The sequence below is a fragment of the Diadema setosum genome, chromosome 4 (assembly GCF_964275005.1).
Source record: "Diadema setosum chromosome 4, eeDiaSeto1, whole genome shotgun sequence".
In the NCBI taxonomy this organism is placed as follows: domain Eukaryota; kingdom Metazoa; phylum Echinodermata; class Echinoidea; order Diadematoida; family Diadematidae; genus Diadema; species Diadema setosum.
The window spans coordinates 1,273,021-1,345,109 of NC_092688.1; the positions used below are offsets into that span (position 1 = coordinate 1,273,021).

General features: G+C 38.4%; 3 protein-coding genes across 3 annotated transcripts; 2 read left to right on the forward strand and 1 right to left on the reverse strand.

Annotated features, from left to right (window-relative positions):
* Positions 1-1,158: 1,158 nt before the first annotated feature.
* Positions 1,159-4,634, forward strand: LOC140227207 (uncharacterized). The gene is made up of 2 exons (XM_072307635.1): positions 1,159-1,305; positions 2,794-4,634. The coding sequence occupies exon 2, from the start codon at positions 2,811-2,813 to the stop codon at positions 4,632-4,634; it is 1,824 nt and encodes a 607-aa protein (XP_072163736.1). The 5' UTR covers positions 1,159-1,305; positions 2,794-2,810.
* Positions 4,635-14,816: 10,182 nt separating this feature from the next.
* On the forward strand, positions 14,817-25,668 carry LOC140226741 (carotenoid phi-ring synthase-like). Its single transcript, XM_072307172.1, has 8 exons — positions 14,817-15,135; positions 18,383-18,499; positions 19,099-19,254; positions 19,833-19,985; positions 21,076-21,198; positions 21,732-21,880; positions 22,504-22,589; positions 23,470-25,668. Exons 1-8 carry the CDS (start codon positions 15,093-15,095, stop codon positions 24,230-24,232), a joined length of 1,590 nt encoding a protein of 529 aa, XP_072163273.1. The 5' UTR covers positions 14,817-15,092; the 3' UTR covers positions 24,233-25,668.
* Positions 25,669-29,249: 3,581 nt separating this feature from the next.
* On the reverse strand, positions 29,250-54,455 carry LOC140226742 (uncharacterized). Its single transcript, XM_072307173.1, has 7 exons — positions 54,344-54,455; positions 38,418-38,808; positions 37,387-37,520; positions 34,952-35,145; positions 34,259-34,433; positions 32,420-33,413; positions 29,250-31,530 (listed from the first exon to the last, which is right to left on the reverse strand). Exons 1-7 carry the CDS (start codon positions 54,389-54,391, stop codon positions 29,792-29,794), a joined length of 3,675 nt encoding a protein of 1,224 aa, XP_072163274.1. The 5' UTR covers positions 54,392-54,455; the 3' UTR covers positions 29,250-29,791.
* Positions 54,456-72,089: the final 17,634 nt, after the last annotated feature.

Consider the following 72,089-nt stretch of genomic DNA (forward strand, 5'->3'; position numbering starts at 1 on the left):
ATAGGGGGGAGTATTCCGGGTGGTAGTTAACCGGGTGGTAGTTATGGGGGGGGATAGTTATCCTGGGGGTAGTTTTCCGGGTGGTAGTTTTCCGGGTGGTAGTTTTCCGGGTGGTAGTTATCGGGGGGTAGTTATCCGGGTGGTAGTAATCTTGGTGGTAGTTATCCGGGGGGTAGTTATCCAGGGGGTAGTTCTCCGGGAGGTAGTTATCTGGGTGGTAGTTCTCCGGGGGGTAGTTATCCGGTGGGTAGTTATCCGGTGGGTAGTTATCCGGGGGGTAGTTATCCGGGGGGTAGTTATCTAGGGGGTAATTTTCCGGGGGGTAATTATCTGGGTGGTAGTTATCCGGGTGGTAGTTATCCGGGGGGTAGTTAGCCGGGGGTAGTTATCCGGTGGGTAGTTGTCCTTGGGGGAATTGCCCTAAGGGGTGATTGCCCTAAGAGGGTAGTTGTCCAGGGGGTAGTTGCCCTAGGGGGTAAATGCCCTGGAGGGTGATTGCCATAGGAGGGTAGTTGTCCGGGTGGTAGTTGCCCTAGGGGGGAATAGCCCGGGGGGGGGGGGGGGGTAATTGTCCTTGTGGTAGTTATCCGGAGGGTAGTTGCCCAGGGGGTAAATGCCCGGATACGCTCGTGAACACCATGCGAAACTGAATGTCTTCCATCCATGTAATTCGGCAGGAATTCATATAGTTTTTACATTTGCACGCAGTCTTTGCTCTTTGACATGTTGTGATAAGTCTCAGGAGTAACAAAAAAAAATTAAAAAAAAAATAAAAAAATCAGATATCCACACCAGAAAAGGATAAGGGACAATTATTTTTCCTGCTAATCATCTGTCTTTTTTTTTTCTTTAGATTCTTGTTGTTCCGTTCTTTTACATGACGACCTCCGCTTATGTTGTATCTTTCCCTTTTTAGAAAAGTCTCATCTAGGCTCAAAGAGACGCATGTACTCACTGTACAAGGCAACATTTCATCATGCCCTGTAATTTTCTAATAGAAACATTGCATACGAGATGTGGGGAAAACCCGCTTTGGCAGTGTAAAGGTCACGGTGAATACTGCTACTCCCCTGATAGCTGCATGAATCGATCGCTCGGCCATTTTGTGAATGCTACGTAATGCATCTCTCTGTCCAAAAACTAATATAAACTGATATTCCGTTCGGCTGTTAAAAGTATTATTCAATCTAATTTGTATTCACATTCCCGCGTGCTGAACAGACAACACACGTTGTGATCCCATGCCTACATGTTCGGAGACAGACGTAGAACAACAATATTGAACCCCAAAGTACAGCATACATGGTAAGCATGCGAAATGATATTCACACACGCGCGTGTTACTTGAATACCTGACACATAGTTTAATGCATGATCGCTAAGAATAGATTCTCCCTTGTGCGTTTGGAGAACTTTTCTGTTATGATTTTTGCTGGTTTTTGTTCAATGTGGTATTGTGTAACCCCACAACCTATGCTTATATTTGTAACATGAAATTACGCCAAGCAGATATATCGGCGTAGCCTGTTATGATAATCTTGTTTGAATAAAGATATCAATCGTCTCCGTTCGAAATATATCACGCATAAAGGACTTTGTCAGACATTAGTGCCAATAGATTTACGTTCGAGTATTAGAAGCTAGTATCACAGCTCTTTAGGACTTCCCTTTTGCTGTATTAACAATGGCCTGCTCAATCACTTTCTTTTCATAAATTTAAATGAAGCACAATTAGATGTGGTTGTCATGTAGAATTCTTTGAACTCAATCATTCTGCAGATGAAGAAAACTATTATTCAAAGAGACAATGTTTGTTGCACAAATTTATTGTGCAGTGGGTACATGAACTAATAATGTTTAATTAGAAACATATTATTTCCTTTATTTGAGTCCCTCCAACGTTGGCACCATGGGAACAAAATTTCAGGAATATTAGCAAAGTTTGTGAGTGTATACCCTAAAAAGCTACCGTTAGATCGCAACATACATGCAGGGCAAGGATGTTGACCTATCAGACCTAAGCAAGGTATTCGACATTCTTGACCACACATTTCTTATACAAAAATTACAGTGCCATGGAATTCGTGGCATTCCACTAGAATGGTTCAAAGATTACTTATAAAGCATTTTGTATTATTTTGAATCTGTCAACTCTGAGGAATTACCTATCACACAATGTGGCGTCCCACAAGGATCTATATTGGGACCGCTATTTCTGGTGTTTTATAAAGGATATTTCAAACTCATCTATGTCACTGCAATATATTCTGTTTGACGATAACACTAATGCTTTCTGTTCCAATTCCGATTTTCAGTCTTCTAAGAATCCTCAATAGTGAATTCACGAAATTATCTTTATGGTTTGAGAGCAATGGATTATTACTCAACTGAAGGAAGACAATTTTTATTCACTATTATAATAAGAAGCATAAAAATTAAATGCAACGTTTAAGTATCGTGGTAGATGGTATATTATTGCAACAAAAAGAAATCAAATTTCTCGGAATATATAGAAATAAAAATATGAAATGGAACGCTCATGTGCAATACATTTCTTGTAAAGTGTCTCGTGAGTACAATTATATACCAACGTTACGACACACTTTATCAGATATTGTGAGTATACTCAACGTTACGAGACACTTTATCAGAAATGTGATTCGTGTTTCCAAATAATATCAATTTTCTCTCATTTTGCTCACTTCGCTTCGCGTGACCTTTCCCTTTTCTATTCGGTAGATGAACACTAGTCTTGTCGATTCGTTTACCGCTATGTGTTTCTTTTGCTACTAGACAGACAGAAAGACACCATGGCAACGTATCATCAAATCAGCAGCCAGAATCTGGAGTGCCCTATCTGTCTGACACTTTTCAACCAACCCAAATCACTGGCATGTTCTCACACCTTCTGCAAAGAGTGTCTGGAAAGTATCTTTCAAACTCAGCCAAACCAACAAAGTATAACATGTCCTGTATGCAGGAAAAAAACACCCCTACCCGGTGGAGATGTGAGTAAGTTACAAACAAACGTACCCTTGAATTCTCTTGTGGATGAAGTGAAAATCAACAGTCCAACATGCACGGTTTGTGACACGGACGAAAAGCCGCCAGCTATCTCCTACTGTCAGGACTGTGGAAAATATATGTGTAAATCGTGTGAGATAGGCCACTTTGCCTGGAAACCGTTCTCCAACCACGAAGTGGTGCCCATGAACGAGGTGCTCTCGGGAAAAGTTTCGCTGAAGAGGCGACGAAAGTGTAAGACACACCCCAGCGCTGATGAAGAGTGCTTCTGTACCAATTGCCATGAGTATATGTGCAGTACGTGTGGGATGCTGGAGCACTTGCAAGATGGCCACCAGCTTGAAAAGGCAGCCGTCCATGAGGAGAAGTTAATGAAAAATATCAAGAAGTTACTAGAAAGGACAAAATCAAAGAAAACAACCATTGAAAATCACATCAAATTCATCGAGACACAACGAGATGAAATAACAAACATGATGAAAGGACTCAATAATGACATCGACAAGACGTACGAGGAATATATGAAACTATTGTCAGCCAGGAGAGAAGCGCTGAAATGTCAAGTGAAACAATGGTCTGAAAAATTCGAGAAGGAATTACAAGTCATGGATGAAGAGAGTCGGCAAACAATAAGCCACATGAAATCTATGGAAGAGCTGGTAACTAACGGTATGAAGGTACCACTAGAGAAAGACGCCTTGATTGCACACGACACATTGTGTGAGAACTTGAAAAGCTTTCTGGGACGAGATGATCCTGACGACCAATCACCGAGAGGTGTGACAGAACGAGCTCAGAAGATTTCATTCCGTAGATACTTTGGAGTCAATGAACTTTGTCTTGGAGGGCTAAACAATTTCAAGTGGGATGTCGTAGAGCTCCATCTCGAAGACAGCATGAATTGTTTGACTAGTGCACCAGACGGTAAGATGGCGGTGGGATCCAGTTTCGGCGGAATCCATCTCTACTCCCCTGATGGCGAGTTACAGCAGACCGTGCTGAAAGATGTCTGTGTCAGTGATATTGGATACGTGTCTGACGGTCGAAGTGTTGTACGTGATGCAGAAAACGAAATTTCACTATATACTCGACAGTGGGAGAAGGTCGGGACGATAAGTTATAACGAAGGATTGGATGCTGGTCTCACTGTGGACAGAGATGATAATATCTACGTGGGTAATGAGATGGCCAAGAAGATGCAGGTATTTAGCCCACAGGGTGTTGCAGTCAGTGAAATAGCATGTGATGGATATACACCTATGCAATTATTCTCCTTTCACACCACGGAGAAACTGATTCTGACAGACTTCTCAGCTGTCGTGTGTCTTGATGGTAATGGGAAGAAGGAGAATGTCTTGAAGAAGGAGGGTATGTCAGCCTATCCAGCTGTTTGTCGAGATGATTCGGTCATTGTAGCCTGGGTGAAGCACGAGGAGGGTCTCGTCAGTGTCGATCGATACACGAGAGATTTTGAGCACGTGCACAATATCATCACTGATTTCAAAATACAAAAACCAGTGGACAGGAAGTGGTACTATCTACAAGAGTATGAGAGTGGTGAGATAGCTTTCTGCACTCCAGATAGACTCTACATATTTGACGTTAATTAAAGTCAACTTTCATCTATAGACGACATTATTGTCTGCAGTAGCATACTACAGTCATATATTAATCCTAATCAGGCCGGGCTTTTTTGGCTATGCTAAAACCGGAGGGGGGCGGATTCCGCCACCCCCCCCCCCCCCCCCCCCGATCTCGGCCTCGGAGGTGCGGTCGCGACGAAATTTGGCATGCGTGACACCCACGTCATAATCTACAAGACTGCGGCATAAAATTTTTTGAAGCTATCAGTTGCTAATTCTAATGAATTAATTATGCAAATTAAGTTCAAGATCATATTTCAGCCTAATTAAAAGCATTGAGAGTGTAATTTTTGGTCTGTAATTTTATTTTTTAGCATATTCAACAATTGTACATCACAAAAACTTTCGAAACACATTTCAATTCTTATGTATTTTATTGTTTTCAGAATTTCTTATGTATTTCTTTGTTCTCAACTTTGTTTTTCTTTGTGTTTATTGGATATTGTCACTGACCACTTTTCTACCATAATTAGCATAAAATTAATCAATGAAAATGATTAATTGTTAAGATAATAAGGTTTGTATGACTTTCATGACAGAACACTGTTTCCATAGGAAATGTACACAAAATCACAAAATTGTGCCCGTTTTGGGGCGACCTGCCGTTACAAAAATGGGCGTGGCTTCGAAAAAGTATGCGCGGACGTTGCAAATATGAACGAAGAAAGTCAAGAAGCCTCGCGACGAGGCCTTCTCACGTTACAGAATTATAGCGCCCCCCCCCCCCCCGGCCCTGTTAGGGTTAAAATTTGGTAAAGGACCTAGATTTCTAGTATTTTACGGAAGATTGACCATTCTACAAGTAAAAGCGGGTTAGATACAATATTTGATTTGCGATATCTGCATACCTCGGTGAGGAAATATTTTGTCATTTCTTGCTAATCAGTGATACAGGTGATTTTACTTTGTATAAACCTTTAGTGAAAGCAGACAAACCTCTCCTTTCCCTTTCTCCTTTCAACTATCCTATCTCTTGTCTATGCAAGTCATCCCTCCCTCCTATTCTCCTTCCTATGTATATCATAATATTATGTTACGCTACAGGGGCTGCTCGCAAATCAAGCTACGCTTATGCTGTAGCCCCTCTGTATTATTCATTGTTGTATGTTTTTGTTGTACTTTTGCTGTGCGTTGTACACAGGCAATAAACAAGAACAAAAAATATATATATATATTATTATTATTATTATTATAATATTTATGTCTGTACATGAATATGTGTATGTACAATGATGATACAGAAACCAATAAATCAAATCAAAAATCAAATCAAATATCAATACTCCACAAAGTGATACAATATTATTTGGAGGAAAAATAATGCTGCTCAGATGAAATCAGTAAAGCTAATAATCACTGCAAGTATAATAATATGGAAGTGGTCTTCAGGAATCAATTGTAGGTTTTCCCGGCCAATTTTGCACTTTTGTCAGTCCAATTCCTTATTGCTGCATTCGATTTAGCAAAATTTAGCCTAGATGACATTATGATTCATCTTAGGTATTTCAATTTTATGATCTGTTCAGTCAAATTCAGTTTGGAGCATTCGAATTACCTGTAATCTCATTCTAATCAACAATTTTTCTTTCAACTGAAATTCGTATATAAAACAAGCACCATTTCGCTATTCGTTCATTCAATTTAGAATGATGTAGTCACGTAATCACGTATATGCTGCGCTCGGTCATTGGAATTCATTTTTGGGCGTCCAATTTAATATCTTTTTAGATGTAACAAACAATAAGAATCTATAAACATCAATTTAGTACAAATAATGTTTATGCCTTGCTTCTTTCTGTATTTTTTCATCATAGTTATTGTTTTGTAAGCATCATTAGATTTCATATTTTCGTATTCATTTTAGAGATTTTAGCAACGGTTTTGAGGTTTGTTTTTTTTTTTTTTCACTGTGCTTATTGAGTCTCCCAGTCCGAAGACTGTGCATGCGGCCATAACGTATCTGGCCGTATCTAGCCGTTTATTCCGAGTGTGTTGGCTAGTTCTAGGAAGTCAACGTTATGGTCATCGAATGTTCCTATAAATCTTTCTCTGTCTTCTTGAGATATTATACGTCTGTATCTAACTTGCGCTGTCATGACTGTAAGAAGATGGATTATTCATGGTGCATATAGAGCGATAATGACACGTATGAAAGAAAAGGGGCGTTACAGAACAACAAACTTTAGTTATTAGGGTAAAAATAGGATAGTCTTGTACTGCTTAACAGTGTGTGGATGAAACCAAGAAGGTTTAAGAGTTGGAGTTCCAACTGGCTGTAATTATTCAAACAGTTGTCAGATTTCAATTGATGTACAAAGGAATTCCACAGGTGCATTTGTGCCTTTGATGATCGATGTTCGATGCCGCCGTCTTGCTGAGCAATCTGAAGATATTATTTTGAACGTTAACATAATGTTGGCCATATTTTGCTTATTTATCTATTAAATGAAATGAAATTTCGCTTAATGATAAAGCATGTAAAACAAAAGCCGATCCCGTCCAGAACTTTGTGCAAAAGTGTAAATCAGAGCTGTATCATGTGAAAATGTTTAAACTGTACCATCCTCGAAAGCCGGTTTTATCAATTTTCCACTTCATTTCCGCAAATAAAACTAATATGGAATAATCTTCAAGTACAATTCTTTATTGATGGATATGTCAGATTAGTGCCCGGGTATGCCCAGTCGAGTAATTTTCATCTTTATTTCAGTATTCTTTGCCCAATTTCTATTCGCACGTCCTCGTGTCAGTACAACCTACCTTTTATAAGACGAGATAGCGAAAATTAATTGCCATCACAAAGAAATATCTTCTTAGAAAGTGGCTGGTGATTATGCAAAGAGACACGAGTCTATTGTCTTCCTATCTGCGTGGCAGATCCTGTTTGGCACATGCTTCAAATATTTTTGAGTGGCGGCATCGAACATCCAGCAAAGCAAATAAGACAGTTGTGACTCCATTCTCTTGAACCTCCTTGATGAAACAAAAAGTCACATAGAAATACACGTTTACATGTTCTCACCTTTTCAAAAAAGAAATAACATTACTTAAATTTGAATGAAAATGTTTGGACTTTGACTGCCCATTCGCGAAATTGAATGACTCAAATACTTTTTTCGGCGAGTGATGGCGAATTTGAATGAACGTACACCGAGCGTACCGGCCATTTTGAATGCCCTTTTTACGAATTCGAAAGCCACATGCGCAAATTTTTCATGATCGAAATGCTAAACTGAACGCACAAGTTGCAATTTTGAAAGACAAGCTGTGCGATATCGAGGGTTTTTGCTAAATTGAATGAACCTTCTATCAAATTAATGGATTGACAAAAGTGCGAAATTGGCCGATAAAGCCTACAGTATTGTAATGACGCGCATAACCCTGTCAATGGAAATCTACTTAAAATGGGTATCATGCAAAGCCTACTTTAATCTTGGGTTTACTACACATGGACATTCATCATTTCCTTTCTGTCTATGCCAATGCATGCCTCTGTCTATGTCAAAAATGTCACAAAAGCATTTTGAACATTCCTCCCTGCTTTGATCTGAACTTCGCCGCCGGCAAGCCGGAGCAAAACACAACGCAGCTTTGAAAAATCTATAAACTAGAATGCGCAGAAGATAACAACCGTCTCGGCTGTCTTAACTCAAGGAAAATGCATGTGCAGTTGAGGTATGTATTGGTATATTACCGCTCAGACATTTTCATTAGCCAAATGCAGGTTCTTTTAAAGAGATAGCTGAGTTTTTGGCTAATAGATCATGGTTTCTTATCTCATTTTCCACCTTTTCCGCACATTTTTCCCGAGTAGAAACAGATAGCAAGGGAAGAGGATATGTCTGTCTTACTATTAGGCAAAGTCATAATGTGTGAGCGCTAGCGAGCAAATCGGTAATTTTCAATCCAATAAAACGAGATCAGTCATGTTCTGAGGTTTGCTGCTTCTCATCATTGGCGTTTATTCAAAGACGTTTCAGTCTGAAAAGGCGCATCAGCCAATTATAAGACCAGAATAAGGGAAGCATTGTTGTTTTCTTTTGTCAGTGACGATGCATTATTATGCAATCATCATTTCTGAGACACCTGTGTGTACTCGTTGAGATGCGCATAGTCAGGTGGCGGCGGATCTCGTTCTTCAAAGTGGTAGGTTTCATTGAAAGTCCATTCGTTAGTAGGTCCATGCTTTAAGTAAGTGTATGTGTACAATTTTCCATTATAAAACTCATTTTATTGATTGATAATGCCAATAGTTATGATCCATGAATCATGGATATTGTCCATGGAATCGATTTTTACATCAAAGTATTGTATTGTTTACTTTTATCAGTCCAAGGTGGTACATTAACATAATAATATTATACAAAGTGTATTAGCAGTGATGATGGGTATTAGCGGAGAGACATGACTTCGAGTCCCGTTCTATAAGCTGAAGAACGAGTGCCCTCTCTTGGGAAAATAATACCTGCTTACGATCAATTTCTAACTTCCCTTTGTCGGTATTTCCCTGACTCTTTCCATCTCGCTAAAATCTATTACCCCCTGCTCCCAATTCCTTTGTAGTCCCCCGCCATTAAGACGATCATTCTCATAACGTTTAAAAGAGGAAATCAACCCCCAAATAAATACGCGTTTTTTTAAAAGAAAGAGAAGAATATTTTCTATACGGAATGTTCCAAAAATAAATACAGAGATCGAAAAAGAAATAAGGAAGATATGACATTTCTAAATTTCACCTTTTTTTTTTGGGGGGGGGGGGGACATTTCTTGACTTGTTCTTCTGAATGCTAATAATTAAATGAGTGAGTTGATGATGTCATGTCATCACAATCTTTCATGTTTATCATAATGACATGATATCATGACATTCCGGAAAATATGTTATTTTTAGCTAATACAGGAAAAATATGATCCCATATATCATTATAGTATCAGAGTTAACATTTCGTTCGGTTTTTTGTTTTTTTTTTGGGGGGGGGGTGGTTTTAAGGCAAGTTTTATATACATGCAGCTAAAATATGAGATTTTGTCATTTCTGTAAATGAAATAAATTATAAAATGTGAGAGCATGTCATCATCAACTTGCTGATTTGAATATTCATAGCGACTGGTCAAAAAGTATTTGACATGAGCTGCAGAGCGCCCTCTGTCGGTGAAAGAATGTGTGCCCACTGTCAATCTCCAAGTTTCCTATTATCTGTATTTTCAGGACTCTTTCCATCTCTCTAAGTTTATTGTCCTTCAGTTCCTTTTTAGTCTCATGGTCAAATATCCATGTGATATTAATGAATTTAATATGTTTGGGCGAAGCCATGAATACTATATATACTATTTCTTAATGGAAAGATATTTTCACGCTTTTGAATAAAAACATTGTTTGAATGTACTGACCTGATTGTATGATACGTAACTGTGGAGATGATACGTAACTGTGGAGATTCAGAATATTCTGAGCGTCCTTCAGGCGGCATTAAACAAACAGTATATGAAATGTAAGTCTCATGACAGTTTATTTTACTTTCAGTATCACAAGTCAGGCCATTATTGAGAAGTCACAAACAAGTTACATTAGGTTTCGTAGTTCACTAAAATTGAAATTACATGCAGTGAGGAAAAATTAAATGCTCGTTTCATTAATTGCTACATAAGCCTCACTTGAAATGAAAACCTTTACACCGATTATGCCTTTGCACCGATTAATGCTTGATACTGGTTGTAAAGACGTCATAACAACGTCATACCTGTGTTTTTTTTTAGCGATCATGAATATTCATAAAATTAAATCTAATATGCAAAAACTAGTGTAAGGAAAAACATTCTATAATTTGTACAGATTCTATTTGACCATGTTGCTGCTCTCCACTCTTGAATAAACATATCAAAAAGTCTAACTTTTGAGGTGTGTGAAATCCATGCAGCACTAAATCCACCCCCTTGTGCTAACCACACATTCCCTAGCCCTGCATAATAAAAAATATTTGCAATGAATAATAACCATTGTGATTTTGACGGGGAGTGAATGTCTCCTTGTAAATGCAGAAGAAATTTGAAAATTGTACATGAGTGTTTGGTTTCTCTTCCCCTGACTAATCTCAACCAGAATCCAATCATTCGACGTTTAATATAGTTCAAAATTACTCCACGTCCGGTTTCACCATATACCATACAATCAGGAGTACATTTGTTCACAAGCAAATTTTTTCTTAAGAATTTCCTATGGAAGATTTCAATTTGGACTATGCACCCATAACCCAAGAATTCACAACCATAGAATAAAACAGGTAAAACAAGATGATCAAATAGATGGCACTGTGTCTCCACAGAGAACTGTAACTTTTTAGCCTTGACCAACATGCTATGAAGTGCTTTTCTAGCTTGTGTGACTTGTTTAGAAATTGCCTTTTTTAAAACTACCATTATAATTGAATTTAACTCCAAGGTACACAGAGTCATCTACAACCTCAAGTGGATCACCAGCATAAACGAATTCAGGAATTCTTCTAACCTTCCCACGGGAGAAAATAACAATTTTAGTCTTGCTTGCATTTACAGTCAAGCGCCATGTCTGACAATAACTATCTATACAACATCAAGAGCTTTGTGCAACTCCTCCGGAGTTTCTGCTAAAATTATTGTGTCATCTGCATAAAGTAAACAAGAAAGATTTAAAGCTTTTTTGACATTATCAGAATCCAGGTGGTAAGAAATCTCACTTTCCAAATATTTAAGTCCACCATATGAATTTCTAATGTATTCTTGAAAATCATTCAGATAAATGGCAAATAAAAGCGGGGAAAGGTTTTCACCCTGTCGTACACCAGTGTTACAAGTAAAAAACTCTGACATCTCCCCCCTAACCGCCACACATGATTTAGCACTTTCATAAATATTCTTAATGACAGTACACAGTTTACCCGTAAGTCCCATCTTCTTTGTACCATGAAGATGATCTATCAATTAGATCAAACGCTTTCTTGTAATCAATAAATGCACAGTATAAGCGTTTTTTATTTTGCAGATAAACATCAATTATAGTCTTCAAAAAAAAAATGTTATCAATTGTAGAATAATTAGAACGAAAGCCAGCCTGTTCTTCACCTAACATATTACCAGCTTCCAAAAACTCTGAAATTCGATGATTCAAAATGGAAGTAAAAAGTTTTCCTACACAACTGAGAAGAGTTATTCCTCTATAATTATCAGGATTTGTGTCTATACCCTTATTCTTAAAAATAGGAGTGATAATCCCTATGCACCATTCAGTTGGAACAATAACACTGTCCAGTACCACATTAAAGAACTTTACCAACACATGAAGCATTTCTACGGGACAATTCTTAAGGAATTCATTTCTTATGAAATCTTTTCCACAAGCTTTTGAATTTTTAAGTTTCTTAATCATTAGTGCCACTTCTTCCAAAGTGACTGGGGCATCCAAGGGACCATTTGCCTCAACAATTTATGCTGCGTTTAAAGGGGACCTCCGGATGATTTTCATACTTTTACACCTGAACAACTATAAATTAGTGAAACCGAGTACAGAGTTTCTGAATTCATAGTGATTGGGATGAGAAATGAGAATGTTTCCAAAATTTATAACAAATTGCAGTGAACAAGGATGATGACATGGCAGCCTCACCATAAGAATGCATGAGTTGGGGCGCAAGGAAGCAGAACAAAAGAAGAAAGCATTCATAGATTCTTCACAGGTGTACTTGTTAAGCAAGGGGGTATTGTAATGGAATTACACTGCTACATTTCTGAAGTATGTGAGGCTCTGATGTCATCAACACTGTTCAGTGTAATTTGTTATAAATTTTGGAAACATTCTCATTTCTCATCCCAATCACTATGAATTCAGAAACTCTGTACTCGGTTTCAGATTTTCATTTTATTGGTTTCTCTGCTCAAGGGCAACAATAAATTACACGAATCTATTTATGGAGCTGTTGATTTATGTACTACATGATGTTGAATTATGAAAATCGTCCGGAATGCCCCTTTAAGCTTAGACTGTGTCAAAAATTCTACATTTTATTCTTATCTTTATCAAACTGCTTTCCAACTTGTGTTATGACGACATAATAATTTTCATATTCTAATTGGGCTGATGACGAAATTCTGACCTAGTCTAGTACCCCTGACATGAAGCATTACAACTTTGTGCCCGTGATAGCCCTTGTAACTATTATGAATAAGTAGTATAGGCATAGGCATAGGTATATAGGATTGAGGACTTTAGGTGTAGGGTATATATTATGAAGGTTAGATTCGTCAGGTTGTAACACCTGCAGAAGCCAACAGCGTCATTAGATCTTGTAATGACATAGTAATAATTGATCTGTCTCAGCTGAAAGACAATGTCAAAATGAAAAAAAAAAAATGTTTGTTGTCAAAAAGACGTCTTAAAAAGACATCTATTTAAGACTTTTTTTCTATACCAGCATACGTAGAAAGATCTTGAATTGGCGTGTAAATGATATGCTCATGACGTTATTCTCACGTGGCATTTTCTTTAGTAATTCAAACGTCATTCGGACACCTATGTATGACCACCTAGACGTCAAGCAGACGTCAAAAATATTTTTACGTCTTCCATTTGGGCAAAAATACGACATTTTGACGTCAGTCTAAGACGTCTAATTGATGTCCGTTTTCTTTGTTTATTAACTTTAAAGACGACATATTACGACGCCTTTCTGATGTCTAAATAAGACGTCTTTCTGACCATAACGCTGACGTGAATTTGACGTTTTTTATAGCGGAAATGTGAATGTTTCGTACGTGATGATTATATTCTGCTCTTTGTGAGAATAGAAATCTAGTAATCCATCTACGGCGTTATGTATCTTGACTCTTATTTCCTCTTACTCTATTCTCTCTCTCCGAAAAACTGAAGCAGTGTAGATTAAGATATGGACCATGTTCTAATAATCATATTTCGCGAAATAACTAGTAATAAATGTTCATGCTACTCTTTGGTTCTTCAACCGTCAACATATATCTTGTTACCGTATGCTTATAATCATTGATCTTTATTGTCTAAACACTTGTCCTCTGGTTGTTATATTCTTTGTGGTATGAATAGCAAAGGTTCATTAAATCACCAATACCTTTTGAGAACTTTGTTTCCGTGTCACGAAGGATGCGTGAGTGCATAATATACATAAACATTCGTCGCCATCGCGTACTATTTCGATGAATGAATCAAACCAAAGGGGTAGTATGGCTTATTTTAGTACATACCTCCTTGATCAAACTAAGGCATCGCTTGATTACCTCCTTCCCATCAAACCCCGATTCCCATGTACCATGTTTTATGGCTTAAAGGGGAAATCCAGTCCAAATATAAGTTTGTCTGATAAGAAAAAAAAAGAATATTACGAGTTCAACGGTATCATTTTGATCGAAATCGGATGAAAAAAAGGAAGTTATGACATTTTGAAATTTCGCTTTTGTCGGGGAAAACAGTTCTTAAACAGTCAATATGAATATGCAAATGGCAAAGTGAGCATGTCATCCCCTCACAACCTATAAACATGTAAAGTTTGCACATAAAATTTTGAAAATTCCAGTTTTCATTCAAACGCAGTTATGCCCGAGGCTCAAATCCTGGTATATCTAACTGATCACTATAAATACTCTAAAGTTCTTCAACCAGGAATAACTTCATGTTTCAGACTTTTACAATGACAAAAACATTGAATTTTCGTCATTTTTTTCACACGATCAATGGAAAATGGTGAGGTTATGACATGGTCAGACTTACTCATTTGCATATTCATGTCCACTGTACAAGAACTGTTTTGCAGAAATAATTCTTAGTAACATTTCAAAATGTGATAACTTCCTTATTTTTTTTCCGATTTCAGTCACATTTTTACTGTTGAACTCGTAAGATTTACTCTTTTTATCAGACTAACTTATATTTGGACCGGATTTCCCCTTTAATTATGCACAGTTGCACTGGACATCATCACCTTGGCTGATTATAATCCATCCGGACTTTTTATCTGCTTGTCAAATGATTGGTATTACAACTGCAGTCGGGGTTTGATTATTTTTTTTTTTATACTTTCAAGTAGTTGAGAGCCTCTTCTTTTCGGTTATAGCTCCATGGTGAGATAAAACTTCTCGTGGGAGCAAGCAGACTATACATACCACGAAAGGGACGTAAAATTTTGATCGAAAATATGACGTCACCATGCCAAGCAGCTCACGTGGTGCTTAAACTCACGACTGCAGACACGTGGTACACATACACTTACGCACACACATATATTTCACCGCGGCCAGCTGCAAGACAGCAGACGACATTCCACGTTCCATAGGGCCTTCACCCCATGTCCCAAGATCCCAACAGGACGTATAGAGAGGACTGGGATCATCAGAAGAAAACACATGGAACGCACTTCATAAGTCGTCATGGACAGGGACAACATCATGAAGGCTTGCTACGTCCTCTGCGGTAAGTGTGCCCTTTTTTAAATAGTTTATTAATACTTCCGAACGCATATTGGTATGCCTAAATTGTGGGAGGTAATAACTTTGGTTTTCAGAATATCGAAGTGATATATTAGCCGAAGAAGGCTCGTCAGATCAGGTATAGGCACCTCTGCTCTGGATGGGCCCGGAGGTGTAGGTATTATTGTTTCTATCGATTTGCTTACATTTCAGTGCATGTACATGTAGCTCACTCCAGTACAACTGAAAAGATCTCGAGGGGGGGGGGGGGGGCGCAAGGTGGACTAGGTACAAAAATTACTGAAACGTAGAGCGGTGCGTCATGTTTTGTGCCCACAGCTGTTATAGAATCTGGTGCTGTTATGAAAGGTGTAATGCTTCGATATAGCTCCACCCCTCCGTGCACTGGTGCAGTAGCGAGTTGTAAAGGAACATGTACGTATTACAATGCAGGACGATCTGAGAAGCGCTGAATACAATACCGTGGAATACCGAGTCTGTACTGGTACGTTGGGTTGCACCCGTCTAAGTATTTTTACAAATGAATGAAGCTCACAGTAACTAGGGCCAGTATGCTGCATGTGCATGCAAAGCAGGGGGGTTCGTTCAAGCGTGTACTACGCTCCATGCCATGGTTCATAACCATGCCACCGCCATATCATGAGCCTTTCGAGCCCTTGCACTTTCAGTGCACCGCACTCTACTGAATTCTATCGTGGTGCACTGGCCGGCAGCGTTGCCAGGTCCAAACAGAGCAAAATCACCAAAAAGCATGTGAAAAATCACCAAAAGCCATAAAAAATCACCAAATTTGGAAAAGCGTTGGTAAGGCTTCAATTTCAAGACAAAATGATGTCAGTAAACCAACCTTTTATCAATCACTCTGTGCGAGTTTCGGTGCAATTTACGGCGCGCCGTATAGTCACACACACTAAATGCAAAATGTGCACGATGTGTATGGCCATGGATATATGAGTGTTTGTGTACGTATGGTCAGTGGTGTTGAGTGACAAAAAAGGCACATGTTATGTTTCTACAGGAAATAAGGGGAAAACTTTGGGCAAAATGCATTTTTGTTTTCAATTAGTGTGATTATTTTTCATTGGTCTCAAAATCACCAAAAAATTACCAAAAATCACCAAATTTTGATTTGGTTACCAGGCTAAAATTTTGTCACCAAACAACTTCAAAAATCACCAAATTTCACCCTTTTTGGTTACCAAAATCACCATCTGGCAACACTGCTGGCCGGATTCATAAGGTGATGATGATTTTCTTTCACCTTTCACCTTTAGTCGTGCCTTTTATAGGCTTCATGACTCGTCACGACACACGCAATTACGCGCAAAAGCAGACATGCACGCATAAATAAGACAGTCCCCTCAACAAGCGACCTTCTCCCCCAAGAAGAAAAAAAGAAGAAAACACGTTCCTTCTTCACTTGCTTCTTTATAAGTGTTCAAACTTTTGGAAAGTGTTTTGTTGGTCAGCGGTCGGGGCAGCACTGTTTTACAACCCGAAATAAGGCACAAAATAAGAAAGAAAATGCGACCTTTTTTTTTTCATTCTGTATCACGTATTTTGATATAAATTTGTCATCTCTGGTCCGAGTACCCAAACTCTTGTGAGCCTATTAAACAAACCTTGCTTATCTGCTAATTTGTTGATCTTTCGAGTAGGCCTACCACTGAGGAATGTGTCTTTCTTTTCATCTTCGGCCCGGGGTCGCTCGGGAGGGGGAGGGATGACAAGTGTATATAGACCTAGTGCTCACTGTAAAGGCCAAGGTTCATTGAATTGTGCCTTTTTCCACCCACCCCCCCCCCCAAACACAAACACACACACAACCGGTTAGGATTCGCATTTTTGTTAACTTCCGATACTAAGTGATAGCATTGATAAAATGAAAAACACGTCGAATGTTCGTCTTCAAAGTGGAAAAACCTTTCATTGGTCTATGCAATAGCTTTTTTAGATAATGATTTGATTATATACGGCCTGGGCTATCCTATTCCAAAGGTTTGAATCAGTGAATTTCGTTGTTATGATAGATGCGGCATAAATTGAGTGTATGTGAGTTTGTTTTTGAACTGAAAAGTGATCGCGTGGCGGATCCAGAGGGGTGCCTCGGGCGAACGCTCCCTCTTTATTTATTTATTTTTTTTATTTTTTTTTTGACAGAAGTTCATATTTAATAAACAAAAATGGGGGTGAGTGCGCCTCCCCTGTACGGAATTTCTGGATCCGCCCCTGGTGATTATGGCAAATATATAAATATATTTTATAAAACAGTGTTTGTAGACAAGCCTTGTAAGCAAGCAATGAGACTGACAGCTATTAATCCAACTCCGAAGGACTATCAAGTTTGTTGGGGGGGGGGGGATCAGGGGTTCGTCGTGCTGATGGGCATGGATAAGTTCAAAGCTATAAATTACTCGTAAGATAAGGTTTAAGCACCAATATTGTTCGTGACAAGGATTGATTTTATTTAATTATAGGTAATTATGCCTGTGAAATCGAATAGGATTTTTGATACTAAGACCATATACATGCATATACATGGACGTGCTTTGTCATTGATTAATGGTGGAATTCTAAAATTATATCGACTGTTTTCCATGGAACTGGAGCTTACAACTGTTCTATTATCGTTTCTCTGCGCATTTCAGGATTACTCGTATAAATATAAATCTCCCGATACCACATTTATAGCTAAAGGTTATTTCATGCATTACATCCTTTGAGCAGTACGAGTGTTTCGTTTTGTTCTGTTTTATATGTCCATTATTCATGATGCGCCATATTGTAGTGTGATGGTTTCACGGAAATATTTTGGACTTACATGACTAAGAGTATTTCATCTGGAAAGAGGGAGACCATTTAACATGAAGAGAGAGTAGGAGATCACACAAAATTGAAGACAGATTGAGTTACATAACTAAGACACATTACATCTGTGGAAGTTGACCAGCAAAAAATCTAGCAATGAAAAGGAAATTGAATGACTGATGACATAATTGGAACTCACAATTCTCGCTATATATTCTGCTTATTTATTCTTTTTTTATTAAAAATGGGCGAAACCTCGTACTCATTTTGTGCACGCAAGTAACAATTTTGAGTGTCCATCGAACTCTTGTAGAACACACAAAAGGGATTGTAGTCAACTACCGATGTGAACTCTAGCTGTAACTTAAATGATTTGGAAAATGTGATGTGTGTAGATTTTTTCAATTCCCAATCGATTTCAGTGGCTATCGTATTCGTACGATATCTTGGGCCAGAGGACGTGGACGTCATTTATCCCGCGAACCCGGGTGACCCGGATGTACTTCCTCCAGGAGTTTCGCGGAGTGTCGTCGTGGTCGGTAAGATTTGTAGTTAATTCTCTGTAATTGATTTATGTAAGTGAGATTTGAATGTTTCATTCTGTAAACTATGTTATTCTCTTCTTCTTTTTTTTTTTTTTTTTGGGGGGGGGGTTCTCATCCAGTGTTCGACAGTATGAAATACTACCAACTTTTTATATTAGCCATAAGTATTTCTAAAAGTAACTTGCAATCGTACTATGATATACTGATAATGAAGTGCTAAGTGAAGCTTAATTTATCTGAGATGACTTCTTTCCACCTCGCAGGAGCTGATATAATAGAAGTTCTGTGAATTGTGACTATTTTATTGTCTCTGTTGGTGTATAAAGTTCTTATTCTTCCAGGTAGCGTTCAGTTTAGGTAAAAATTTAAATCGATTCATCTGGACTTACCGTTTTAATTCAAATCAGACGAGCTGATGAAGCGTCCAGGATCGGACGTGAAACCGTTCTCGGATTTAAAACAGTAAGTCCAGATGAATTGATTTAATTTTGCACCTTTATTAATTGCCTCTATGCATAATCAACGGATATTCAAATGTTTCGTAGGAAGAGCAACTGCACACTTTATATTTACGAGTCCAAATTGTGTTCTAGGTGGAGGTCTCGCGGGCTTATCAGCAGCTCTGGAGCTTGCAGAGCGGGGCTTCAACGTCACTGTCAAGGATTCCCGCCCGGTGGTTGGGGGACGACTCAGCTCGACTGACGTTGAGATCTTGGGCGAAACGTTTAGGGTGGATCATGGCTTTCACGGTATTCGTAACATTTTATGTTTATTGTAATGTTTTTGTCGTTTTCTGTTATTTACTTGAATGTAGAGCCGTCTTATGGAGAATTTAAATGCAGACATCGATATATCTATTTTTATCAACTTTAGAGGTTTTAAGTTGGAGCTGCCGAAAAGCAAAGAAAATGAATAAAAACGATTTTTTTTTATGTGATGATTTTGATAACATTTTCAAACATATTTCTTGTTATGTGAGTCGGGTGCAGTATCAAGATTTAAAGTGATTATTCAAAGAAAATTACCATTTAGCACAAATTTATATAAATGCTGTTTTCATGCTAGAATCTTGGAAAGGACAAGAAGACTTGGTCATTCCACAACGGGGGATGTAACAAGAGCAAAGAGAAAATTCATACGATGTCTGAATACCAAATGATAGAAGTTACCAACAATATGAAATATTATGAGGAATTGGGAAAGAGAACTACTTGCATAGATCATTGCGCATCCACATGTCACAGGTGAAGGTCTTTAGATACTGGAGTTCATGATAAGTTGCAATAATTTCATTGACATTTTTTCTCTCATTTCCTTCTTTCTTCAGCATGGTTTTACAATTACCATAATTTTAAGGATATTCGTCGTCGTCTGGGTATCAACAATGATTTCGAGCGATGGAGGGCTAATCACTTCCGGTTCAGGGAGTATAAACCGGAAGTGATGGAAAGCAAAGGCATCTACCCTTTCAACGTTATTGGTAAGTGATTTTTTGTAGAGTATAATGATCACTTTATTGGTATGTTTTGAGGTTGCTTCGGATGCTGGTCAAAGTTTAAAAGATCTCAAAGCATTCACTTTGAAAAGATTTTGCCTGTAGAACTATTCATACAGGCTAACGATTTTCACCTCGTGATGAGCGGTACCTTTGTTGTATCCAACCTACTGAAAATTAGACAAGCTCATGCATTTATGGAATATCGGGAAGGCGAAATTCACCTTCTTAGGATTAGTTTCTCGATATCAGCGAGCTTAGAGGGTTTTGTTGTAGGCCTAATTGATTTTATTTCATCTTTCTTTCATCAGCGAGATCAAAATAAAAATAATGATAAAAACATTGTCGTTTATCATTCTTGCTATAATATAAAGTGAGCCTGCTGATCAATTTTTAGACGTCGAGAGTTACTGCTGATTAATATTTGTGATCCTTCATCGCAGATAACACATTTGATTTGGGTTTTTCGGTGTTTTCTGACAAAGTGACGCCGAATGCTGTCCATCGCATGAAGTTTCTCTTTGGTTTAGTAAAATCCGTATTTTTACATTACTCGGTTGCCTCATTTATTTCTATCTAAGGTTGGTTTTCTCATATTTCCTCTCGCGTTTTGAGATGTGTGCAAAATCTGCGTCGAACCTCTTCATATTTATATATATATATATATATATATATATATATATATAGCGACTTTAACACTTTTAGCTGGATTTGACATAACAATTACATCAACACTGCTGATGATTGTGTCCGGCCTACGTCTAATCTAATATGGTTTCGATGCAATGTGAACCCCCTGTTCTTTCTTCACACAAAATGAACAGTTACCCAGTCTAATCAGTGTATCTGAATACAGTAGACTCATAATTTACAACGCATTTTCCTCAAATTAACATGCTATACTCGAGTGATTGACCTTTCTAAAATCTTTCTAACGGTTTTTGTTGGTTTTGTGAAACCGGGTCATGTTTGATACAGCCGCGATCTCCCAAAGCATAGTAGGTTTTAAAGGTTGCACAGTGATAACCTGAATGAAACTCATATTGTCTTTATCTTTCTTATCTTCAATCTACAGCCACATTGCTCTTCAGTTCCAATTTTAGAGTCAACGCGGCGTTTGATATTGTTCGAATTTCAACGATCTTCGCATACTACAATCATGATACTGTCTATGATCGATATGGAAACTTAACCTTTGGTATGTATTTCGTGTTATAGTCTGACATGACGTGAACATTTGCTATGGGATCCTGATAGTCACAGGGTAAAGTCTCTTTGCCATATTATCATGATCCCCTTTTAAGAACGGGCTGAGATATGTCATGAGAAAATACATATGAGAATTAGCAAGGACACTTTTATCTTCTTCTTTTTTTCATTCGAGTTAAAGAAAAGAGAGTATATGGGCTAATTTACTATTCTCTCTCTCAAAAAGAAAAGAAAAACGTATTCAACAGATTATGGAAAATAAATATCGGATAGAACGTTTCAGGAGTTTATTACAATTTATGAATGGTTCTTTTCATATTTGGTTGCAACGAAGTTATTCGTTCACCTGCTCCTTACTATTAGCTTCCATAGGCAGGAATTTACCAAGCTGTTTATAGGTTGGACAATCCTCCGGCAAGCTTTTTTGATTGTTACGGGCAACTTTTGTGAACAAAGCATGCATAAAGTCTTTATAAATTTCAGATCCGGTCTATTGTTAATTTTGTCACGTGGTCCTTTCAGACGAGTGGGCGGAGGAAGCCAGAGTTCCACTATGGTTTGCTGACACTGTCCTGAGGCCCGCCCTCTCTGTCACGTTTAATGAGAGGACCGTCATCAACGCAGCAGAAATGATGATGTACTCCCACTTCTACTTTACTGGTGACAACAAGGTAAAAAAAAAATCAAAACAAAAGAAAAATATCGATGTCATTTGCGATCTCTGTGACAGATGCAAATATAATTTAAAAAAAAAAAAATCTCATTTCTGGCGAGTCTACCAGTGACTGTTTAGATGACCAATTTTGTTTGTTTGTATCTCATTTTGATGACAATTTGGCTTGCAGCTATGCAATTAAAATCCTGGCCACGACACTGATATAAGCTTTAGAAAAGACAATTAAATCTATTCCCCATTCTCATTGTATTTGCAGTTATTTTGTCGGACTAATGTACCTATTCTGTAATAAATTGCAGATTTACAGTGTTTTAATGATTTTATATTCTCACATTCTTACCTGTATCAGGGGATATATCTTCAGCTTCTGTCATGTTATCAAGACCATAATGAGCACTGTGTATGCAAGAACAGTTGAGTTTATGTCACGGCACCAACATTAGCAATAAACTTTACATACTCCGAGAAAGGTATATATGAGTGTCAAGTTCTTTTGACATGCAAAAGGTGGAATAATAAGACGTATCAATCGTAATTCCTTCACTGCAACATCGTTCCAGACTTATTGTACATGATGGACTTTCATGATCCTCCATCTTGTCTGTCCTTCTAACATAGGCGGACATCCGGGAGATTGCAACACGTGACCATCAGACAACTGTCTTTGACCCTTGGACCAAGAGATTACTATCCTTGGGGGCTCGGTAGGTTGTGACATGTTCTGTTCTGCTCTTTGTTGGATTATATATAGACGTTTACTTGCCTGTCTCTCCCGCCAAATCTCTACACAGGTATACAATACCAAACTGAGATCAGAAAGAAAGCGTTTGCGTGTGTGTATGTGTGTGTGTGCATTTACCTGAAGGTTTTTAAGCTTAAAATTTAACTTAGAATTAACTTAATTTGAACTTAAAATTACTTCAGTGAAAATGGCTTAGTGTGTGAAGTCACACAGCGTTCTCTAAACGGCATCTCTCTACGTATATAGCGTCGAATGCTACAAAACTGCAAGAAATTGATACAACATTGCGAATTATATATATTGTGTGTAATCATGTAAAAATTTGACAAATCAGTATAAATACGTGTACGTTTGTGTATGTGTATGTGTGTGTGCGTGTGCGTGTGCGTGTGAAAAACTGTAGGCCTATACAGGTCAAAAGGAAATGCATCGGATGATGTCATCCGCACTTAAGATGGCAATGAGCTCAGATTGTGTCTTATATTACTCTTTCATTAACCATGGAAAATTTATTCAATATTGACAAGCTTTAAACTCTACTCCCGATTGTCATCAGACTCCTGTTTGATTTATTTTCATTTCCGAAGGTCAGTACCATCGGCATTAACACATACAAAAAAAAAATAAAAGCTTTCATCCGGCTTGACATAACTTGTGAATCTTATCAAGCGTCAAGAATGCAAACATCGTGGTATGTGCAATAGGTTATTGATCGACGTCAAGTATGTCTTGGTGATCTTTTGCAATTTGTCTATTAGGTTGTATATATGGGGGCTTGATTTTGTCCTTCACTTGACATGTTAGGAAATAAAGAAATACGAACTCTCTCTTTGAAATTGCAGAATCGAGACAAACTCTGGAGTTGAGAAACTAATATTGGACTCAAGTGGACGCATAGTGGGTATTTCTTCGAATCCCGGGCAGGTCTATGATCATATGGTGTTGTCGACGGACCTGAACGCATTGCAGTCAATCCTTGCCGAAACAAGCCGAGAATATCCGAAGAGCGCAGTGGTGGCGTGTATGAACAGCAGACTGAGCCAAATGCCACTGGCTCCTCATTATAAGGTGATCACGCTCTGGTTCGACCAGCTGTTAGACCCCGAGCAGCCGAAGATCCTGCAAACACCCGACTTCAGTCCGATCACCCTGGCTGTACAGCGTCACCTGATTGAAAAGCAGTCACGTGAATGGAGCAAGCGCACTGGGGGGTCAGTTATCGAGTTTCATCTCTACGCCTGGAAGTATGGCGAAGTACGAGATAGCGAAGTGTGGAGTGTTATCTCTCCAACTGTTGAAGAGCTCCTGCCAGAAATTTTTGAGAGGAACTTTAAAGTGTTGGATTATTTTATTCACTCAGGCGATAACTTTGCGTCATTCTCGTCGGGACTGGAGCAAATGCGACCTACCTCGACATTTCCAACAGAATGTGGGGCCGATAATGTGGGTTTAGCGGGAGATTGGCTGCATACAGCATTCCCCTCCGCTTTAATGGAACGGGCCGTGACGACAGGAAGAATTGCAGCCAATCAAATTCTTCTTGCTAATCACGTGAAGCAGGCACCAGTAACCGTTACAAGTCGATATGGTCCTGGTTACATATGACATTTCTTACACGTAGCCTCATGAGTTGCAATTTTGGTAAGCTTGATGATATAATGTATAAGACAGAATGAAAAATTGCCTAAACAAAGCCAAAAAATGAAAGAAAGGATGATTGTAAAGAAAAATATAAACTTGCAATAATTAAATAGCAGATGCGCAAAATAAGCCAACTTCAGTCATGTTAAACCCACCATGACATAATTGGTCGTAATTACAATGCACTCCCGCTATGACGAACGCGGTTACGACGAAATTCCGGTTACAGCGAAGTAAGAATTCAGTCCGCAACATAATGTTTTTTATATTTTTTTATTTGTTTATTTGTTATTTATAACAAAATTTCGATGTAACGAAAGAAAACTGCCGGTCCCGAGGACTTCGTTATAACAGGAATCCAATGTACAAAACCGTTATGAATAATATTACTTATATATAATCGTTGATTTTGAAATTGTTACCTCAAATGAAGGGGTGTGCTTGTGTGTGACTATGGGTGTATATTTGGTTGTGTATGTGGTTTTGTTGATGGAGTGTAATTAGCGAAGGATTTAAAGGGACTGTACAGTACTGCTTGAGGTGGGGATCCATGCTTTGAACATTCCTAAGTGAGATAATGAGAAACCCCTTATGAAATATGAAAGAGCATGCAATTTTAAGAAGGATTCAACGTTTATTTGATGAAAATTGGTTTTCAAATGGCAGAGATATCAAAAGAAATGATAATAATAAAAGGCGACAGGAAACGCCTTTTATTAGGATCTCTTTGTTTCACCTTGTTTTTGGATGTCTCAGCTATTTCAAAACCGATTTCCATCAAATAAACTTTTGATACCCCTTAGAATTGCATGCTCTTTGACATCTCATAGAGTGGTTTCTGAATATCTTGCAACACGTTAAAAGCTAAATCCTCACCTCAACCAGAACTGTACACATCCTTTAAACACTTATCATATGGATGAGGTTCCAATTACGTCATCAAACCATGGTTCAATTTGCCGAGGGGAAAGAACTGCGTATGCGCGGCAAGCCCGTAAGCGTTACATCTAAATCTAAATTGCATCTAATCATCGCGCGCGACTTTATCAGACCAGCCAGGCAGACAGCTACAGGTATACGCGTGCCGCGCGCTAAAGCTATGCGCTTGATACACTTGTGATCTGTGCCCTCAGTGAAACACGTATTTTTACGTCATGGAACCTCGACTATACGATTTTTGAAATACTTAGAACCACTTTGTGTTCAAGTTGACTTGACAGGTGGACGTAGTAAAAGTGATGAAATAGGATGTGGTAAAAGATAAAAGATAAATTATGAAATCGGGTAAGAATTGTCTAGAAGATTAAATGATACACACACTCTGAAGAAACGATTATATGAGTCACACTCACTTCACATGCAAATCAGATAGAATGAAAATTTCATTATCTCACTGTTTCTTTATTCTGGTCCCCCCCCCCCCCCCTCGACGTTCCGCGCGATGTATCGCTAACGCGAAAAGCTATCGCCGCGACGTTTCATGACTTTTTTCTTTCGAGTCTCCCGCATCTTTTGACACCAAATTTGCGATACCCGGGCGCCCGGTTCCGAAGTTGCGCATAAATATGTACGTGCATGTCAGACCAAAAATTGCTCAAAAACGTGAATTTGTGTACAATTTCAATGCAAACTGTGCTTACAGGCAAATTTCATAAAAGCATGATTATTTTGAGGTTTTATGGATTAAAATCAATTAATAACATATTTTCTTGTTCGGAACAATGTCGTGGACAAGTTTCATCGAAAAAACAATGAAAAACATAAAGTCGAAAAAACAAAGAAACACATAAGAAATTCAAAAACAATAAAACACTTAGGAAATTTTTTCTGATGGCATATTTTTTTTCTCTTATATTTGCTCAGGACACCTAAAAGAATATTTCCACAAAAAATGTGCCCATTTTGAGCTTTATTTAGTGATTTATACCAAATTTTCTGATTTCATGCATCATTACGCATAAATTAGCATTATATAGCATAAATGATAATTTTTAGAAATCTAACTTCATGGTACTTTAGATGACATCATAGGCAACGTGTGTGCCAATTTTCGTCGCAATCGCGCGGTCGACGGTCAAGATCTGGAGGGGGGGGGGGGGGGGCCTGGGAGCCCCCCCGGCTCTATGATCTACCTAGATAGCCCGGCCTAGTTAGGGTTAAACAGTATTACATAATAAACGTATTTACACTTGCTTTGTTAATCCACGTAAATGAAATCAGAAAATATAAGTCATACCCTTTACATGAGACTGTGTGATTCAAAGCTGTGTCCTTTGTCGCGTTTTTGAGAATATTCAACTGATTGAAAAAAAAAAGGAAAACCAGCACTTGAAACGTATGTATCAGACAGGGGAAACAATGTTAAATCCTTACGAGTAACTAGTACACACATCTTTATTAAATCTTCTCTGTTGAAATAAACATTGTCTTTCGTTGAAAGATAATTAACGTGTGTTATGTGTGAATTTTCGTCGTTTGTTCAGTTACTGTATTTGATTTAAATAAAACTGGTGATTTGGTGATTTGACTCAATTTATCAATCCGCGATGATGTAGACATTGTAACATGTGACTGTAAAGCAAAATCAGATAATTGAAATTCTTCCTCTATCTTAGCAGTCCCTTTAATCTTTCCATAGTCACTGGAATATTTACTATGTACAACATCCCACTTTGCCCCTACCTCTTTCTGTCTCTCCCTCCCTCTCCGCGCACACACACACACACACACGCACACACATCCTACGTGTACACATCTAGACAGAAAAAAAAACAATTTTACACATCTTTTCTTTCTCATACCGTTTTATTATAAGACTGAAATACATGGTCACACATGGACAAACTCTTGTAGATATTGACTGTCTATATAGCATGTACACAAATCATTGTGCCATTAGTTGAGTGTGCGTTCCTTCGCGGTGTTAGTATTCCGCGAAGGCAAGGCCTTCTCTCCATTGTTATGTTACTACAGTGTATACTGCGTGAAGGGAACTACAAAATGAACAAATAAAACCAAACAATGAAACGCCTTTACAGGTTTTCGGTGTACAGGGAGCCATGAACACTGTATTGTGTGTTTGGTGGATGAGTGACCCTGAATTTAGTCTATGAAGTCATTAATTAGCATAAGGTTTCGAATAATTCTTTTCAGATGGCTTTCTTATAGCTTCTAGGGTTGCTTTACCTAATCTGTAAAGTGACTAAGATATGGAGTGATTTTTAATGACGTGCATGCTTTGAATGGGCAGAGCGAAGTTTTAATGTGACGAGTGGATATCATTATTGTGTTTGTTTGTTTGTTTGTTATTCTCTTGTAGTTTTACTTCACTCCTAATCTAGCCCGACTCGCTCGGAAATCAATTATAATGGCGAACATAGCGACACGAACCTTTCATCGTAATCGAGTACAATGTATTTCAAAACAAGCTATGATTCACGTAAGATGAATATTTATGGAGCAAAATACACTGTATTTAATTTCATGTGATCACAATCAATGTTTCAGCTTGAAATCACGAATGCAAACTCTGCCTTTCGGTGGTTATTGGTAGTTGCTAGGTGATGTAAGCCTCCGACAACCTTCGGTTTTATCCTTAACAGTTATTTTTTTTTTTCAAAAATGTGAATACATTATGAAAGAGGCAATGACTTCCTTTTATTTCTGATGCTGATAAAATGACCATGCTTCGTTATACCGTATGCGCTTGTACATGTATTAGTCTCATATATGAAAAGGGTGACTTGAATAGAACGAAACAAAAAAACTTAATCTACAATCTGACATTATTCTATCTACAACTTTACTAGCCATTGTCATTACTCATAAAATCAACCTAGCGTTCATCAATGTCATAATTCACATCACTGAAGAACTTTCCAATTTCCTTCTTCACTCAGTGCATAACATCACATCTAACACGTTATTTAAATCTTGAAGAGATTTTTTTTTTCTGAAAAAACATGTATCTATCAAATTGGGAATGTGTACTTTGTCCTTTTACGAACGGTACTGTGTCAGTGATAAGTACTGTAACTTGGTGTGTATAATTCCCATGTGCAATACAGTCTGAAAGCGTATTACTATAAAATGGCTTGTTAGATTCAATATAATGTTGTACATAGAAAATGCTTACAATTTGTTAATCTTCCCAATGGATACATTATGAACAACGACGCACAAAATATAATTTCAGTTTTAAATACAAAGTTACTGTTGCATGAAATAGAAATATAATACTCAGTAATATAAAGTAATGACTGTCCTATGTACATCAAGCGTATGTTTCACATGCAGCGTGATGTATACTCTATCACGCTACACAAAATGATAATAATAATAATAATAATAATAATAATAATAATAATAATAATAATAATAATAATAATAAGAAGAAGAAGAAGAATAAGAACAATAAGAATAAGAATAACACAGAGACTCTTATAAATGGTAGGTATGTATGCACGAATCAGATACAACTGTATAATAATGTGTTAAAAAGCGAGACTCTGCTCTATTGCAGCTATTAGATAATAATAAGGAGTAAGTACGTCCCGCTTGACAGAAAGTTTGCTGGTCGGAAAAGTCCTAGAGTTCACTTCACAAATCTTAACTATTTATAGCCACAGTCGCATGCATTCTGTATAGATCAGTCTCTCTAATTCTAATCTCGATATATCTTGATCACTGTGAGAAGTATGCCACAACAGATCGTTCAACGGTGCTCCCACAATGAAAGCAGCGCCACACACAGTCAGTTTCCATTCAAATCCCGTCGTTATCACAGGATTATAAACACGTGTATGCATCCATTCGTCACTACACGGTAGATTTGATTTATTCGTGAGTTGTGTGTTGAATTTCCAAGTTTACTATCATTAAAAACCATTTTGTAACCAGCTAAAGATACTTTCTTGAATGAGATAAAAAAAAAAGATCATGCAATGTTACCATGGAGACATTAATAATATATAGTAAGTATATTCGCCTATTCACCTTAGACCAATCATCAAATTAATCATGTGGGAATTGGCTTCCAGATTGCTGATAAGGCAGCCTTCAATGTCGGCAGGAACCACAAGAGAGTGGCAAAATGAAAGCATACCAATTTTATTGAGACGATGTGGGAAAAGGATAGTAGAAAACATATTGTCCAACAACTTCTGATGCTTATCAGTTTCGTGTACACAAAAGTGTAAAAATCTCAACAGATTTTGTGAACAAAGTTAATAATAGTGACTAACGCAACGTTTAGTACTTTGACTGGCTAGCGCGTGAAATACGAGTATATCTACATCTATCTATATATATTACTTTTGAGGAGGTATGACGTTATTATGTACTGCATCTCTATGTTTGGTAGACTACATTTGATTGAGTATCTCATACACGATAGGCCCCATTGGAATTTGAGGCAAACTCTACATACAAAGCTCGCTGTAGAACAGTTTGTCAACCATGAAGAAAAAACATTCAAAACTGAATGACAACGACAGTCGACTACCAAGAATTGCCGGGAGGTCCCTAAGCTTCAGCCTGTACTGCTGCATCTGCAGACGTCGTGTACTTCTCGAGGAAAGGCAAAAATAGCGGGAATACCTCCGTGTGAGCGTTCTTTCCTACTATTGAGTCTGTATGATTGTACTTTCGTACAAAGACGCACTCGTAATGCTGCTTGGTGTTAACCTCCTGGCACCTCTCGCAACTTCGCTTCACAGACTGCTTATCCCACCTAGAATTATCCTCTCCCATGAAGAAGAAAATCGGAACGTCTAGCCGTTCCAGTGCCTCCCTGTACTTGGCCGACTCCAAGTGTGTCTTGCTCTGCCAGTCTGGGATGAGTGGAGTGTCGCCCTCACGATTGCACAGGAGCTTCTTGGAGGAGCACTTGGACAGGTGCTTGAAGAGTTCTTTGTTTGTGAAGCCATTCCATTCATGCAGGGTGTCGTGAGTGATCTTATTGAGGTTTCCGTGGCGCCATGAAGGACGATACAGGAAGGTTACTCTGTGGCACACGCTGCTGTCGCAGTGCTCTTTAGCAGCCGTTGCGAAGCTGGCGTACCGATCAGAGAAGACGTTGAACACTCTACCCATCCAGTTATCGTTAGTGTCTGTATATGCATCTACACCTTCGCCCAGGAAGTTTGGTCTTGAACTGGAAGACGAAGTGGGCTTGACAACAAAACCAAGCTGTGATGCAACAATGCATTTGATCTTGTCCTTGGAGACATAACCTGAGAGCAAGGAGCACATTATGGCAAGCGAGCCAACGCAGTGAGCAAAGATCTGGACTTTGGATGACTGGGTGGATGCTAAGATGTGATGTATGGCCACAGGGATGTCGAATTCTGCGGCATCAACCACATTGCTCTTTTCCCTGTGTGCTGGAAGTGCAGTTGAGAAGCGCATGTCTAGGGCCCAGACGTCAAAACCGTTCTCAACCAGATATTCTACCAGGTTCTTGTCGATAGTGTCGAGTGAGAAGATGCGGCTCGGCACGCCCAGACCATGCAGTAGAAGAATCGGACCTTTGCTTCCACCGTTGTACCTTGTGAGGATCAAAGGAACTCCGTCACCAGCTGCAATTTCCTTAATGTCCATGTCGGCACCATTGAGATTCAGGTCACGCCTTTCCCGTGGGGGCGCATCCGGGTCAAACGGTGTGGTAGACGGACTGAAGACGCCGTACACCTCCCACAACGCTCCAGCAAAGAACTTGCAGAACTTTGTCTTCCATCGCATTCTCTCACTGGAGGCATGGCAATTTGTGACTTCGATGGTGGTCAGCTGCCTCAAGAAGTCTCTGATCTTAAGCTTCAGCTTGCCCTGACCAACCATCTCTGCCGCCTCCCCTACACCCTTCCTGAGAGTGAATGCCATGTGTGTGGTGTCAGTGACTCCAATGGAAAGCATCCTATTCTTGTGGATGCACTTCTCCCCTCGGAACTGGTAGACCTCTCCCGTTGGATCAGTCAGGGTCATCTTGTAGACCATCTCCTTCGTCTCCACCTTCTCCTCGCTCTCAGCAAAAAGCTCGAACACGCCATCGGACACGGTCAAAGGTTTCTGAGAGAGCTTCTCACACGTCACGATCCCGAAAATTCCAGCCCGATGGTGTGGATCTACGTTGATCATGTTGTAGATGTCTTTTGATTCAATGGTCACCTTGAACGACAAGGGAACCTTTTCTCCAGCGATGTCCATTTTACCTGTCATTTTCTCAGTGAAGCGGAATCCAGGTTTAGTCTTCCTGTACACAGTTGCTGTAAAGGAATATAGAAGCATGAAACATATGCGAACGTTAAAACACCAAAAATATTGCTAAATGTTGACAACATTAACGCAAAGTTTTCAAACTTTAGTGTTCATGCTTTAATTAACTGACTGAATATAAACATAAATTTATCCCTAAAAGAGAGGAAATATTATGACCTGTTTTGCTGTTACATCGACAAACTGACAGGAAGACAAATGGCGTCTACATTCTTTAAGTTATGACCTAAAGGTGTAAAGAAAATGCATTATATCTTATTGTTCAATACACTTCCCCATTTCCTTCCAATGTATCATGTTGCAAGATTTCAGGGCGTATCATGACGGTTAATATATCCATGAAAACGGTCGACGATTGATTTAAATGTCCATTGAACTGAGGCAAAACATGTTACACAAATTATACACATCCAAGATAGGTATGAATTCATTTTAAGTAAGATTGATTCTTTACAAATGTTTTACAAAAGTAAGATTTTTGTCCGTTCTAAAGCCGTCGTTATCACTGATATACACATGTAGTCGTTTACTACAGCATAGATTTGTTCTCCAAACAACTTTGAAAACGTGGATATCTAACTTTGCTTTAAAGAAATAAACACTCTCATTAACTTTCTGTGTGCTGCACGACGTAGGAAACCATGAAATCATGGGCCGATTTTGTTAGAGATAGGGCATTGATTATTTGTGCAAATCGAGAAGAAATCTATTCTTAGACATATTTCTGGAAAAGATAATAATTTAAGATCAATTTATATAATTTTTTTCGCTGACATGCATCTGGTTTGAATTTGTACGCCATACTGAATTAATATGCACAATTATATTAAGTTTAGTCAACCAGTTGACAATCATTACTGATATTTAGAAATATCTCACCTATATTCCGCCTTGATGGATAGTCTATATGCCAACCGTTCCTTTTGGCCAGAAGACGCATGCATCTCTCGGCGAGTATTGCAATCGTCAGGCTGGGATTGACACCAAGACTTCGGGGCATGATGGCTCCATCTACAACCAGTAATCCTGGGTGGACATTGTCAAAGTCACCCACGAATACCTGTCCAGCGTGATCTACCACGCCCTGACTCCCTGACTTGCCCATTCCGCAGCCTCCCAGGGGATGCACCGTAATAACACTTTTGGTATTCCGCAGGTGACTCAGGGCACCTTTCCAGAAAGGGTTGGCGATATGGTGACCCTCCAGCGCTGCTGTCAGGCGCTTGGCTCCATCGTAGATCTTCTGGAAGTTGTCCCCACATCCGACGTGGGGGAAATCTGCCCAGACGCGCCCACTGGCCTTATCACGAACAAGCTTCCCGTCTGCCGAGTCGTGACTCATGGAAAGAACAGACAGGGTGTTCTTGTTGGCCTTACCGGTGAGAGCCCGCAGTGCCTCCTTGGTGTTATGACCGTGAGACATCTTCAAACCTGGAGTTGTCTTCAACACAATCTTCAGTGGTGTTTCCCAACCACCGGGAGGGGTGCCATCTTCCAGAACATATCCGTCTTCGAGCGGTTCATCAGGAAGCCTCATGTCGATAAGACCCGAGATACATGGCCCAGGACCATGACCAGGTTTCAGGTCGCTTGGTCTAATGCCAACGGACCGGATCTTGTGAGCAGTGTTGTAGCAGAAGTTAAGGGCGTCCCCATTGGTGGTGAAGCCTTCTCCGAGCCGACTAGAAAGTTGTAAGCCGCGTTCTGCAGAGTTCATTAGAATGTTGGTGGATCCCAACGAACCCGCGCCAAGAATCACGGTTTTCGCACGGACTATTTGCTCCACGACATGGAAGACGTCCTGGATAAGAACTTCGTAGTAGACAGCCCACATAGCTTTGGATTCGTCGCGCAGAACTGCCTTGACTTTAACCTGCGGGAAAACACAATAGAGTTTTACTTATAATAGTGATACAACAACTACACACTTGATCATGCATTTAGAGAGTTTGTTGTCAACAATTTAGAAGAAGAAAATATGAATAAGATTGCCGTCATCATGAGCATGTTAATTGTAGCACACGTTCTTGGGTCAAGGTTCATAATACATATTTGGCTCATTTTTTCCTTTCAACACATTGCACTTTAGTTTCATATACTGTAGTTAGTATTCCTCAATTGTGAGCCCTCTCAGTGTCCACAAACTTCTTATTTAAATGCTGATTGTGATTAGAGCATCATATCGTTACACTTAATGGCTGAATCTACCTTAACAGTTGCACCAACCATTATTTATGCAGTAATAATACTCCATTAATATCTTTGTTCAGCAAATAATGTATTGGGTGTCCTTTACTATATATTTACAAGCCAGTATTACACTTCATCGGGTATTGAGTGTGTTCAGGGTTCTATTTTTTTTCTGTATTTTAAATCTGGGCTTCACTGCTTGTTATTCCAATCATTTCGAATCGAGCTATATAATGCTGGATTTCCTTCGAGACCTCTGTGGCCATTTGTGACTAATCAATGGTTACGAATGTTTGCTGAATTTTCTAACCATTAACTATCAATGATCTCCTTGAAGAATACCACTATACTTAAAATGAGAGTCCACCGTCCCTTGTCAAAAGTGTTGGTACTGTTCTGTACATTCACGATGCCTGATGTGTCCGCGTATTGTTTCCATAGCAATTTTGGACATGTCCACAAAACGGTTCTCGTAAAGGCATAACAGACAACGCTGGGAAACTCAAAAGGACTTTGCTGTTTATATACCTCGGTAAATATATCGGCACCGAACGTCCGTGCATCAGGGAGGTAGTTAAAGTTGAGAGTGTTCTTCGCTCCAGTGTTACACCCGCTCACGCAATTCCCGCAGCCGTTACAGGCTGGCTGAGGTATCCCGAAGTCGTTCTTTTCGGTGTCTCTGAAGTTCACGTACAGAGGAGGTCTGAATTTGGGCAAGTGACAAATGCATAGGTTGGGTTATTATTCACGCTTTGTTTCCAGGCACTTCCAGCGATCAACCGGATACGTCTCTACCATGTGCTATATCCTTTTAGAAGGAATAATTAAAGCAATGAGGTGAAACTATACAATTACCCTGAGGTAAATATCACGTATCTAGTTTAGCAGACTGTGGCTGTAACGTAAGATTATGAATTAGGTGATACACGCCTTCCATCCATCAGTATTGTCAACTTACTTTGTTGTTACTGCTTCTCATTGCATTTGACTTCCCTGTTGTACACCTATTTCTAACGTCCCTTTACTCAGTACGTGATTTATGTTTTGATAACAGCAAATAACAGGAGTTTCAGTAACATCTTTGACAGAAGGCACGAATCGTTAACAATCATTATCCCAGGTAGGAAAAGGTGTAATATGACGTAACGCTGCTAATCTATACTTGCTAATCTATTGTGAACATGTATTGTAAAACGGCCTTCGGGCAAGAGAATCCTGTACCTTGTGAACACGTCTGGCACGTGGAGATCTTCTATGTCCCTGATGACGTGCGCGGCGCCCAATTCCATGGCCTTGAGCTTCGGCAGCTCGGGGAAGTGAGCCGGGTACCTTTCGGGTCGCAGCATGTCCATGACGCGTTGGCGGTCCTGCCCGAATAGACTTGATTCGTCTTCGCGAAGTTCCTCCGGCCAACACTGTTTCAAAATATAAGCACAACAACAATATAAAGCAGCGCAATGCCAAGGCGTGGCTTCAGTCATCTATGGCAGTTTGCTAGAGAAATGTATTGTCCTGAAGAAACCAATATGAAGTTGGCAGCAAGGCTGGATGTTCAACCGATCGTGAGAGTATTTAACCCTAAAAGGGCCGGGCTTTTTTGGCTATGCTCAGACCGGGGGGGGGGGGGGGGGGATGGATTCCGCCCCCCCCCCCCATCTCGGCCATCGGTGGTGCGATCGCGATGAAATTTTGCATGCGTGAGACCCATGTCATAATCTACAAGATTGTGTCATACGATTTTCTGAAACAATCAATTTCTAATTTTAATTAATAAATTATTAATTATGCAAATTAAGCTCAAGATCATATTTTAGCCTAATTAAAAGCATTGAGAGTCTAATTTTTGATCTGTAACTCTGTTTTAGCATATTCAACAATTGTACATCACAAAAACTTCCATAACTCATTTCAATTCTTATGTACTTTATTGTTTTCAGAATTTCTTATGTATTTCCTTGTTTTTCAACTTTTGTTTTTCCTTTGTTTTTTCATTGGAAATTGTCATTAACCACTTTTCTACCATAATTAGCACAAAATTAATCAATGAAAGTGATTAATTGTGAAAATAATCAGGTTTTTATGACTTTCATGACAGAGCACCGTTTTTCAATGGAAATGTATACAAAATCACAAAATTGTGTCCGTTTTGGAGCGACATTCCGTTACAAAAATGGGCGTGGCTTCGCAAAAGTATGCGCGGACGTTGCAAATTTGGTCTCAAAAGTTGCGCGAGACTTGAACAAACAAAGTCAAGAAACCTCGCGACGAGGCCTTCTCGCGTTACAGAATTATAGCGCGAAACGCCCTTTTAGGGTTAAAAGACAGTTAGACATTTGGGATGGTGGTGGTATAGGAGACAAGGTCGTAGACTCTCCAACAAGAGATCTTGCATTCAACTCGATCATTGTTGCTCGTACATATTAAGCGGAGATGAGTTCTTATTCGCCATGTCCCTCTCTGCCTAGGTGTAACTGGTGTTTGATAATACTAATAATGAGTCCTGGCTTTAGGTTTCATACTTTTTTGGTGAAATAATGTAAAACCATTATGAAATATGAACAAACATAAAATTCCAAGAGGAATTCAACGTTTATTTGATGAGAATAAGTTTTGGAATGGCTGAGATATCCAAAACAAGCGATACTAATAAAGGATGGGACCCACTTTCTGCTGGCATCTCTTTGTTATACTTTGTTTTTGGATATCTCAGCCATTTCAAAACCAATTTTCATCAAATAAACGTTGGATTCCTCTTTAGAATGGTATAAATCACATAACTGTAACATTTCATTAGTGGTTTCTCAGTATCTTACAAGAAATTAGAAGCTAAATCCTCATTCCCACCAATACTATACCACCCATTTAATCACAAGCTTCGACAAGAACAGGGTCGTGTGGAAGAGAAATACAGAGGTAGGCCTACTCATACATGCAGGCTATGCTGCGATACTTGAATAATTCTAATGATAATGATGACTATGTATCGGTTCAATCTTATTCTTAGTAGTTGTAATAGTGTAATCAGCATCATCACTCACATAATTTAAGACTATCCTCGTTATTATCATTATTATGCAATATGAGAAACAGAGAAAGGGACAAATAAACACAGAAAGTGAGCGCAGGACGCAGATGAAAGAAGAGATTGTGCGTGTTTTCTACATGCACGAAACCGTGCGATTAACGGTTTCACTTGACAGTAAGTTTTGATAATTATGAAGGTCCAAAATGCAGCTACATTCATTCCATTCACTGCGTGTCATATCTCAGGAATTTATAGGATGCAGTGAGTGGAGACAGGGGACACGTGTTGTGATCTTGTTCAGAAAAACTGACGAAATCTGACTCAATAGTGTCATATTTGTTTGGTTGGATTGCTGTTTGTTATTTCTTTATGAGTGATTATCTTGACATGACTGTCATTTGCAGACATCAAATTTCAACAGTGCAAATACCAAACTCAACGTGATCTATCACAGTCACGCATAAGAATGTTGATATACTCTTTAGTACACCATATAAAGTAGATTATTGAAGTGTTCTATAAATGCTGGCTAAAATTCTTCACAAACACATTCTACACAATAGCAGATAATCTTAATGAAAACTTTGACTGAAAGTAACTGTATAGAGAGTCATTGGTTGCGTAACCTTACCGGATCTTTGAAAACGCGTGCGTCGCAGTCAAGTCCCACGTTGGCGTTGATGAGCGACGTTCCCCCGAGACCACACCCTTGAAGCACGCTGACGTCAGTCCCCATCACCATGTCATACAGACCGGTCTCCTTACCTAACAGTGGGTGAACAAATTGATAGAGTACCTCACTACCGTCGGGGACTCGTTTGTACACAGTGTCAACGGCACTTACGATGTTTTGGCTGTGAGAGGGTTAAGTCACCCTGTAGACGACAATGACCATTGCTACCAGCTGCTACAACGTGATTGTCAAACTACGCCGAAGATTCAATACTCTCGAACGAGTCGACTGCAACGTACCCTGACATTAATCATGGATCTCAGCCATTGTGATAGCTTCAAGTTGTCGATAATATAAATCATTTTCTTTACAAAAGAGAATTAGGGAGTTTACGTGGTCTTAGCAATATAGAATATGATTGGAATACGATATTACGAACAATTTCGTTTTGATGGGTGAGATGATGTACAGGATCAGATCAAGGTTAAAGACTACACTGTATAGGACATGGCCGCGTCTACCGCAAACTCAAAACATTTTAGAAAGGCGGCATTACACGAATCTACATTGAGTGCATAGATAAACTCTTCGATACTAGTCTTGTGCTTAAACTTTCTTCGTGCACGGGGGATCGATGGTAATGATAATGTCACACCAATTACAATGAAGGTAATGATAATAATACTTGTGACTACAATAATTATAATAGTACATCAATATCTATGATGACAATTTGATCACATTATGATTCATAATATATCCTATTAATCATGGTTTATCTATATACATGTATAATAAATATAGTTATAAATATTTAGGGTTGTGTTCATTAAAACATTCAGTAGATAGACTATTATACCACTCAAGTTAGATTTCAAATTCTTTTTTATTATTGTCAACAAGAATGACATGATTTTATTCAGGTGTCTCTCCAGAGGATATTGACAGAAAGGCTCCAACCATACTGATTCCCTAAAGTGATCACTCACCAATCGGGGCTGCCCGACCTGGCATTGTGATTTGAAGCTCATTGAATGATTTGAGCTCTGTCTCGGGAAAGTCGCCCGGCCACCACTCTTTACCCCTCTCGAACACACACACGGACTGACCGGCTCGAGCGCATCGACTTGCGGCGATCGCACCGCCGTAGCCGGACCCGACCACCACGACATCGTACTCGGCGCGAACTTCGTTTAGGGGTGAAGACAGACGGTAGGTGGCGTACGGGTTGTCCTTGTTGTGCTTTCGAACCGTCGGGGGCGTCTGGGTCTCGGTGAGGTCCTTCCTGGGTAGAGGAGGTGTACGGGCTTCCCTGATGTTCCTTCTTGGCAGAGGAGGCGTTCGGGCTTCTCCGATGTTCCTCCTCCCCGTTGGGGGCGTCTATATCACATACACAGAATGATGATTGATCAAGGAAGACATATTATCTTTCGAAGGTACCGCACGGCTTTAATAGAGATCAACTTGTCAGAATTTAAACAATCTCGTATGATGAGGTAAACTAGGGCCTGAAGACTCATCGCTGGAGGTACTGCATGCATGTGCATATTTGTGACATTGTCACAGCTCCTGTGTTAGCTGTTCGACCTCCGTAAGTTTAACATTGCGACTTCATGCTCGTGCGCTGCATGACAAAAATGACAAAAGTGCATCTTTCAAAAAAAAAAATAATAATCCAACATTCTCCTCTAAGTTTCCTGTCGACATACATGATCTACCTGCAGACATGAAAGAAAACTGGTTTGAGAATTAATTTTTCAATTCAAGTTATACTTCTTGCTGTACACGAAAAGGAAAGTTCGTGCCTCAGTGATGCTCACAAGTACAGAAAATAACAATGTTGTCTTCTCGTCTTCAACTTAATTCTACCTGTGTATTTACTGCGAGTATATAGGGCCTACTAATTCCATATGTTTCGGGAGAAAGACTCTCATTTCGAACTTCCAAGAGAGATTGATACGTTTCCAAAACCAAACTCTAATTGTCCCTTTATACTCTTAGACCCCGTTTACAGTGAGTGAAAAGGCCGGGCTCGGCCGCGGCCGAGCCCGGCCTTCATTTCACTGTAAATGTGCAAAAGACCAAATGCGGGGCCAAAATCAGCCGCGCAATTGGCCAAGCTCTGGAGGTAGTCTCGGCCTTTTCGGTACCAAATTTAGTCCGGCTTCCAGACCCTCTGCCCGTATTATTTCGCTATTCAGGATATTAACCCTCAACGTCGAAAACTAGTATTAAGGATGTTTTGTCCTGCAAAGGATTTTCCTTCGACAAGGGCCTTTGTCGAACGGCGACTTTTCGCCACGGAGTCCAGTTGGCAAAGGGTCTGGAAACCAGACTATACCAAATTGCGTTTGTTTACAAGCAGAGCGCCACAAAATATTGGAAGGTTTGAATTAAAAGCCCGGGCCGAGCCCGGCACTGTAAACGGACAGAATTTCGGGGCTCGGCCCCGCAATTGAGGCCGGGCTCGGCCCAGCCCCGCACTGTACAAACATATCGGAGAAAGCTTTCAGGGAAGGGCAGGCTTCGTCAGAGAAGATTTCAAATATAGCCACCCTGATAACTTGCTCATTACGTCATCTGCGCAGAAATTGCGTTGTGGTTGCTTTTGTCTTTTTTTTTGGGGGGGGGGGGGGGGAGGGTGTGATATGGTATAGTGTACTTCTAATATGTATGTAGTAACGCAATAACCATTCGATATACCTTGAAGCATAATAACGAGCCTAGGATTTGTCGTTATACATGTACATAAGTACGTCTTCTATAGAAAGTCGAATGGTAAAGTGAGTGGCTTTTGAACAATATAGCCTATCAGGAATCAAACATAGAGCACTGTGCAAGATACCGAAATTATATTAGTAAGAAGAGGTCCAAAAAAAATGTGTTAGGTTTGTATTCGGAACACCGAAACTTCTCTCATGTGTATTCTTTATATACTTTCACTATGTAATTATTTTCATAACGTGGAATCACTGAATCCACATAATTCAAGTCTGGGTAGACTCCCCCTTTAAGCCAAACCCAGGAGCTGATACTAATACTCTCAGCAGAACGACCAATTTTCTCTGCGTCTGTGTGTAATATGTTGGTCAGGAAGTGTTTGTAAGGTTATGTGTCTGATGATGAGAGCAATAAAGCCATGATAAACTCACAATATAGTAGGCCCTTTACACAGCGGAAGGAAGTGAATATTGTGTCGGATCGACAAATGTAAATTTACTTTGTCTTGCCGTCCTACGCAGGGAGCCCGTAGATTGATTTCTACACACCATACACGAAAGTGCTCCTCGGCACGAACCGCATGTAAGAGAGTTGGTCAGAAAGTGCTCAAGTGTACGTGAGGCCGGGTGAAGTAGAAATCCACTTGACGATGACGTAGAAAGTGAAAGTCCAGTCAACAAAGCAGACATTCAAATGCAAACTCATTGATGAGGCGATGACTTTGACATTTCACTTTCACATGGCTTTGAAGACACGTTTAAAAAGAAAAAGATAAGATCCATTCCACCGCAACACTTAGTCAACTGGGATGCTTCTTTGCTCAGAAGAAATAAGTAATATAATAAAATATAAATATCAAATTAATATATATATATATACATACATATAATATATAATATCATAAATATAAAATAATATTAGCACAGTATGCGACAGGAGAAAGAGATAACAGAGGTAACACAAGTACACAGGGATATAGATGCCAGAGCTGATCTTGCCAAAGGGAGAAAAAAAATAAAGGTTGAAAAAAAAAAGAACATCAGAGGTGAAAATGTAAAAAAAAAAATTGTAAAAACTAATATTAGACTTACGACCTTATCATAACAAAATAAAAATGTATATATTATATTGTTATATTCCTTGTTATGTTACAGGTGATATATCATTAGAAAGGTTGAATTTTGCTGTATCTTATCATGGACTTCCTTCAAAATGGCACTTAGCCCATTTTGCTTTGAAACTCTTCTTAGAAATTGTCAGGGGTACACATTGTGTCTGAAGTACGTAACAACTGTGTAAAAGAGGTGAAACTTAAGTTTTTGCAGTATCGTCTTTAAAAGAACGCACATTGCCTTTGACAGTTTTTTTTTTTTTTTTTCAACCATGACATAGACACTTTGCGCTTACAGAATTTACTTCATTACGCACAACCACGTATCACCCCAGGATCATACAGCATAGGCACCTACACTTCAAGTGGTTACCTGGGATGAAATCCTTGAAATTCATGGAAAATAAAAACAAACAAACAAACAAACAAACAAACAAACAAACAAACAAACAAGAGGGAATAGGTCATTGGGAGTTTCGAGGGGGTGACAGAATTTACCTTTCTCAAGTCAATTAATTCCGCTTTCGTGTAATTTGTGAGTTTTGCCTGAAGACAAGAACACGAATCATTCATTCGCATAATAACTAGCCTGGCGAACAGCAATTGTATTCGCTACGCTTTGTGGGCTTCAATTGACGGGTATGTTGAAAGCCAAAGTTGATTAACCACAGTAAATATTCAGCTCCACTGGTTTTGTTACGTACCAGGTTTGGAATACAGCATCACAAATCCACCAGAAAGTCGCCAGACATGGATGTTTGGTTAAGGGCAGATTGTAGAATAACAGACTCTGTGCTTTAAAATGATGTATGATGCAAATGCAAATGAACTTTCCTAACTTGTCCAAATAATGGAAAGAAAGCACACACTCTATCCGAGTGCTTAATCTCACCCGCAACTTGTGCTTATAAAGCAGGACATGAAAATAAAAAAAAATCCGATTATTTAAAAATAAATGTACACTTCATTAGCACATTCTATTCAAAACTTTCAAAGCAGTAGCAATATCCTTTCTAAAGTTATTGAAGTTGAAAATGAAGAGTGTGCAGAGGAATTTTTGAAATGATATCAGGGGCATCTAAGACACACCTAATCAAGATATTCTTTTTTTTTTTATCCACAAAACACAATTTCCCATTAGTTTCATGAACGTAAACTTTAAGAGCTATGCTGAAGAAGAATTGCTCCATACGAAAATATACAAAATATAAAAAGTTTGATTGTTTTGACCCATTTCACTTATTAGAGTCCTCACGTCAAATCGAGGTATGCGATTTTTAGTATACGTTTGTGATGTACGATCACATATCATCATGATCATATATCCCTATCAACTGGCCAATTGAACTAAATGAAACAGCAAAATAAAGACGCCGTAGAATATCACACAATGATTCGCTGGTGGATTATTTTCATTCACTGGTCCATATTTGGAGATGATATAGAATCGCCCACGTAAAAGATTATGTAAAATTGATAAGCACTTAATAGCTTGTCGACCAAAGGGCACCTCGAAGAGAAGCGGGATATCAACATTGCGAGTCGAGACATGCAAAGATTAAAAAAAAAATCTTATGGTGATCCTTTATTTTATCAAGCACAATGTTGTAAATCGGATCAGTGGTGTAACGTGATGTGCACATGTCATCTTGAGAAAATCGTGACTTAGCACACGTATCGCGAAAGACGTTTAAAGGGCTGGTAGTTTGAGTTGAATTAGTGGGGATTTAGATTTTCACTGTTTTACAAGAAAATTAGATGTTGTTGTTGTTTTATAGAAAGAAAGAAGAGAGAGAAAAATGGGGCCCTATACAAATAAAAATTAGATCCCACTTATGAAAAGCGGAAGAGCGAACAATTCTATTATATAAAATTCTATAATATATAAATTATCAATACATTCATGATCAAACCTCATTTTGATTTAGCTAGCCTCGGTGTCATTCTTCTCTTCTTCGTTTTTTTTTTTTTTGTTTTGTTTTGTTTTCTTTTTTTTTTGGGGGGGGGTCATTTTTTAGTTCAACAATCATTGATTGTGAAGGTTAAAAGTCATCACTATCATGTTTCTAACATGTAATGGTTGAATCCAAAAGATGTTCTAGGTGCCGGCTGAAGGCATGACTGTCTTGCCTTTTTCCCCACGAGAAGCTGTCATATCATGACACAGAAATATTACTTGGAATATTTGGGTCTAAACAAATACACAGCTCGGAGAGAAATAAACATAGAGACACGTTATGACATGTGAAAACACCTACACATAGAATATAGATCGGGATAAAATTCACCTTGAGAGGTGCTGTATATACTAAGTCGATTATGGAGGTCGATTCTACTACAGGTCAATGTTGGGGTTAGTTTTTTTTTTTTTTTTTTTTTTTTTTTTTTTTTTAGTCTACGGACTACGCTCAAAGACTAGATCATTACCATAACAAAGGAATGGCCAGGGCACAGTTCACCGACACGACTTCCCATGGAACACTCCAATAATCCATAACAATTCATGAACTGACCCTATTTGCAATCACTAATGCGTATGGGTGGGGGGGGGGGCGTTAAACTTCATTGCCTCGTGAGAAAATAGGAACGTCACGACATGTAATGTACATGTACATAGACATAGAAAAATTTATTTATTTTACGGTTCAGATGTGTAGTCTCTGCGAAACATTTACAGACGGATCTTCCTGTCAAACGTGTTTAAACGATGACCGCAGAAAGATGTTTGACTGCAGCTCGACTTCAATGCACAAATGATTGATACATAATGATGGGTTACTCGTGAGCGCAAAGTCCACTCATTTCTCAAACGTTGTCAGGCATGGTGTCAGGGCTCTTCCCTGATCAGAGTAGGTTGCCTTGGGTGAAACTGTCCTCCCAAAATAGGGAAAAGAATGAGGTTCGTATCTCTCTCCTCTCTGGATTGGTATAGACACCCAATGTAGATCTACGCACTTCGGGATAGACACGGAAGCATGAGAAGATAATTATTGCAGGAAGAAGCAGATCTTATTCAAATCAGGGAGATTCTCTCACCTCCAAGTCATTGTTTGTGGGCGTACACATAACCAGTCACTTATTATTGTAATGTGCGTTTGAATCGGGATATTATAAGGGTTCACTGAAGAATGACTTATCATACACACAGATATTGTAATATCAAAGTGTGTTTTGTTCGAGAGGTCTACCCCTGAGTCTCAAATCCCAAGTATTCTTGTATCTTAAATTCACAGGATTCAGCAATAACACAAAACTGGTCAAATACATGGAAGGGGTGAAAAGGGGAGGAATCTTGATATCAAAGAAAGGTTTTCGATAGGTTATTAAATACATAGGCAGCACTAGTTAATTAGCATGGAAGAAGTAGGCCTACCTCCTTGCCTTTAGGGGGGGGGGGGGGTAGACTCAACATCAATTCCAAGTAATAAATGGGGGTAGGACAGGATGGAGTTGACACAAGCTGGTCACAAATTGTGGTTGGACTAAACTTGGGGAGATGATGGGGGATGGATGTGGTCTGATATCAGACAATATCCAGCCTCATCTCCCCACCTTCATGTATTATCTTTTATGGGGGAAGAATCGGATCATGCTAACATTCTGGTGGTGTACTCGACTGATGATAGAGGTCAGTAACTCACTGCAAATTGAGAGTATGAGTACAGGTCAATGACTCCTTTAACTTTGGTAGGGAGAAATATGTGGTAATCGTTGTGGAAGAGGGGGTAGTAACAGATTGGGGTATCATTACACAACATTATTTTGCTTAACGTATAATTTTGCTAACATGCCCGGTCATTTAAAAAAAAAAAAAAAAAAAAAAAGTTTAGAACCGGTCTTTTGATCTTTCGCATCACCGAAGTGACCAGGTGAGATTTTATTGTTTTGTCTATATACTCAAGAAAATGTCTGCCAAGGAATCTAAAACGCTTATAGATTTTATGTAAACACCTGTTTCACCAATTTATTGAACAAATGATACATATCAATTTGTTCGTTTATTGGTGTATATTACATCGATATATACGTAACAGTCCAAACACCCTATGGTTATCAATCACCTCGAGAATGTATCTCGAGAATGTTATTTTCCAAAAAGTATCTTGCGTGGGTAATCCCTGCTACCGTAATTCCCTTCCTGATGTGTATTACTGATACTGTTCGATGGCATCCCTCGCATTTTTCAGTTACACTTCTGCTCGGATGGGGAAAAAAAAGAATTACAAAGGCATATCGTCAGAGACTGGATGCATACTAAGATAGCCTCTGTTCATACCCCGAATGTGGGAGCTATTGAATTTCGAAAACTGGGTACCCACTGCAAGGGGTAAACATAATTCCGAGTGAAGAGCGACCAGAAGTTCTGGTCTGTAGTGGGTCAACCCGGGCCGCTCTTTATTGGTTGTCCAGTAGGCCTATAACTTTGTAGAGACTTCACATTATCGCTGTATCCGGGATAATGGCATGTATAAATGTGTGTATTTTGTGTGCGGATAGTGTCTTAGCTTCCCATATTACCGATCAACGCAAAAGCTCAATGAAGACCTTGGCTCAAAATTACATTGTAATTAGACGCTCAACGAAAGAGTGCAGCGTAAAGTATTTATCATCATCGCAAATACGGCCGTGACACATTTTTACTCAGCCTGACTAGTTATTAAAGACAAGATAACCTTCAGGCGACCATGAATACGATCCATAGGGAGTTGTAATTGTTTCGGTTAATATTTGATTTTCTTCAAGTTTTAACTTGAGTTTTTCATACTCTGTACTCTGTTACTTAGAACCCAAATCGCAGAACTTATTTGGTGGTATGTCTGACTAGTTTGACAACCTTCTTGTTTCGCTATAACACTAAGATGGGTGTTTGATTATCCTCCTACGTTAAGAATATTTTCACATTCTTATCTCACAAGAAACGCCTCAAATATTTACTTATCAAATCCCGGAACTTTTTTTCTCTAAAAATACATTCGACACACCGGCCCAGACGTATGGAATGTTATCATCTCAGTCTCCAACAATTAGTTGAATTAATTCCTCTAAAACATTCGCCCAAAAATGATAATAATTATGTATTCTTTTGTTACTCGAAGCACTTTGTTTGTTTGTTTGTTTTTGTTTGTTTTTTTTTTTTTGTTTTTTTTTTTTTTGGTTAATCCGCCTGCTGTAAACAGACATGTGGTATAGCATGTTTTTATCTTTTTCAGGTAAATAACTGGGTTATTGCTTCTCCAAGCTGTTACTGCCATGGCGACTGGGTGAACGCACCTACGGTGAATGAAGAATCTTTCTATCACTTTCTCTCTCCATTTCTTTTTCTCGGCAACACTTGAAAACATATTTATTATTGTATTATTTTGTGAAATAGTTTGTTAATTCGTGGTAGCTAATTGCGTTGATAGCTTGTTAACTCTATTTATTTATTTTCTATCTAAAGAGGTTCAAAGCATTAAGCTTTGCTTACTGATGAGGACCCTCGTGCATGGTAAATGGATTTTCGCTGTATCTCTATAGATGTCCGGATAATTTTCCTTTATATTCTCTCATTTGCAAAGTTATAGCCATTATAAGCGATGTATGTTTTCTAATATGATTTCTTAATTTGTAACATGCAGAAACATCAAGTAAAATGAAAATGAAATGATTTTCTCTAACTTTGAGTGGCTGGTAAACGTCCCTGTAAATCAGTGTCTTTTTGCTGTTCATTTTTTTTTTTGCGCATGTACTGTGAAAAGAGGGGTTGCAGTATGTAGTTAATATCCATGTAATATGACTAGGGACTCTTCATATTTGCTAAGAGCATGTTTGCGCGGTGGGGTTTTTTTTTTCCTAGTTTCCAAACTCTTAGCATTGCGTTTTAAATACCAAAACACGACTCCCATACAAATCATGCCTTACAAAATTGCTCAAAACACAATCAAACAGCTTACATCATCGATGGATTTTACTGGACTCGCTCACTTTAGAGTAGTTATCCAACAAAGCACGAAAAGGACATTTAAACACACACACACACACACACAAAACACAATTGTAAGTTAATCCCGCAGGTTTAGCGAATGAGTGAGAAAGGGACGTTTTGATTCCTTGAGACTCCCTGGGATAAATGACTGTTAAATGGCTTGCACCGATCGATACTATAAAGGTAATGCTTTGAGCTCTGTTACAATGGCCACTCCTTGCATAAAACTCCATGCTGACCACTACCCGTAACGCCAAACTGTTTTGAGCTCTACTATTCTGCCGTCATGGCAAAAGGGTGTATCTTTGCTCCTCACAGGGAGAAATAAAGTCGAGAAGAATCGCTCTAAAGTTTGGGCATTTGCTCTTGCTGTAGAAGCCATATAAATATGTGTTTGGTGACGGAGTTTGTCTAAGGCTTTGCTTTATACTTCAAACATCATTTTTGTTACATTTCTCATCTTTTTCAAGTCTTTACCTACTGAATTAGAGACATTTTAATCTAGATGCAACCTTCTGTCAAAAAAAAAAAAAAAAAAAGCTGGCCTATGCCGCGGCTGTCTTCACATGACAAAAGGGTGTATCTATAGATACACTATGCAAATTGTTTCTCTCGGCAGCTCTCCATAATGGCTAAACGGTGCATACACGGATACACATTTTGCCAACAGAATCCAGCGAGTGCAGCTGTATTAGTCCTACTACGGAAAAATGATGTACTAAAGATACACTTTATCGATTCCTTCTGTTCATCTAGCAAAAAAAAAAAAAAAAAAAATACCACCACCAACAACAACAAAGCTGTATATTGCCATAACAAATCGGAGTCTAGAGATCCCTTAGTTCGTCCTTTTCTGTTTAGACGGGTCCAGCAGTGATCCGGAAGTAACATCCGACCCATGCTTTAACTGATCCTGCACCATTTCCTTCTCACACAGCGTGCTGTCCCTTCCATCCCATTCGCAGCAACTTATTTCACTATACCCTGCCCTTCAACGTAAATAATATTCCCTTACAAAGGCAAACCCTGTACTTCCGCAACTTCAAAAGAAAGGAAACTATACTACAGAATGCGATTTCCCCCTTTAGTTTTGTAACCCATGGATCTCCGCATTGTCAAAAATTGGCGTTTAGTCTGTTTCACCAGGAAGGTTGGAAAGACAGATTTCATTGATTCTACAAGTCATGGTTGAATCCAGAGCTGCAAATCTACACCAGCCTTTCCGTTTAGCATTGTGGTCGTTATACCGACATGCCGTATGCAGCCACGCGTTACACGATTATTCTTTTAGAACTCCTCGTGATCGGCTCTGGACATTAAGAGATTTAAATAATGACGGTTACATGATTTATAATTATGTCTACATAATGAAGCAGTCTGTAGCAGGAATTGTTGGGACGCTGGAGGGGGTGGGGGAGAGGAGGGGTGGAAAGGCAAGGACATTCTTTCGATCAAATTGGTTGAAAGTATATTGTATTGAAAGTATGAAAGCTGATGGGGAGAGAAGAAGAACTAATCTTTCCGGAAAAGTTTAGGAAGATTCTCAATGATTAAATTAGCCAGTGGTCCGTGTTGCCAGTCCTCCGAATATTAGGATCGCTCAGAGCATGGTAAAAATCATGGCCGAAATTTCATCATCCTAATTTTAGAAGGTGGTTTGCTCTTCGTGAACAAGACTCCACCCTATATGGTCAAGTTGTCGATAATTAAAAAGCATAGCAAAAACGGGCACATTAGCAAGCCTAGATAAACAAAGATATCCTTTAAATTGAGCAAAAAAAAAATAAAATCGCAATATCATATTTTTCGTCTTCTGATGAAATTTGTCATACTCACATATGGAAATCACATGAGTCAATGAAGTCATTCCCTAAGAAAACTCGCCGTGGTTTGTATTTTGTGCATATTTCTCTTTTTTCTAGTGTCGATGGTTTTGCAGCTATAAATGCCACACATGAATTGACACTTTGGAATATTCTGACTCAATTAATTTATCGTCTTTATAAGTGTGCAGATGTAAATGCGATCGCAAACATGAGAAACTTGAGTCATTGAGTCGGGGCTCTCCCTAAAAGAACAGCAACAATAGACTTTTACAAATGTTCACATGACTCGAATCGTTGCATTATCGTTTTGCCACGTTTTGAATTATGTGATGATTCATTTTAAAGAGGAAATGCGAACAAAAATGATGAGGAGGGTTATTGCAACCACTTTCGGCATCAAAGTCATGACTATCTTCAATCATCATAACAGCATAACCACCATCAGTCGCTAACATCACCGCCACCATTCGCCATTAGCAGTTACTATCATCACCATCACCATTACAATGTATCACAATCATCAGTCACTATATCATCACCATCACCATCACCATAATCAGTCAATATCATCACTGTCATCACCATCACCATCATCAGTCACTATCATCACTATAATCACCATCATCATCACCATCATCAGTCAATATCATTACTATCATCACCATCACCATCATCATCATCACCATCATCATTCACTATCATCAGTCCCTATCATCACCATCATTTCCATCATTTGTCACTATCATCATCACCCATCACTATTATCAGTCAATATCATCACCACCATCATCATAATCAGTCGCTATAATTTCATAAAATAAATATGCAGCACGAAAAATCTTGTAGGCGAGTACTAGTAACCTGTTTTCATGCTGGTTAACCTGAGCTAGAAACAGGATCATATTATCTATAGTGTACTCCGTAGGAGGGGCAGCAGCAAGTAAGTAAGACAAGTAGATAAAAAGATGAGGGCTCCTTCATCTCATCAAACAACTAAAGTTACCATCTAGAAAGTTTCAGGCTACCAATCATTATCCGTAAAACCTCGCCTTTAAACTCACGCAACAATGTTGTTGTTTCTTGTTGTTATTGTTGTTGTTGCTGTTGTTGCTGTTGCTGTTGTTGTTGTTTTAGCTGTTGCTATTGTTGTTGCTGTTAAAATTCCTGTCGATAAAAGGTAATCATACCCCAATACGAATATGCCCTGTATTTTTCCCCGTTTTTTAAACGTCAAGGAAACCTAACCCAGACAGTCTCTGTATTGCGTTGCTAACCAATTTCCGAAAGAAAGCATGCGTTGTGATATTGTCCTGAGGAATGGCACCACATTACCTCCCACAACCATGAAAGCAATAAAGTCATTTACCAGGGGGCGTTATGTTCATTACAAACTAGTAAAAAATGAAAAGATAAGCATCAGACAATAATAAGAAATTGACAAACTGCTCATGTGAATCATTGATGTAAACGCATAGGTTGTGTGCAAACGACAACTAGTCGACAATGTCATCTCTTGACAACACATCATTTTCTATGCATACAAATTCAGATCTTTTTTATTGTACTCTGCGAAAGTCAAACTTGTCATTCCCCCTTTTTGGAAGAAGTGTTAACGACAAACAGTGACCAAATCATTCTGTCTATGTTTTTAAATGTGACATGAAGAATGAATAACACACGTATTCAAAGAAGTGTTGATATGTTAAAATCATCGATTAGTATAATAGCCGCTATATTTGATCTGTCTTTTCATGTACAATACTCTCAGTATCATAAAGATGCGATGTTCCATACTTGTACTATGTGTCATCAAAACTTGCCACCGTCACATTTGTTTCATTTACATGTATACACATTCACTATCTTTTGTTTAAATGCAGCCAGCTTTAAAATGGGATAGACTGACACCAAACATCAAGTTCACCATGCGTGATATTGACGTGGGGTCATTAATACTCCTACTCGTTTGTCATCACTAAAATAATCACGTTTAAAGAGAAACTCCCTTTCTTTTGAATATCATTTTCCGAAGTCAGTACAATGTTTTCATGACTCGATGACAAGGACAAAAGTAATTCTTTCAGATTTCATCAGAAAATAAATGAAATTAAGTGAAGATTTGTGACCATCTAACATGTCATGTAGTTGATAGGGAGTAACACTTTCCCCTAAATCCCTTTTGCACACGAATTGCCATAAACGTCTCTGCTTTCTTTAGCCACGAAAGATTTTAAATTCATTGTTTCTTTGATATGTCTAAAATTTCCCTGAAACTTCAGCAAATCCGTTATTGTTGTTGTTGCTACATTTTATCCATTACAGTCGACAAACTTCAACTTATACCAAAAACAGTGACGTCTCTGACTGGCGAGAGTGACGTCAAAGGTCAAAGGTGTTATCTCAAATTGAGCATTTTCCTGGGAACAAGTTAACAAGTAACACCGTGTACAAAGCGAATGCTTGTATACACTGTAAATCTTTCTCCCCACGCAAATTACCATTTGACAGGGTTCGTGAACTCGGTCAGAATCGTACAGTTTGCGTTTGTCGTTTATTTTGTATGTCCTTTGCCCGTAGACTAGTTATGCGGATGCTACCGAGTTCATAAAGAAACGCATCGTGGACAAAATTCTCGTTAATAAGGCCTTATATACTTTGGTAGACATCATGACCTATGTTGAATCTACATTACATTGTAGACCTATTAAGCTGACTGAAACGAAACATGACACCACTGAATCAATAATGCATGCTTCCACCATGGAGCTACAGCAGAAATATTCTGTAGCTCCATACTTCCACAGTGCTTCTAAAAAAAAACACGCAAAATCGAAGTATATAGTCACATTTTGTTTTGTTTTTACTCTCGCTCTGCACCGAGTGTATTGCTTTTCCTAACAGACAGATGTTTTCCTCCGATACTCTGTAGCTACCGGAATAGATATTAAAAAAAAAGAATGCCTTTTGACGTTTACCAAAGCAGTGATAAATCATACAGCATAATATTCAATGACGCTTTCATGAGGAACGCATCGCATTCAATATGTTTTTATAGTTTCAACGCTTAGAAAATGTCTAAAGCTATACAAACAAACAAAAATAAAGATACGGGGCTAGCGTGGCCTCTGTCTAGACGCTAAAAAACAACGGCGATAAAGTTCAAAGCACACTTCACGGATGCCTGCATAGCGCTGGAATTGGAAACGGATTTGAACCCGGAAGTCAAAAGGACACAATTTGGACGCAAATACATAGGCCCTACTTAGTGTTTCCATTTCAATTGTTCAGAGTTCAACAATATTATGTATACATATATATTTCTCTCTCTCTCTCTCTCATTAATATAGAAATATAAAGCATAATGTTTTTATATGTACGCATATATATGTAGGTATCTATTCAGATTCAGATTCAGATTCAGATCGTTTATTGTCATGCACTACGGCATAAAAATCTTTGCAACAGTCTCCATTACAAATTTCACATGTAAAGGAAAATAAATATGTATACATAACTGAAGGACGAGTAACATAACACTAAACAAAGTACAGCAAGTACACGTATTGTAATAATCAAAATATTGCACTTGGTCCCTGCACATGTACATGACTTATCATTATTACACGCAAAAACTACCATGCATGTATGACATAATGCATTTTATCCCTGTGTTACTACAGGCAAATAAATAAAAAAATAAGGAAGACAAAATATCCGAAGCTTCTACAAATCTAACATCCTGCGTCATCCTATGTCATCTTTTATCACACCAATATAGATAGGTATATTAAGATAGATAGATACATGCTGTACATAATACATAAATAGACATTACAGAGATACGAACATAAAGGCATTATGTGAGAACTCTCCACAAATAATACTTACTCTCCCTTCAAAAATTATCACTTTATCATGCCGGGGCACAGTTCGTTGGGCAAAGTGTATTTCTTTCTTTGTGTGACTGACAAAAAGGAAATGGAGGAGAGCTGAGCATCAAAACATGGTGTGATATTGACAACTGAAGAGCCTGTAGTAATATTTATCTACAAAATAAGGTACTAAGTGAGAATGAAATATGAAATATGGCATTAATTTCGATTGATCTGTATTTCTTCTTCTCCATCTCTCTTCTACGAAAGAAGTCATTTAGAGCTTAGAGACTCCAACGTACAAAAAATTATCCAATTGAATTGACTACTAGTCAGTACACTCTATACATTGCTTCAACACTTCTCATTACTATCACATACTATTATGGAATATATGGAATATAATGGAATATATTAACTCATTCCTGATAGATCAGTCGGCTTCTTGAAACAAATAAAATAATCTGCCACCGGTGGGGCGATCTTTTCTTCCAGGTTTTCCTACTTTCTAGTTACATTTCGAAAAAAAAAAAGTGTGACAGCCGAATATAACTCTTACTAGTACATCAAAACGAGATCATAGTGGGTATTATTGGAATCACGGCACATGATAGTCCTACAGCTAACAAACCACGAGGACAACGAGTTTTTACTGGATGATCTCACAATGTGTTTCACATCTGGCACATTGAAATGGAAGGTGTAGCATTGGTCGAGATGAGGATTTAGCTTGAACTTTTTGCGAAATACTAGGAAACCACTTATGAAATGTTACAGAGCATACAAGGCGGAGAGGAAGTCAAAGTTTATTTAATGAAAATTGGTTTTGAAAGGGGTGAGATATCTAAAAACAAAGCAATCCTAATAAAAGGTGGGTCCCAACTTTTGTTAGGATCCCTTTCTTTTGACTATCTCAGTCATTTCAAAACCAATTTTCATCAAATAAACTTTGAATCCCTCTTAAGACTGACATGCTCTTTCATATTCCATAAGAGCTTTCTCATTATCTCACAAAAGAAGTGGGGAAACCTAAAGCACTATCCAACTACAACTACTCGTCTCGTACCTTTTTGCTTCAACGAGGACGTACGATGTATAGAAGTGGAGAACTTCTAGGAGTAAGATGTATCAATATGACGTAAGACTGCGTGAACGCTTTCCCTGGCTGGCCGAGAGTTCAGACACCAATGGGTGAATCAAAGCTCGGCTTACCAAAGCTCTTGTAAAACAGCATGACGCTAATGTACAGCGCAGCATTTATGAGCAAACCGGCTCGAGAGTTTGAACACTCCAGTATGCTATCTAAAGCTTCATAGCAATGCCTCAAACAAGCCCTGCACCTTGGCTTCTACTACATGTATGCAACAATAACAATTCCAGCACGCTCGATTTGAAGCAGCTACTCGTCAGTGCAACTTACCCCAGTCTTGGGCTGGCGAATGATGTTCTGCCTCTGTAGAGTAGCCATAACGTCACGTAACAATCATTGGCAATAAAAAATGACAGCTCCTGCCAACTGCGGGTTCCACTACGAATCTGCCGCGAACCACCGGCTGGCTTTACGTGAAGATGGGTCCGTCTTCGTAGAGGAAGGTGAGTAGGAGTAGGAGCTGGAGGACGAACAGAGGTAACACGACTACTATAACAAGACAGTGCTGTAATAGGTATAGAAGTACTCGACACCGGGACGTCGGGTAGCTTCTTGTGCCTTCCACTCGCTAATTATTTCTGCGGAATTTCCTGCAGCGGTCCAGTGACTTATTGAGCGAGCGTTGCGGAACACGCTACCGATTCCGTGGGTGGGAGCGTTCGTTGCGTAGGTGCTGAAGCAGCAGCCCCGCCTCCACCATGATCAACAGGCAGCGATCGGTGCGCACAGTGGAGCAACTGTGTGTGAAACATCACCTGTGCGGAATGCGGCCGGCTGACGTAAACACTGACAATACGCTTTGTTAACGTGACTTCAATCACGCTCTTTTAGCAAGTATACTTTTAGCAAGTATTGGCCATTACCCAGGAAGGAACATAGAAGCTTTAAAAAAAAAAAGTCACCTGCAATGAAAGCAAGGAAAAAAGAGTGTTTAAAAGAGGACAGAATGAAACAATAGACAGGGCAAAAAAAAAAAAAAAAATAGATAAATGATAATATCTGTTCATTGCGTGCTTTTTTTTTCCCGTGGTCAAGAATACCATACTAAGCTGGCGTCAGTATCATTCTGGGACTAGGAAATATGGTTTTCGGCGTTAAGAGAAAACGCTACCCCATATGTCAGCTACGCATACGTAATATATGAATATGTACGCCTAATATATACATGTATCAGGTATATATGTTTATGTATATATTTATAAATCTAACATCATATCGCATCCTGGTCGCTGATGAAGAATGCGATGACTAACCCGTTTGGTGTCTTGCTTCTTAAGCTTCCCCGCCAGGATGAAGAGTTTTAATATTGTATTGTATTGTATTGTATTGAATAGAATCTTAAAGGGATGGTACCGTATTGGTGGAGATGAAAATTGGGCTTTTAACTTTTTGCCAGATACCAAGAAAACACTTATAATATAGTACAGAGCATATCATTTTAAGACGAATTCAAAGTTTATTTGATGAAAAACGGATTTGGAATGACTGAAACATCCACAAACAAAGTAATTAAGTGTGGGTCCCACACTTTATTACAATCGCTCTTTTTTTTTTTTTGATATCTCAGCCATTTGAAAACTAATTTTCATCAAATAAACGTTGAATTCCTCATAGAATTACATGCTCTTTCATATTTCATAAGACGTTTCTCATTATCTCACCAAAAAAAAAAAATGATAGAAACCTAAAATTAGGTCTCAACGAAAACTATACGATCCCTTTAAAAGTGATTTGTTGGTTGACCGCAAGTTCCGGGAGGGTAGGTATTCCACTTTGTCGCTCTTACTCCCATTCACCCCCTCCCCCCTCCCATCTCTTCTCCTTCTCCTCCCCCTTTAGTTCTATTCGCTAGTCACGTTCTGACAGTTTAGATTATCATTTTGGTTTCACTTGACAATTAACATTAGCTTCACTATCGACTGAAACAATGCCAGTGAATAATGTTCTGGGTCATTGTATGTTAGTTTATGTATGTATGTCGATTCATAACTCCAGCAAAGACACTCTCCTCTCGTCGCGTGTGCGTTCCATGTCTGTCATGATGACTTTGACCAATTACGATGACTACGAAGGCAACTCTGAAGTAGTCGGTTTCAAGTTCTCACTGGTAAATGTTATCAATGTCATTGACAGCAATTGAAAGAGATACAACAATATTCCAATTACCCAAATGCAAACAGAAGTGAATATTTACGCTCCCTGAGGAGTATGATTATAGTACGAGTAATCACGTTTCAAAATCCATTCAACCATGCATCCTTATCCACTAACCTTTCACCTCGTTTATCCTCTTACGCAGTTTTGCTATTGTAATGACCAAGTTCTTTGTATCCGCATGGCTTCTTTTTTTTTCTACCACTGCCTCGCTCAGGGTCACCCTTTCTTTTCTTCTGTCTTCTTTATATAGTAACTGCGCTGGACCTATTATGGTCAGTGATTTAAATGGAAAGTCAACCAAGTTACACCATGCATGGTCAAGTATGGTGAGTCATGTACAGTGTATGATTTCAAACCAAACAGAGTACAGTCGCTGTCTTCTGGTCTTTTCTAAAGTATCTTCCTGCTGTTCATCTATCGCTAGATGCTCATAGAGAGATCGCTATATACGGGCTCTCTACCACCGAGAGCCTGACGAGTACGATGCTATTTTTGATGCAGTTTTGAGGCAATGTCGCATCGTGTTCACGTTGGTTTCAACCAGCACCTTCATTCAACAGATTTAAATCAAGCCAGTCAATAGATTGGGATAGGTTTCACAGGAAAAAAAAAAGAAAGAAAAAGAAGCGGAGAGAGAGGGGGGGGGGGGAGACCTGATATAGTGATCTAGTTTATAATGCAATCAATCATTTATGTATTGCCCATGATATAAGCCGTTTCTCTAATTACGGAATCACGACTTTCTTTTTGTGTGTCTCTATATATTTGTCTATAAGGGGAATACAATCAAGTCTTAATTATAGGACAGTATGGAACCACGACATCTGATGGCTCTTTGTGTTCTAGACCAATGCCATACAGTGCCTTATATTAGGCAAACGTATGCTGATGACGCCGATTCAAGTAATGAAGAGGAATCCATTCTGTCATTATCTCCTTATAACAACTTAACCCCCTATAAAACACTCACTCATACAAGGAAAATCATTAAAAGGTCCATTTCTCTCTCTACCTCGGTCTGTGCTTGTGTGTGTGTGTGTGTGTGTGTGTGTGTGTGTGTGTGTGTGTGTGTGTGTGTGTGTGTGTGTGTGTGTGTGTGCATATTAAAAAAAAAAAAACTTTCACTCAAGGCACCATTGTTTCATTTAGAAATATTAGCTGCCAGGGAAGATCTATATAACTATTGAGTACTTTCAGTTAGAAGAGTTACGTAATTTAGTTTGGCGGGATATACATATTGGCTTAGAAGGAATTTCTCACAGAATCAAATTGTACAACACTTATCTTTACAGTTATTACGTTATATAAAGCAAGCGAGGTCACAGTAAATAACACCGACATTGGCAGAATTAAAACGGACATTAATTATATGTCGAAAGGAAGAGAATGATATTGCCATCAGAAGAAATAAATCGGTTTTGCATTTGCTGAAGTGGGAATGTTTAGATAAAGGATTAGTTTTATCCATGCACTCGTACCCCTCCCCTTTTGAGTGTGTCTGATCACTGACATCTTTTCTAAATACATTTGAGTTTGTTTGATCACTGACATTTTTTCTAAATACATTTGAGCTCAGAGATAAGTATTGTGTTATTGTGTATGTATATATGCATGTATATGGACATGTATATGTGTACATATGTATGTGCATACATGTATGTGTGTGTATGTAGCATAATCATAAGCATAATTAGCATAATCATTTACGTTCTGAATGTGGGCAGAAATAAGTGTGTTTGTATTAAGTGGATGTGTGTGCGGGTGTAGGTGAGAATGTGTGTGTGGGTGAGAGGGTGTGTGTCTGTCTTTGGGTAAGGATGTGGATGTGGTGTAGAGGGCGGGGAGGGGTTTTGGAGATGAGAGGGACGGTTCCTTTTTTTGGGGGGGGGGGTAAGGTTTGGGCTGTTGATAGGTTGGGTATGGCGGGAAAGTGGGAACTGGGAGGTTGGTTTTTCCTTTTGTTGCTGTTGTTCTATTATTCCATTTTCTGTTCTTCTTTTTAGTGCTTTGCTAATTGCCTACAATTGACCGGATAATTCATCCTACTTTCTTTCTCCCGCTTGATTTCTGCCTTTAAATGAATTGAATGATTATTCTTGTTTTCACGGAATATGTTTCATACATGCATGAACATTCATGACAAATGTTATGCATAAGACATGTTTTTTTTTTTTTTTTGAAACTGTTATATTTTCAAAGGAAATGGAATTAATAAAAAGATCACTGAAAACAAAACAAAAATGTTATGTTATATCATTGAATTGTTCGTATCTGTTGTGTCATTGAGAAGAATCCCAATACAGACTTTGGAAACGAGAATTTGGGAATGTGTCAGCTAGATACTTATACAACTTTTACCCGCTCTCTTTTCTATCTCTCGTGTCTTTAAAGGGACTGTACAGTACTGGTTGAGGTGGGGATTCATGTTTTTTACATTCCTAAGTGAGATAATAAGAAACCTCTTATGAAATATGAAAGAGCATGTAATTTTAAGAAGGATTCAACGTTTATTTGATGAAAATTGGTTTTCAAATGGCTGAGATATCCAAAAAAGTGATAATAATAAAAGACTACAGGCCCCAACTTTATTAGGATCTCTTTGTTTCACCTTGTTTTTGGATATCTCGGCCACTTCAAAACCGATTTTCATCAAATAAACGTTTGATACCCCTTAGAATTTCATGCTCTTTGACATCTCATATAGAGTGATTTATCTCGCAAAACGTTAAAAGCTAAATCCTCACCTCGACCAGAACTGTACACACCCTTTAATGGCATCCGCCATTGTCAAACCTGAAGTAATACTATGTTTGCAAGACTTGAAGATCTGACTTACATCCAGTGACCTTAAACTGAATGATGATAAACCTGAGTTTTCGTTAATGGGTTCAAAGCACATACTAAGTAAGGTCGATTATCAATCATATGACATGTCCATATCGGTAGTACTTGTATTATTCCACCAAAAACAGCCCGTAATGTAGGTGTTATGATCAGGAAATGTCATTTCGAAGTCATATAGCTCAAGTTCCGCGGAATGTTAGATATCATTTGTGTAATTTAAGTTTTATAAGACATTTTTTTTTATCCACAGCTGAGATGCTTATTAATGGTTTGATTCCTTCTCGGTTGGATTTTCGAATTCGTTGTTTGTAATCTTCCAAAGAAAGACGTCACAAAACTTCAACGATTGCAAAAATAATTCTGCCGCCCGGTTGTTAACTTTTACCTAAAAAGTTTCATTTCATACCACCAATTCTCCATTCTTTATATTAGCTGCCAGCTTAAAAAGAAAGAATAACTGCTAAGATTATGTTATTAGCACATCACTCAGCTCACTCTCTTTCCCCCGCATACCTACGTGACTCTATTCCCAAATACAACCCGACACGTCTACATTTATCATCAGATGCGGTGGACTTGTGCGCTATACAAATAGCCACTTTTATTATTAAAAGGGGGGCGCTGTGGCATAGTGGATAAGACTCCCGACTCCCGAACGGAGGACCGCGAGTTCAAATCCCGCCCAGTGCTTACATCCTTGGACAAGATGTTTTTACCCACGATGTCCCTCTCGACCCAGGTGTATAAATGGGTACCTGGCAACGCTAGGGTAATAATAATAGCAGGGCCCTCTGGTAGAGCAGTGGCAACACTGAAGAGGCTACCCTGGGTAAATAAGACCTTATTATGCGGTGTTACTTCAAACACCCAGAATAAAGCATGGATGAGGGGATCGTGCTTTCTCCGTTCAGGGACCGAAACTGTGAAATCAGTTACCTATTCAGCTACGCCAACTGTCATCTACAAAAGCGTTCACACTAAGGATTATGTAACTGCAATCCATAATGTTCAGAAAAATCATGTTCTTTATCTGGTATGTGTTGGTTTGCTTGTTGTTGCTAATTCTCTTCCCTGTTGTCATGTTTGCACATGTATCCATATATTTTTATCTTTTCATTTTTTTCTTTGAAGCGCCATGAGCACCAAAGGTGGACTTGTGCGCTATACAAATAGCCACTTTTATCATTGTTATAACATTTTTCAAAGAAAGACATATGTATTTTTTGGTTGTTCTAATTGATATTCTACACAATTGTAAGAATGAATGACTTATTGGATACAATTCCATTTTCTCTTTATGCACTAAGTAGTGTAACACTGTAACAATGTATAAACAGAAAGTCTCACGTTCTCTTATACTCCGGTAATGGCCATGATAGGGAATATCGTACAAATCTCCAGGGGGGTGTTTCATAAAGCTGTTCGTAAAGTTACGAACGACTTACGAGCGACTGGTGATCAGTTCTTGTGCTGAATTATGGAAATTCTGATAAGTATAGCACATCAGAACTGATCACCAGTCGCTCGTAAGTTGTTCGTAACTTTACGAACAGCTTTATGAAACAGGGCCCAGGAACCTTTCTTTAGAGGGAAGTTTTGACTCGTAACCCTATACCTGTAATAGGTGAGAATATCAAGATTATGTTTTCCGCCAAAAGATCTAGCAAATAATTCGATCGTCTGTACTTTATGGAACCGGAAAGCAAACTGATAAGACATGGTATAAGTGTTACATGTACTCAGAATTTCCATGAATTGCATCCAGGAAAAGTTTCTTTTTTTCGGTTTGGAATTCTACAGCACTTTTGCAATGTTTCTAGCTGGGCTAAAGACACAATTTCATATTTGTGACAAAGGTCTGTAGGTGACGGTCAACACTTGAAATTTGCAGTCTACGCTGGTAGTATACAGGCTACACCTTTCTCTCTTTTTTTTTTTTTTTTTTTTTTTTTTTGTTACAGGTCGTTATTCCGAAGGTTCCTTATTCCGAAGGCTATTCAGTCCGAAGGTTCGTTATTCCGAATTTCATTTTCGGATTAACAAATCTTCGGAATAACGAACCTTCGGAATAACACCACAAATGTTCGGATTAACGAACCCTTTTACATTTTCGGTTTATCGAACCTCTAGGTATAGGGAATTTGTGTGTTTCGGATTAACGAACCTTCGGAATAACGAAATTTCGGAATAGCGAACCTTCGGAAAAACGAACAACACCCCTTTTTTTCGCCATACTTGTTACAAGTGTATCCGACCAGAGCTTGTGCTACCAAGAAAATAAACTCCATTTCTTACAAAGCCAAACGAAATTATAATGGAAGTAACTATTAAATGGTTACTGAAATTTTATTTTGCAAACAGACTGGGAGTGATGAAACATTCATTCTTCTCCCAAGTGTATGAAAGTGTAACTAAAACCAGTCTGCGTTTGCCTCCAACGGTTGCATTTACATATAGTTTGTAGCTACAATATTCTTTCCTTTCTCATGATACGGACATTCCAAGAGCATGGAAAAATCGTTCGCTGTGCCAGCGCTGAGAGAAACATCCACTTACGTTATCTTGCGACGGTTTTTCACTTTCACAGTGAATCAATTGCTGCTGCTTTTATGTTCACAGCGTCTCAGTACTCACAATCTGCAGCGACAGTCCAGGGTCAATATCCCTTCAAGACGTGCAGATGACTTTTCCTGATTCTGGGGCTGTCATAGTTCTTGCGGCTTTAACTCTATAATGTAACCCTTGCGAACTGTATCACAATGCTTTACCAAAGATGCCGCAATGAATAATAACAGAGAAAAAATCATTAGAATAAACGAACTAGGAAACCCAGCTTAATGAGAACTAGCAACTGTTGGCTTTGAGGATATGATTGAAGAGAAATAAATTGATTGACGTGGAGACTTTAATTACGAAACACATCGGGGTTTGGATGTTGTTTAGCTACACGCACGCACACACACACACACACACACACACACACACACACACACACACACATATATATATATATATATATATATATATATATATATACACCCATGTTTTTGCAGTAAATGTTCAGACAATCGAGCAGTCCTGTGTTTTGTAACGAATACATTGAGAGTTACCACATCAGGGCAAGTATTGTACAATACAATTCCGTTTTGTGATCGTTCAAACGTACCTAGTTATTCTTGAGTCCTCGATCTTATTGTAAATCGGTTTACCTGACGGGCGTTCGGGCCTTTATTCCATCAGATTATTGCATTATACTTAGTCTATATAGTACGATCAACAGGATAATCTGGAATCGCTTTCGAAAGTGGCAGTAGAAAGATCTCTTCCTATGCGAATAACGCCTGAAATGCATCTATTGTTTCTAGCTAGTTATGACGGCATCACATTTTTTTTTTCGATCACAGTCTAATGTTATTGTTGGGTCTTTTTTTTTTTCTTTAGCACGATTGACATTGAATAAAAATGTTATTTTCATTGTAGTTGTTTCATTAGTATCTTATAGTGCTGTTGTATAGTCTAGGCTTCGATCTACGGCTGTTATTTCAATGTACAAGAATAAAACATTATAGTTTGGTATTACATGCAATATAGGACGACTTTTGCTTCTAATGTAAGCGTTGTAGAAGAAGGAAAGATACCTTGAGAAGAAAAGAAAAAATGCCCTTTTCTTTGAAGAATGCACTAATTTGTGTCAGTAGAAAGACGGAAACATCACTGAGAATATCATCTGTCAAAATGTAGTCTGAAAAGACGACTATGCACTTGATAGCGGTTCTCTTTGTAGATATATAAGGAATCAATATTCTCTTTATTTATTTATTCACTTATTCATTTTTATTTGTTTAGCTATCTATGTGTTTATTTATCTATTTATCTATCTGCTTATTTACTTATCTATTCATTTATCTATTTATGCATTTATATTTATGTATCAATCTATTTATTTATATGTCTTTCTACATATACCTATATAACGATTTATTTATCTATCTATCTATTTAAGAAGTCTTTCATTCATTCGTTTGATTCCTCAACAATTCGTATTCCTCTCTTCTTGTGTTTAGTAAGATTCCTTTACCTTTATCATTTTTATAAATACAGAGCGAAACTATGCGATATAGATAACAGCAATCACATAGCTGGTGAGTATTACGCACCTCGTGGAGGATGAAAACAAAACAGAAACCGAACGGAAACGGCACTCAAGCCGAGGATGAACAGCAACAGCTTCAGTTTCCGGTATCCTTCTACAGTACAGGTGCATTCCACATTTCTATATAAGGAAAGCATGTATTTGAATGCAACGCACGCATGTAATACCACAAACAGTTTAGGCTTTATTGGTCATACCGTGAAGCTTTGCACATTAGGCGTTTTCACATCAGCCCGATAAAAATCCAAGCTCGAAATATTTTCCGCGATTGGGAATTAGAGCGCTATTTCATTTCTTATTCACATCAGCCCGAAGAGGGGGTAGCCCGAATAGTTAAACATTTTGAAATAGCTAATTCGACAGCTGAGTATGTGCAAACAGCATCAGTAATGTACGTGTGCCCTCTCAAAAATTCCTCATGATTTGCGTGCAGTTTGCCTCAGTCGATCGGGTCACGCACGCTAGGTAAGATGGGACTCATCGCGCTAATTTCTCGAGTCGTTTTCACATTATCAAATAATGCGCTACTATCCCGCTATTTCAGAAATTTCCCGAGTTGGACTCGAGAAATTTTCTCGATAAGAGCGATACAACTAGCGCGTTAATTTATGTTCACATTATCAAATAGCACGCTATTTCACTGTCGGGAAAATTTCCCCAGTCAGAAAATAGCACGCTATTTTGAAACATCGGGCTGATGTGAAAACGCCTATTGTCGTGCCGGTGTGTCCTTATTCGCCGCGTCTGGGAGTCACTTCCTCGTAAGACAATGTGGCTTCCTGCTAAAAACCAACGTGATTGCTCTTGCTCTCGCCTCTTGCCGATGGTATGTCGGCTTTTGTACAATTAAAGGTACTATTGAACTTTGGGAGCAGTGATTAAAAAAAGATGTTAGAGTTATCACATTAAATGAATATGTGTAGGTCAGTTGTATCACAAAACATCCTATAGACGTTTCGCAATAAAGCCCGAAGTATAAGGAGATGCCACTATTTTTCTCAATAAACCATAATGTAGACGAGTTATTCTAGAAACAATTTAATTGTAACTATTGTTCACAGTTTGTATATATATTAAACAATACTTAACATTCATTATAATCATTAACATACATTGGTTGCCTCTATGCCTAACTCATGTTTAGAAACTATTTTGAAGCACTATAAGGGTGGGTTTTTGTTTCATCTGCAAATGGTAAATAATGCCTTTAAGCTCTTTTCTTTTTCAATCCTCTTCCTATAATGGTCAACAATTATCACTCCATCGGATGACGTCACGATATACACGAAAATTGTGGTTCACAAGCATTGAATGTGTGTGTGCGAGTGTGTGTGTGTGCGTGTGTGTGTGTCTGTGTGTCTGTGTGTGTATTGATAGTTATCAGAATGAATAGATAGATAGATAGATAGAGAGATAGATAGATAGATGGATAGATAGATAGATAGATAGATGGATAGATAGATAGATAGATAGATAGATGGATGGATAAGAGAGATAAATAGATAGACAGACATACTGACAAGATTGATAGATAGATAGATAGATAGATAGATAGATATATAGATAGATAGATAGATAGATAGATAGATAAATAGATAGATACATGGATAGATAGATAGATAGATAGATAGATAGATAGAAAGCAAGATAGATGGAGAGTTAGATGGATACAGATATAAATGTCTATTGAGAGAGAGAAAGAGGATATATGTAGTCGTATGTATGTACACTGACCAATAATTTTAGAAAATGATTCATAGCCATATGCATAGTGGGCTAATGATATGACTTCCACATTAATGGACCATTTTGTAATCAACTCACGTCCACATTTCAGAAAAAGATCTTCATTTTTCCTCACTTGGTTAGGCACATCACTAATTTTTCATAGGGATACAACGTTTAGGCTTCCCCGACGTAACAAATGATGAGATTCATGTTCAAATAAAGAATTAATGTACTTGCGTAATAAACCAGCACCTGTGACCGTGGGAAGCATCTATTAATTTTATTCCTCCGCATTGAATACATTAACACATTTTTGTCTCATTATTGCCAAATATTAGGATTTAATAAGCACTTCGTTGCTGTCAGGTGAATGTGCTGGCAAGCAGTATTTACGAGGATTACAAAAAAAAAAGAATTTTAAAGTGAAAACATAGTTTTGGTAAGGGTTTGTCAACCCGTCTGGCACCATTTCATATTTGCTTGCAATATATCGAAAGAGTCTACAAAGAAACTTACCTGGCTGACGCGGTTTGCCGGAATGATGAGTCGTTTTGGAGTATTTTGAGAAAAAAAAAATAAAAGTCGGAAAACCGACTTTTATACCAGAAGGATCCAGACTAACTCGGTCTCAGGGAAAACTCGACCCTATTTCAGACAATTCACATGCAGTTCGTGATTGCCATATTCTAGGCCTATTCATAGGTGCTTGATAGGCGCACATTAATTTTGCATGCGCGCCAAAGAGGTTCTTTGATGCGCGCGTTGTATCAACTCGGACCATAAGTGCAACTAGCCAGCAAGCGAAGCGCCACAGGCCGCTCCCATAGTACAACACTGTACAATTCAGAGGGACGACTCGGCCCTGCCGTGAAAGTGAGGCCGAGTTGTCCCCGAGTTCGAGTTTAGCCTGACGCCGATTGAGTAAGTTCTGAGACTGCGACTCCGGCGAACCTTTGTGGTTAATATTTCGCATTTTCGTCGTTACCCACCGAATATTTTGTTATTACAAGCGTTATTCCACACATTTCTTAGGCATACGTGCACATTTGGGAGCGAAATTTGACAACTTTTGCAGGCGTACCAGAACTATGTTTTGGCTTTAAAACCTACATGCCTGCCATGGCAAATGACGTTCTTTCTGCTTATGAGAAAAGTGAAAGTACGAAAAGGCTTACACATACAGCCCTGTAACGAACTGACACATCATTCTCCCCTCTATCGTTTCCACGTATTACGGACTCGGAAGGGAGCTACATGATATGTAATGAGAACGGAAAAGACTTGGAAGCCGCGTTGTATTATACGTGTGTGGTTATATCTACAAACAACCCTTCCTCTCAACTCATTTGAATATCGAATTATGTTGTTTCGTGAAAACAAGAATCTGAAACTTAGCAGCTATTTCTATACCTACTCGGTTTAAACAAAATGTTTGCTATATAATATCTTGATTTGTCAAAGGCAACTGCACTTTGCACACGAGATAGAGTTTATTTCAAACCCTGTAAGAATTCTTCTCATCGTCGAGATAACAATATATTGGAATCATTCATATTTTTATTGGGTTGCTTTGATTCCATGTACATCGACAGACAAATTTTTCTTTTTTTCCGTAGATCCATGCCTCATTCAAACAGGACACTTACCACACCATTGCGGAGACTGACCAGCATAATGGTATGAATGCCTTTACGCTGTTATATGATAACTTTTGCTCCTTAATCGCCTTGTTTCGATTGAGAGCGTATAGTAGAGTTACATGAACACTTTCTTCTTCTTCTTCTTCTTCTTTTTTTTTTTTTGCGGCATTACTGATATAAGCATTATTTCTTTCTCTCCCCCCCCCCTCTCTCTCTCACGCATATACACACATACACGCAATCTATCTATCTGTCTGTCCATCTATCCATCTATCTATCTATCTACCGATTTATTCATGATGATCTCAATAGTGTACGTTTTGATATAGCGCATATCACTGTCACTGCGTCTCTATGCGCTTTAGGGAGGAAAAATAGGACAGAATATACTCTGCTTTCAAATGCAAACAGTCACAACTCACTCAAAATTCTTTTTGAATAGAATATTCTCAGAATGGTTTGAAATTGTAGATGTTGTGGATGAGTCCTTCACATAAGATGGGCGGGTAATCGAAAGTGAGGGGGCAGCGTGAGCAAAAGATCTATCTCCATACAACTTGGTCTGAATATAAACAGGACAATGAAAAGATCTTTTTGAGATTGCGAGAAGGCACATACTTCACAAAAGATTCACTAAGATGTTCTAGAGCCATATTATTGAGTGGGGACAGTGGTAATAGTCAGCAGCAGTATATACGTTCAACATTATACGTGAATGGACTGGAAACGAATGTAATAGCTTTAAGACTGGAGTTATGCCGTTTTATTTAAGAGTGTTTCTTCAAGTTCAAGTTCCTCAAGTTCTTTTATTTGATACTGGGCATAAAACATACAAAGATACATCATTTAAAATAAGAAATACAAAGATCATGACACTTCATGTACAAAACAAAAGAGAAATGAGTGTAAGGAGTCAGCAGAAAGTCCGAGGCCTTATATAAGCGGAGACCCTGAGATAATCATAACAATTGCACATTCAACACAGTACACATACACACACACACACACACACACACACACACACACACACACACACACACACACACACACACACACACACACACACACACACACACACACACACACGGTAATCACATAGCAATATAACTGTATGGAATTACAATGTACAGAATACCTGATCATACACACAAGCAAGAGTGTTTCTTAGTGCGGTAATTTCTGTATTCTAAATACATGCAATTTATTTGGCTGCGAATCTGGTATAACTTTCTATTTATCTATGAACCTGTCTCTTATAGTCATCGTAATAATACATTATGCACGAGATTGCTCGTTTCATTTTTTTTTTTTTTTTTACACCATGGCAAAGACTTTGTGGCAAAAATAGAATATTTCACATGCTTGAATGAAAGTGTACACACAATATTACAGTCACTTTCGATTTTCAAATATGTTTGTTCAGAGTTCACCCTCGAATTCCAAATATCGAACATTTAAAAACTTCCTTTTCTTCGTATGGGTTTACCCAGTTTACACTTTCACTTCTTACATTTCAGGATCATTGAGTGAGATATTTCCACGTGCACTCCACGTACACTAAACAGGCTTAACTTCGCAGTGTTTCCTCTTTTGTAAGAAATGCACACTCTCTGTAGGTTTCCAAAGCTGTAAGTAGTCCAGTCAGTGTAAAGTATACCACAGTGGACAAGCAAATTGTTTTGAAAGAAAACAGTGAAACCAATGCAACAGATAAGTAACGCTTTGAGTCACGTAGGTTAGATGACCAGAGGGCTAAGACCATTTCTGTGTGATAAAAAGCATTAAACAAATGTCTCATGGTCCAAACATTGCCAAACGTCACTGAGACGTTGTTTGTATTGTGCTATTTTTACAACAATTTTCTTTGCTTTGACCATTCATTGTTACTCAATTTCATGTTTTCTAAAACATATTAATTCCATGATTCCATTCGATATAATAAATATATAGGAATGTGAAGGAAGCTTGACAGAACATTGATTGGGAGAAATGAACGTCAAAAAATTGGGGCGGTGAAAGCGTCAGTAATTTTAGAATTGCCTTATTATCAAGTATAAAAGTTAAAATGCTGCATGATAAACAACCCAGTGCTATCAATTGTTATAAGATTATTCATTATGCAAATGAACATTATGTAACAAATGCATTTTGTAAGTTTATTACAGACAGACTAAAATCCGTACAGCAACAGCAGCGGTTTTAATCGTCATATTCAAAGCTTATCTAATTAAAATACTAATCAAACTTCATGATTCTTCTCCAACTTTTAAACTGCCTCCTGGGATTCTTGGCGAAGTGGAAAAAAGTTCTGAGATGAAAATTTTAGTAACCCTTACGGCAGTTTTGTTAAAATTGTGTCTAGCATCATAACTAGAGCTGCCCGTCACCATGAGAGTTTGATGCAATCGCCAGATAATATTTTTTAAATATAATTCTTAAAGAAAAAATACGCTCAAAGTCTCTACACTGCGCAACAAGATAACGTCCAATGAAATATGTGTTGCCCTAGTTCACTAAATACAATGGAGGAATAAGACTCTTCTCACCACATGAATACATGTATGAAAAAGCCTTAAAGGGATCGTACAGCTTTGGTTGATACACTCTAAATTCCTTAGATTGAAATAGATTGTAGTCAGGGACGAATCCAAAAGTTGGATTGAAGTTTCAATCTAGAATTCAATCTAATTCGATTGAAACTTTCAATCCAATTTTGGATTGGTCCCTGACTACAATCTATTAGATTGACTTTCAATCTACGGAATTTAGAGAGTACATCTAACTTCAGATTTCTAGCATTTTGGGGTGAGATAATGAGAAACCTCTGAAAAAAATGATTTATGAAAAGCATGTAATTTTAAGAGGAATTCAACGTTTATCTGATGAAAATTTGTTTTGAAAAGCTGAGATATCCAAAACAGAGCAATCCTTATAAAGGTGGGATCCACCTTTTATTACGATTGCTTTGTTTTACTTTGTTTTTGGATGTCTCAACCATTCCAAAACCGATTTTCACCAAATAAACTGAGAATTCCTCTTAAAATGGTATGGTCTGTACTATTTCATACGTGGTTTCTTGCTATCTCACAAAAAGTTAAAAGCCCAATTCTCATCTTCACCAATACTATCAATCCCTTTACAGTTTGACTGTGCGATCAAGACAAATGTGCGGAATATTAGGCGTTTAAACTTAAAGGACAAGTTCACCTTCATAAACATAAGGATTGAGTGAATGCAGCAATATTAGTAGAACACATCAGTGAAAGTTTGAGGAAAATTGGACAATCGATGCAAAAGTTATGAATTTTTAAAATTTTTGTGTTGGAACCGCTGCATGAGGAGACTACTGAGGCTCGTGATGTCATATGAGTACAACAGTATAAAGAAAATGTAAAGAAAATTCAACATATTTTCACTTTTTTCGCATAATAAAAGAGCACTTGACTTGCCTCTTTCTGAAGGCAATGGGAATAATATTACCCATAACATATGTCAGTAACGAGTCAATACGGGAATGTGTACTCTTTTCAAAAGATGAAATTTTGTGAAATTCTCTTTATATTTTCCTTATATTGTTGTACGCATGTGACATCATACACTGCAGTAGTCTTCTCATCCAGCGGTGACTACACAAAAACTTCAAAAATTCATAACTTTTGAACGGATTGTCCAATTTTCCTCAAACTTTCAATGGTGTGTTCTACTAATATTGCTACATTCTCTCAATCCTTATGTTAATGAAGGTGAACTTGTCCTTTAATAGATCAATAAAACACATGTAGACAGGAAAAAGTATTAAATTACACACTCGATTGTCAAATTAAAAAAAAAAACCCGCACATCTTTTCTTTTGTGTGTGTGTATGTGTCTGTGTGTGTTCAGCCAAATCGTCTATTCATGGACTTTACGCATTTTTTACAATATACATTTATTAACAAATTAAAAATAGGAACATTATTATTTTCTCGGACAAACTAATACTATGTAAAAAAAAAAAAAAAAAAATGGATCCCTGCACAATTTCTGGAAAGGGAAAATTGTTTCCGCAAAGAATATAACAAAGTATATTTCCTTTTTATGTCAACGCAAACATGGAATTCAAACAAAGAGCCAAACATTAAAAGCCAAACGGTTGTGATTTCAGTGCCAGTGAAACGACACTTTGAATAATAAAGATAACGATAATGATAAGGATCAAGCAGTCAAATTTTCTCATTATGTTCCAATAATAGATCCAAACTACATTGCTACGCGTGATCCATTCAATGAAAATCCTTCCTACATTAATTAAAAAAAAAGTCTAGGACTCCCTAAACATTACGAAGAAACAAGCAAACAAATAAACAAATAATTAGTGCCACTATCCTCTGTGTGGAAAGAGAAAAATACATTGAAAAAATATGATTGTACAATGTAACTGTCTTGTCTCTTCCAGAAGAACGATACAATAAGACCCAAGTCTTAACAGACAGACTGATTTTGCTACAACACGCATTTCCCTTAGGTACCTGCCCGAGGATAATCGGGACTCGTCCTCAACGAAGTAAAGCTGACGTCAGACACCCCAGCTCCTTAATCACTCTCTGCTAGTCATAGTTATGGTGCCCTCTATAGGCAGGTTATGGATAACTGCCAGCCCGTTGCCGTGCCTCAGAGCACACAGATTCACAGACTGACTATCGTTCCTCCTGCCTGGAACTATCCCAGCACTGACACTTGATCCTTTAGCCACCCCTTCCTTCATTCACCCTCCTCGTCCGCCCTTTCTTTAACCATTATCGCGTTGATGAATCAAATGTGCACACACTTTACCCACATACATAAATGTATGGAGAGGGCAAAGAGCATGGCACACAGAACGTTAAGGGATACTGTAGTATTGGTGGAGATGAGAATTGAGCTTTAGCGAGATTCTGAGAAACCACATAAAAAATGTGGCAGAGTATACGATCCTAAAAGATATTCAAAGTTTATTCGGTGAAAATTGGTCGTGAAATGGCTGAGATGTCAAAAAAAAAAAATAAACAAAAATGATCCTAATGAAAGGTGGATCCCACCTCTTTTTAGGATTGCTTTGTTTTGGATATCTCAGCCATTTCAAAACCAAATTTTCATCAAATAAACGTTGAATTCCTTTTTGTATTTTATATGTCATGAGTGGTTTCTCATTATCTCACAGAAAAATAAAAAAGTTAGAAACCTGAAGCTAGTTCTCAACAGAAACTTTATCATCCCTTTAGGGGAGGGATGCCTTCTAATTCCTAAGGACAGAGTAAAGTTCTGTCTTCTTCTCTTGCAGTTATTTTTTTGTGTAAATCAATATATTTCTTTAGTAAAGCTGATTTAGATTATTCGCTTTACCATAACATTGAAACAAACGAATGTTCTCGTAAAGACGTACATGCAATAAGAAATGAGCTTCACCGGGTTACACCTTCACCTTCGTAATTTCCATCCATATTACCAACACTATATTTAAACTTTTGAATCTCAT

What these genes read in the sequence shown, in the direction of transcription:
- LOC140226741 (XM_072307172.1), top strand. Translation starts at nt 15,093, where the DNA reads ATGGACAGGGACAACATCATGAAGGCTTGCTACGTCCTCTGCG. An exon ending in GCGGAGTGTCGTCGTGGTCG is followed by an intron (nt 18,500 to 19,098) that starts GTAAGATTTGTA and finishes ATTGTGTTCTAG; the next exon opens with GTGGAGGTCTCGCGGGCTTA. An exon ending in ATATGGAAACTTAACCTTTG is followed by an intron (nt 21,199 to 21,731) that starts GTATGTATTTCG and finishes TGGTCCTTTCAG; the next exon opens with ACGAGTGGGCGGAGGAAGCC.
- LOC140226742 (XM_072307173.1), bottom strand. Translation starts at nt 54,391, where the DNA reads ATGGCTACTCTACAGAGGCAGAACATCATTCGCCAGCCCAAGACTGGG. An exon ending in GTGCCGATATATTTACCGAG is followed by an intron (nt 33,414 to 34,258) that starts GTATATAAACAG and finishes GTTTTCCCGCAG; the next exon opens with GTTAAAGTCAAGGCAGTTCT. An exon ending in TCCATCAAGGCGGAATATAG is followed by an intron (nt 31,531 to 32,419) that starts GTGAGATATTTC and finishes ATTCCTTTACAG; the next exon opens with CAACTGTGTACAGGAAGACT.
- LOC140227207 (XM_072307635.1), top strand. Translation starts at nt 2,811, where the DNA reads ATGGCAACGTATCATCAAATCAGCAGCCAGAATCTGGAGTGCCCTATC.